We start from the raw sequence: 72,089 nt of genomic DNA, 5'->3' as shown, positions 1-72,089 counted from the left end.
AATTTCAGCAGGGCAACTCGGTGAAGAGGGTTGTGTAGTTACTTTTAATGATAAAAATTGGAAGGTTTCAAAAGGTTCCCTTGTAGTAGAAAAAGGTGTGAAAGTAGGCACCATATATCTTTGTACAGGTCATATTGTTCCTTCTACTTTAATTGTTTTAGAGAAAAATAAATGTTTAGAAATAGCTGTTGTAGTTGAGCAAAGAGAAGAAGTAGTTGTAGATTCTAATACAACACTATGACACAACAGACTTGGGCACATGAGTAAGAAAGGTATGAAAGTACTTCATTCAAAGAAATTGTTGTAGATTCTAATACAACACTACGACACAATAGACTTGGGCACATGAGTAAGAAAGGTATGAAAGTACTTCATTCAATGAATTTTTTACTAGGTCTGAAAGGTGTTAATATGGATTTCTATGAAAGTTGTGTGTATGGAAAACAAAAAAGAGTGAGTTTTATGAAGACTGGGAAGGAAAATAAAAGAAAGAAATTAGAGCTTGTGCATATAGATGTATGGGGATTGTTTTAGGTATCTTCCCTTGGTAGCTCTCATTATTATGTTACATTTATTGATGATGTAACTAGAAAATTATGGGTTTATTTTCTTAGACAAAAATCTAGCATATTTCAAGCTTTTAAGAAATGGAAATGCTTGGTTGAAAATGAGATTGGTGGGAAATTAAAATGTCTCAGATCTAATAATAGTGGTGAGTATCGTAGTCATGAATTTGAATATTATTGTTCCACTAATGGTATTTGTAGACAAAAAATTGTTCCAAGGACCTTGCAAGAAAATGGAGTGGTTGAATGCATGAATAGGAATATAATGGAGCGTGCAAGGAGCATGAGGTTGCATGTTGGGTTTCTCTTACACATGTGGGTAGAGGATATCAATATTTTTGTATATTTGATTAATAGAGGTCCCTCTACTCCTTTGGGTTGTGGTATTCCAGAGGAAGCATGGACTGGTAAGAAGGTGAGTTATTCTTTTCTCAAAACCTTCGTTTGTGAAGCATTTACTCATATAGATTTTGAAAATTGAACCAAGCTAGAAGTTAAGTCAAAGAAATGTGTATTTGTTAGATATGGAATCAATAAATTTTGTTATAGGCTTTGACATTTTGAAAATCATAAAATTTTAAGAAGCAAGGATGTCATATTCAATGAGAAAGTGTTGTACAAAGATCTGTTGTAGCAACATGAGAAGAAAGAAGATGATTATGTAGCATTGGATGATACTCTAAAAGATGATGTTCTAGTCATTCCTCATGATGTGCAACAACCACAAAAATAAATACCACACACCAATGAATGTTAGATGGTCAATAAGGATGAGTAGACCTCCAAAAATATTTTCTCCCTCTTTGTATTCTATTTAACTAACCAATGTTGGTGACCCTGAATGTTATGATGAAGTTTTGTAGGTGGATACTAAGATTCAGTGGGAATCTACAATAAAAGATGAAATGGACTCTTTGCTAAAAAATAAGAACTGGGATTTATGCAAGTTGCTTACAGGTAAAAAGGCTTTACAAAATAAGAGGGTTTATAGGTTAAAATAAGAGGATGGAGGTAAGAAAAGATTTAAAGCTAGGTTAGTTGTAAAAGGATGCATAGAAAAAGGGCATTGATTTTGATGAGATACTCTCTCTTATTGTTAAAATGACTTCTATTCGCAATGTTTTAAGTATTGTGGCTACTGAATATTTTAACTTGAAGTAGCTTAATGTCAAAATGGCCTTCCCTCATGGTCATTTGGATGAAGAGATCTATATGGCACAACCACAGGGATTTGAGGTCAAAGGTAAGGAGAACTAGTGTGCAGATTGAAGAAAAGTTTATATGGCTTGAAACAAGCACCTCGACAATGGTATCTAAGATTTGATAGGTTTATGCATGAGCATGGATATAGTAGGTGTCATTTAGATTATTGTGTTAATTTTAAGAGGTTGAATGATGATAGCTACATTATTTTATGTTTATATGTTGATGATATGCTTGTAGATGGATCTAACATGGATCACATTAAAGGGCTAAAATGCTAGTTAGCACATGCATTTTCTATGAAGGATTTTGGGGCAGAAAAACAAATCCTTGGTATGAAGATTTATAGAGATAAGAAGAACGGGAAATTGACACTATCTCAAGCTAGTTATGTTGAGAAGTTGTTGCAACATTTCTCTATGGAGAATGCTAAAGCTATCTGCACACCTTTACCTAGTCATTTGAAGTTGACTAAGGAGATGTGTCCCAAAACACAAGAAGAGGAGGATAAGATGTCCAAGGTACCCTATGCTTCAGTTGTAAGAAGCTTGATGTATGCTATGGTATGTACAAGGTTAGATATTGCACATACAGTGGGAGTCGTTAGTAGGTATATGATTCATCTAGGAATTAAGCATTGGAATGCAGTTAAATGGATTCTTAAAGATATTTGAGAGGTAAATCTAGTAAGTGTTTACACTTTGGGGACTCTTATATTGATTTAAAGGGCTATGTTGACTCAGATTTGGCAAGAGATATTGATACTAGGTGGAGTACTACAAGTTATGTATTTATTGTTGGTGAGGCAACTGTGAGCTGGGTTTCTAGGTTACCAAAGGTTAATACTTTATCCACTATAGAGGTAGCCAAGGAGATGATATGGCTTCAATCCTTCTTGGAAGAATTGGGACATCCTTAGAGGGATAATTATTTGTTTACAGATAGTCAAAGTGTCATTCATCTTGCAAAGAATTCAGCTCTACATTCAAAGACAAAACACATTCAGTTGTGGTACCATTTCATTCGATCAAGTTTTGGATAATGGATAGTTAAAGTTGGATAAGATACATACAGATGATAAATCCAACATATATGTTTACAAAGGTAGTGACAAGGGAGAAGCTAAATTCCTCTTTAGCTTTGGTTGGTTTTCTAGACTAAATAGGAATAAAAGAACAACAGAGTCTAGGGTGGTTTGATCTAGTGGGAGCCCCATGTGGTAGCGGTCTTGCTACAGGATTAGTCTCTAAGTGGGAGATTGTTGTCTAGTGTGGAGTTTGGTTTATCCCCAAGTGGGAGATTATTAGTTTTTGGTGACTAATTAGGGAAGTTCTGCTACTATTTGCCAATGTCAGCTACTATTCACCAATGGTCAACTACTATTTGCGAATGGCTAATATTTTCCAATTGGCTATTGTTTATATTCGTCAATTTATTGCTAGCATGTTGTAACTAATTTTAACCCTAAAGCGGAAAAAATACCTATATAAAAGGGCTTAGGGTTAGGGATTTTTTTATAAGGTGTGATGCAAAAATTGGTTCTTGCAGCAGTATTGAGCTGCAAGGGATTACAGATTGTAATCAAGTTGTAATCATTGGATCATAATAATATTGGACTTATTGTTTCGTGGACGTAGCCCAAGGATTAGGTAAACTATATTAAATCTTGGTGTCTTGTGTTCTTTTTTGTATGATCTATTATTTTTTGATATTGTTTATATTTGCATGTAATTGTTATGTATGTCCATGGTTAAATCCTAACACATTGTTGGCAATATAACTGAGTATTCTAGCTCCAATGAGAATGAATATGTAGGAGAGGAGAAGAGAATGAAAGAGGAGGAAGAGAAAAGAAAAGAAGAAGAGGAGATAAGAGAAGAAGAGAAAAGAAAAAAGGAAGAAAAGGAAAGAGGAAGAGAAGAAGAAAGAAGATGAAGAAAGGAAGAAAAGGGAAGAAGAAAAGTAAATAGAGAAAAAAGATGAAAGAAGAAGAAGAAGAGAAAAGAAAGATAAAAGAAGAAAAGAGAAGAGAAGAAGAAGAGAAAAGGAGAAAAGAAAAGGAATTAGAGGATAAAATGAAGCATAGTTGGAAGGTTGTGATGCAAGAAACCGTATTTCAAGTATAGCTCAAACATGTAACTATAGAGGTTGATAAGGTAATATTTTAGCATGAGGAAGATGTACTGATTGTCATGCTTGTGACAAATAAAAAATCCTTGATTCCCACACTACTAGCAATATCTGATGATGATGATGACCAAAAAGGTCTTCTATCTTCTTTGAGAAAATTACTAAAGATAAACAAGAGAGTGAAGACACTAGAGAGAACCATGATAGAAGTTTTAGACAAAATTCACAATGCAGTGTCTTCAAAGGTAACATAACCTAGTTTGAAAAAGAATGAAAATGATATGGTGAAGCTATTTGATGACGAATTCACCACACTATTATATATTTCACTAGTTTAGGCACAAACAAAGCATGATGCACAACTGTTTGACACAGTCTACACAAATGTTTGCAATCATTTGCAAACACTAGATGTTTGTGTAAAGGAATTGAGAAGTTTCCTGGAAGAAGGGAAGAAGTTATATGGACAATGTATTATATCCTATAACTATTTGAAGGATATTAATGGTAAAATATCATCATGGATGAGTGAGCTTCAAAAACTCACTAATAGATTGCAGCAACCTGATATAAACATTGAAGCTATTGAGGATGAGTTGTAGAGAATTCTGATGCCATTAGGATTAGTGAGCTAGAAAAAGAAAGGGTAATCAAAATATTCTCTATACTTAGAGAACATCTATTCCCAGAGATTGGTATGCTATAGAGGCAATTGAAAGAATATCTTGTTGCTAAGACATCTTATGAGAAACTTGTGTATATTTTATTGAATGGAGTTGAAGTGACATCATATGCCTATGTGCACTTTTGAGCACTATAGAGGCATTGAGGGATACATGAAAGAAACAACTTGAGAGGTTGAAGACAGATTTTGTAAATTGCATCTCCAGAATCTCAGGTTAAGCTAAAAGAGGTAACTCAAATTTTGACTTGTAAATATGTATTGACACCTTTTTCATTGATGTCAAAGGGGGAGAGAAGTATAAGAAATTTGTATAGAAAAAAGTATATGTTAAAGATGTGTGCAAATAAAAGGGTAGCTCATCTATTGTAATAGGAGTTATGAGGAAAGATGGTTTTAAATGTAATGATCCACAAATTTTGTATTTTTAAGTTTGAGAATTTCGTAAAGGCCAATTTTGAAAAAGTTATTGTATAACATTTTGGGACTTAGCCAATTTTCCCATATGTTGCCATCAATGTGAAAGGGGGAGATTTTTGGAAATATGGATAAGTAAGATACATTGGAATTTTCATTTATGGAAACATATATCTTAGTAATGGAAGGCACAATACACAAATGAAGATCCTATAGTCACAGAAAGAAAATTGTCTAAGACAATTTTGCTATCAACACAGGAATAATTTCATTGTGTATAGATAATAGAATGGCATTTGGAACATGAGTGATCAAGGAAAGGTAGAAGGGAGTGTCAAGATGACATATGTAAGTGTGTGGATTAATATGAATTGTACAAAATTAGTTATGATAGATTTACTAGTAAAGGTAGTAAGTAGAGTAGAACAAAGCATAGTAGAAAAGTGGTAATTATAGGTTGAGGAATTATGTTGGAAAAAAAAAAATTGCTTAACTAATTAGGTATGACATCCTATATGTTAACTCTAATTTAGAATGAGCTAATTTTTTATTTATTCAAATGTGTGAAAGCATTAAGGCCTACTGGACATAGTTTTGTAAAAAGGAAAGGCATAAGTAAGAAATCACAACTTGTGAAGTTCTGTGTGTCAATGTGAACTATGTATGTGATATGTGAACATATGTGAAGGTTATGTGATTCTAATTTTAATATAAGATTAGAGATATGTGAAGTATAACAGTCAGCATTAAAAAGGTAATTGTATCTATCTCTTTTGTATAAAGGCACTACATTGTATAATGGCATGTTTGGGCAGTGGGCTCAGCTTGCATACATTTTGAATTGTATATACCAACTTCTAATAGGATTGAAGCAACTGCTAACAAGGTTGAGGCTTTTAACAAGGTGTATTCCTCTAACAAGGATCGAGACACTATATGTATTTCATAGACTCCTAACAAGGTCAATATCCTTAACAAAATTCTTTTGTTTAGTGGATCATTTTGTGGGTACCATCCCAACCAGGGCTTTCCCTTGGCTGGGGTTTCCCTAGTTAATAAAATATGGTGTTATAAGCTCTCTTTGTGTATGGATGTATTTATTATTCAAAATTTTTGGTTTACTTTCATATGTGTGTTATAAAGTAATTAACAATATTCAATTGTGGGCAAAAGTTTGCAGAATGTTGATCCCCCCTCTTTGTGTTATCTATTTCTAACACTTTTGAGTTTATGGAACATAGGAAAAACATGGATTAGGCTATGTGATTGTTATCATTGCATGTTACAAACAATCTCCTCTTTCATCTTGATGGTTGTACTACTCCTTGTGAGATCTAGCTCAAGTTTGAGAGGTTGTTTAGCACTGTTAATGAGTTTAGATCGCTTCAGATTGAAGAAAAGTTGACATCATTGGAACCAGATTCATTTTCCACTATTGAGGACTTTCTGATGGAGTTCAAGCAACAAATATCTTTGCTTCAAGGTTGTGGGAAAAACAAGACTAATACTAAGTACATTTATCTGATCTTTTCTAAGCTTCGAGGGAGATTTCAGATTTTCTCCTCTACTATGGATGCCTTGGGTAGTAGATTCCATATGTCCACTTTTGAGTTTTTCTATAATTAGTTGACTAGAAAGTAGGCCAAGCTTACATAGTTGGATTCTCTAAGCGGATCAAAGAACTAGGCATTAGTTGCTTTCCTCCAAGTCAAATTTAGCAGGCAGTGAGCATTCCTCCAAGCCACCTTAGAAATAAGATAACAAGAAATCTCCTCCCAAAAGAAAATATTCTAAGTCTATTGAATCTTCCTCCAAGACTAAGAATTACACAGGAAATCCTTGTAATTTCTATGGCAAGGATGGGCATCCATTTTCCTAGTGTTGGAAACAACTTGAGGCTCTTGAGGAAGCCATGCAGTAGCATACTATTGCTTCTATGAAGCCACCTACTTCTCCTCCAAGGAAAGGACTTGTTATTTCTATACAAGTTGTGTCTTCTACTGCTACATGGATTCTTGATTATGGTGATTTGCACCATATGACATACCCTCTTGATTTGGTGCACCAATTGCACAGCTTAAAGTTTCAGGTTCAAGCACAGTTTCATTAGATAGTGGTTCTTTTTAGGATTTTTTTTGTTTTCTATCATTTCTACAAACATCCTCAATGCTTAACATATTTCTCATTCTAGCCCTAGTAAAATAGTGGAGTTCTCCCTACATAATGTGGTTATACAAGATCTCTATAATCTTCATTTGGTTGTGGCTACTGAGAGTGTTGATTCAAAGTCTTACTTATACATGTTTGATGGCTTTGAGAGCTCTGGTTCTTTAATTGTTTCTCTTATTGCTCATGCAGACATGGTGAGAAAAATTTGGCATGAATATTTTTTTCATGTCGATTATAGATATCTACAGTAGATAAGTACAAAGGAGCTAGTGATTGACTACCTCAAATCTCTTGTAATGATGGTGTTTGTCAAACTTGTGCTCATAAAAAACATCAAGGAGATCCTTTTTTGACATGTAGAGCCTCACATGGTAAGCCACCATTAGAGTTGATACATAGTGATCATATGTCATTCCCTTCTCCTTCTTTTTCTAGAGCTCATTATGCACTCACCTTCATTGATGACTTCTCCAAACACACATGGGTGTACTTTTTAAAGTACAATCTTGATGTCTTTGATTCATTTTGTATCTTTAAGACATTTGCGGAGAAGCAATCTGCTCTTTCTTTCAGGCATATATCCACTGACAATGGGGAAAATATGTGAATTAGTAATTTCAGAATTTTTGTCCTGAACATGGTATATTACATCAAATGATAATTCATCATACTCCTCAATAGAATGGAGTTGTTGAGACTAAGAAAAAAACATTGTGAGAGATGGTCCATTGTATGATTCAGTCTAGAGATATGAAATCTTCTTTCTAGACAGAGGTAGTGAATTGTGCCAACTACATTCAGAATTAGATGCATCATAAGGCATTATGACATATGACTTTTGAGGAGGCTTGGTCCCATGTCAAGCCACATGCTTCTACATTTGGTAGTGAGGCTTGGGCATTTATTCTAGATGCTTAAAGAAAATCCATGGAGAGGAAGAGTTGGCCACTTATTTTTTTTGGCTACTATGAGGATATGAAGGCATACAGGTTGTCTTATCCTACATCTAGGGAGTCTTATTTTGGTGAGATGTCTAGTTTAATGAGTGTTGTCCACAAATAGAGCCTCCATCATCAGCTTCTCCCTCACTATCTATTGCTTCCTTTGCTCCTCAGGATTCTATATCCTCTAAGGAAAACTCAGATGTAGATTGACCTTCCCCACCACCTCCATATATTCAGTATGTGCCCAAGTGGATTTGTGATACTAGATCAGTGCAACTAGCTTCTTGGTAGATGATCCTTCATATACTTTCCACACTCCTGCTCAGACACTTGGTATTGGTCTTTTGATTCATGCCATTTTAGATTATCCTCAAATATTTTCATAGGCAATAGGTCACTTTGAGTGGGATAGGGCTATGGATGAGGAGTATTTCTTCAATAAAGAATCACACTTAAGATCTTTCTCCTCTTCTAAAAGGAATAAATATGGTTTAGTGCAAGTGGGTATACTGAACCAAGTATGTTGCAGATGATTCTATTGATAGGTATAGAAGAGGCACATCTTGTTGCGAAAGGCTTCTAACGAGTGGATGGTATTGATTACTCTGAGACCATTTCTCCTATCACCAAGATGAATTCTATTCACCTTGTCTTTTCACTTGCAACTTCTCAGGGATGGATAGTATTTCAAATGGATTTGGAGAGTGCCTTTTTGCATGAAGACCTACATGAGGAGATATATATGGATCAACCTTAGGGCTTTGTGTAGGAATCTTCCATGGTGTGCAGACTTAGGAGGTTCTTATATGATCTCAAACAAGCCCCTCAAGCTTGGTATGAGAATATGAATTCTTTTTTCTTTGCCCTCACACTTCACCCATTGTCATTATGATCCTAGAGTGTACAGTCAACATCATGGGGCTGATATTATGATACTTGTACTCTATGTTGATGATCTCATTATTACAAGCAATTCCTCCTTCATGATTTAGAGTACTCAATGAGCCTTGAGAGAACAGTTTCAGATGATAGATCTTGGACTTCTACATTATTTTTTGGGCCTACAAGTAATTCAGTTTTTGGATGGAATTTCCATACTCTAGCAAAAGTATGCTCTTGACATGCTTCAAAGGTTCAACATGCTTGATTGCAAACCTCCTCCCACACATTTTAGTTAGGTGGGTTCTTTATACCATTACTTCTCATATAGTGGACACCACCTTATACAGACAACTTATCATTAGTTTATTGTATCTGACTCACACCCATCCTAATATTTCCTTTGTGGTTGGATTTATCTCTTGCTTCTCACATGATCCTCATGAGATTCATTGGTAAGCTACTAAGCCTATCTTGAGGTATATTTGGGGCACTATGTATGGAATTCACTACACATTAGGAGATACTCACAATGTAGATTTCACTGACTCTGACTAGGTTAGTGATGCTAATGATTAGAAGTCCACTTTTGGCCTTTTTTTGTCTTGGTTTTGCTCTTATCACATGGTCTTGCAAGAAGTAGGTAGCTCTTGCATTATCATCTATAGAGGTAGAGTACCAAGTAGTAGTGCTAGCTATTCAAGAGGTATTATGGCTTCAATAGTTGACGGCAAAGTTTGGTTTGTCTCTTGATAGTCCCACTATTCTTTGGTGTGAAAATCAAAGATCCCTCCATGTTTTGTGCAGCCCAATTGAGCATCAACTTACCAAGTACATTAAGATCCATATCGATTTCATCAAACACTTGATTCAGGATGGTTCTCTTAGCTTGGTGTATATTCCCACTTCGAAGAAGGTTTTCAATATATTCACTAAACCTTTTGCATCCCCATGATATCTAAAATTGGGTTCTATGGTTGAGGTGAAGGAAGTAGTCCTTGAGGGGTCTCTCTGAGGCCTGCTTTCATTTATTTATCAATTTTTGACATTTTTCTATCTCTTTTTTGGAGTAGATTTTTTCCCATCTGGTTTTCCATGTTTCTTCAGTTCATAGAGATTCAACTGTGGTTGGGTACTTGATCATGGCATGTTATCAGGACCCAAGGTTGCATTCAACATTGTAGTTTTGTTGCTTTCTTTTTTCCATAATTTGTAGCTGCATTGTTTCTCATCTTAAGGAGGGTGTTAGAGTAAAGTATTAATTTAAATATATTAATTAAATTAACTTTACTCACTTCTTAAGATTTCAATTTCATGCACTTGCATTATCTATTGAATAATTAAATTTCTATTTTCCTATTAGGTTTTTTGATCTCCTTCTATGAGGATTGATCTATTGTAATTTTGCTTAATTCTTTTGGCTAATAATTCAATCTTGGATATTGTTAGAGAAAATTCTTTGTACTTTTCTCCTATCTCCTTCTCTGTGATAATTTTTTTGCATGTAGATTTCTTGGGCATAGAAGATTTGTTTTGCATCAAATCTTACTAACATTCTTGAAAGTTCTTAGTTCATGAGTTGTAGAAACTCTCATAACATAGACAGTCAATAAGGTTATCAATACTTTACCTACCATAACTTCATCATCCATAGTTCTACCAACATTTATGGTTTCACAATAACTACTTCTTTCAACCTATGACCATATTGAGCAACATTCTCACATTCTACCATCTTTTTGTTATCATACTTTCTCTTTAAGCTTTCAACCTTATCATTTTGGATACAGACATCTCCATCATAGACAAACTTGAGTTGAATCCAAACATCATGTTCATTATTAATTCCATTAATATCAACAAGATAAACATCATACAAGGTACTTACAATTGCCTTCAAAGTTTGTATATTTCTATCTCCACCTTCAATGGATCAACATTGAAATTCCCATTATGTCTTGTGTACTTTTTCTCCACATTTGTCTAGTATTTTGGCATAATTCCTATGATGTAGAGTTACATCCTATCATGTACCAAATGAAGTTCTCTTTGGAAAATTTTGAACCTTCTTCATTCATCATCTTGATCTTTTTCTCAAGCTATTAGGCTTTCCAACAAGAGGACAAAAGTTATAATAATAATTATTAATACACTTAAGGTCCTAGATTACTAAGTGGCGAGGGGGTGAATTAGTAATAAAAAAAACCCAAACTTTACCAGACTTCACAAACTTGATTAACTGATATCAAATCTAAACCTCAACCTTTTATTCTATGTTAGCTTGTAAAACTATTAATGAAACATCTAAAAAAACTATCCACATATGTAACATAATACCAGCAAGGTTTCTATCATGGAAATCCTTGGTTAGAGGAAAAAACTACAATGGGAAATGATATCCATAGGTTGTTAGATTGTGCCGACTGATCGAGAAAGTATTATACATATTTCATCAATTTTATCCAAATTTTGGGCCAACATGTAATTATTAATTATAACCCTAAAGCAATTTAATACTTGTATAAAAATGGCTTAGGTTTAGGGATTATTTCATAAGGTGATGCAAAATTTCTACTTGCAGTAGTATTGAGCTGTAAGGGATTACAGATTGTAATCAGGTTATAATCACTAGATCGTAAAAATATTGGACTTGTTGTTTGGTGGATGTAGCCCAGGGATTGGGTGAACCATGTTAATCTTGGTGTCTTGTGTTCTTTTCTATGTGATCTATTATTTTCTGATATTGGTTATATTTGCATGTAATTGTTATTTTTGTCTATGGTTTATTCCTAACAAGTGGTATCAAAGTGAGGTTGTTTTTCAGTTATCTTCTACAAGGAAGTCTGACAGTTGAGTGGGAGCAATGGCAGACGAGGGTAATCTGAGGGTTGACAGGTTTAATGGACAGAACTTTCAGTTATGGAGAATGCAAATGGAGGACTATCTTTATCAAAAGGATTTATGGAAGCTATTGGAAGACAAAACCAAGAATTAGGGATCTATGTCAAATGATGAATGAGATCTTTTAGATAGAAAGGCACTTGGAAGCATTTGATTATATCCGGCACCATCATTGGCATTTAATATTATAAAAGTGAAGACAACAGAAGAGTTGATGAAAACCCTAGCGACACTATATGAAAAGCCCTCCACTTCAAACAATGTATTTCTCATGAAGTGTTTATTTAATATGAAAATGGCAGAAGGTGGATCTATTACAGATCATTTAAATGAGTTTAATACTATTACTATTCAGTTATCTTCTGTGGGTATCATTTAAATGAGTTTAATACTATTACTAGTCCAGAGGAAGCATGGATTGGTAAGAAGGTGAGTTATTCTTTTCTCAAAACTTTCGATTGTGAAGCATTTTCTCATATAGATTTTGAAAATAGAACCAAGCTAGAAGCTAAGTCAAAGAAATGTGTATTTGTTAGATATGGCATGAATGAATTTGGTTATAGGCTTTGGGATTTTGAAAATCATAAAATTGTAAGAAGCAAGGATGTCATATTCAATGAGAAAGTGTTGTACAAAGATTTGTTTTAGCAACATGAGAAGAAAGAAGATGATTATGTAGTGTTGGATGATACTCCAAAAGATGATATTCTAGCCATTCCTCATGATGTGCAACAATTGCAACAACAAATACCACACACACCAGTGAATGTTAGACGGTCAACAAGGCAAATTAGACCTCCAAAAAGATTTTCTCCCTCTTTGTATTCTATTTTATTAACAACTGATGGTTAACCTGAATGTTATGATGAAGTTATGCAAGTGGATACTAAGATTTAGTGGGAGTTTGCAATGAAAGAAGAAATGGACTCTTTGCTGAAAAATAAGACTTGGGATTTATGCAAGTTGTATGTAGGTAAAAAGGCTTTATAGAATAAGTGGGTTTATAGGTTGAAAGAAGATGAAGGAGGTAACAAAAGATTTAAAGCCAGGTTAGTTGTTAAAGGATTTGTATAGAAAAAAGGAATTGATTTTGATGAGAGATTTTGTCCTATTATTAAGATGACTTCTATCGGTATTGTTTTAAGTATTGTGGCTACTAAAGATTTGCATTTAGAGCAACTTGATGTCAAAATAGCCTTTCTTCATGGTGATTTGGATGAAAAGATATATATGGCTTAGCCACAAGGATTTGAGGTCAAAGGCAAGGAGAACTTAGTGTGCAAATTGAAGAACAGTTTATATGGCTTGAAGCAAGCACCTTAGCAATGGTATCTAAAATTTGATAGTTTTATGCATGAGCATGGATACAATAAGTGTCATTTAGATCATTGTGTTTACTTTAAAAGGTTAGATGATGACAAATACATTATTTTATGTTTATATGTTGATGATATGCTTGTAGTTGGGTCTAACATGGATCATATTAAGGGGCTAAAACACCAATTAGCACATGCATTTGCTATGAAGGATTTTGGGGCAGTAAAAAAAATCCTTGGTATGAAGATTTGTAGAGATAGGAAGAATAGGAAATTGACACTATCTTAGGTTGATTATGTTGAGAAGGTGTTGCAATGTTTCTTTATGGAGAGTGCTAAAGTTGTTAGCATACCTTTACCTAGTCATTTGAAGTTGACTAAGGAGATGTGTCCCAAGAAACAAGAAAAGAAGGATAAGATGTCCAAGGTACCCTATGCTTCAGTTGTAGGAAGCTTGATGTATGCTATGGTATGTACAATGCCAGATATTGCACATATAGTGGGAGTTGTTAGCAGGTGTATGAGTCATCCAAGAATGGAGCATTAGAATGCAACCAAATGGATTCTCAGATATTTGAGAGGAAAATCCAATAAGTGTTTACACTTTGGGGGCTTTACTACTAATTTAAAGGGCTATGTTGAGTTAGATTTGGTAGGGGATATTGATACTAGGTGGAGTACTACAAGTTATGTCTTTATTGTTGGTGGGGTAGCCATGAGCTGGGTTTCTAGGTTGTAGAAAGTTAATACTTTATCCACTATAGATGTAGAGTATGTAGTTGCTACAAAGGTAGCCAAGGAGATGATATGGCTTTAGTTCTTCTTGGAAGAATTGGGACACCCTCAGAGGGATAATTATTTGTTTACAAATAGTCAGAGTGCCATTCATCTTGCAAAGAATTCAGCTATGCATTCAATGATCAAACACATACAATTGCGGTACCATTTCATTTGATCAGTTTTGGAGGATGGATAGTTAAAGCTGGACAAGATACATACAAATGAAAATCCAGTTAATATGTTTATAAAGGTAGTAACAAGGGAGAAGTTGAACTCCTCTTCAGCTTCAATTGGTCTTCTAGATTGAACATGAATAAAAGAATAGCAGAGTCCAAGGTGGTTTGATCCAATGGGAGCCTCATGGAGTAGTGGCATAGCTACAGGATCAGTCTCCATGTGGGAGATTATTGTTTAGAGTGGAGCTTGATCAGTCCCCAAGGGGGAGATTGTTAGATTGTGGTGATTGATCAGGAAAGTAATATACATACTTCATAAATTTTATTAGGATTTTGGGCCAACATGTAATTATTAATTATAAACCTAAAGCGGTTTAATACTTGTATAAAAAGGGCTTAGGGTTAGGGATTATTTCATAAGGTGATGCAAAATTGGTAATTGCAGTGGTATTGAGCTATAAGGGATTACAGATTGTAATCAAGTTGTAATCACTAGATCATAAAAATATTGGACTTGTTGTTTAGTGGGCATAGCCCAAGGATTGGGTGAACCACATTAAATCTTGGTGTCTTGTGTTCTTTTCTGTGTGATCTATTAATTTTTGATATTGGTTATATTTGCGTATAACTTTTATTTATGTCTATGGTTTATTCCTAACACAAGTATTTTGCACTTTATTTAAATGCACCTTAATAAAGGCTCGGTCCTTTTAGGAGCTTACAATAATGCCCAATTGGGAGAAGTCCCTATTAGGAGTCAACTAGTTAAGAGATTACCCCTAACCTTGTTAGGAGTTACTTTTTTAAGAGTTTTCTGACTTGAATAAATAAGTCACACATTAAAGGAATTAACTTCAAACATGTTAAGATCTTGTTCACCCTATTAAAAGTGACTTTGTAGTAGGTTTTAAACTTGAGAACCTATTAGGATACAATAGGAAGAGTGATCTAAAATTAGAAATTCATCATTGTTTGTACAGGTCCAATTTAGTGCACCATCTACATCTTCTTATATACATTCAACTACCATCTTTCTCGTCTAGTTCTTTTTTATCTAGCTCTCACACTCTCCACACTTGCAAAAATTACATTCTTTCATATAAATAGACATCTCAAAACTAGGTAAGTCCACCAACTTAAGCTAAATTCGTTAGACATGAAATTTGTCTACTTAGATTGACCAAAATGTATTACCAAACCCTAATATCTTATTATTTGATATCACATGAACATATGTTGCATCCCACATCAATGCAACAGAGAACATCTAGCTATTTCACATTTGTCAATGAACATGCACACTTCCAAGAAATTTAGTCACACCTACCAATGTATAATTGATCCTTTATAGCATATGACTTCATGTCATTGTCACATCATTAGCCAACTTTAAATCATAAAATATCTATTGAAAAAAATGACCTACATGTTACCCCAATTAGAGATCAAACATAAACATTCAACTTGTTCTTCATTTTCCTTCATGTATTCAAACAATTGATCCAAAACATGCATTTATGTAAACCAAATTATGCACAACTATACAATAATGATCAAGTAACTTGATAAATATCACAAATCCCAAATTTCATCTCTAGAACATCATAGATTTGATAGACCAGTCAAAATTTTCACTATATGTCATAAACTACTTCAATCCATCATAGCTCACTCCATACTTATGTGCAATATATGAAATTTCATATTAAATATCTAAAGACATCTCTGAGTCTCCTATATAAATTGCAGACTCCAACTCAACACACAACTCAACCACACAGTTGATTTGTACCATGCACAACCCAAATGATGACAACTTTGATAGTCAGTACACTTCAATCTTCAAGTTGACATCAATGACAACATAATAATTGACCAAACAATCATCAAACATTTGGTGTAACATCTCTTCAAGATAATCAACAACCAATTATGCCAACATCATATATGTTTATGATTAGGTAAGAGAGTTTGATATGTTAGAGTAATAAAGTATGTACTTATTAATTAAATCATTTTGATTTAATTATTAAGTCACTTATTATTTATAATTTACTTAAGCTAAACTTTGGGCATATAATAATTATTCTTTTATTAATTAGTATCATACAACCTAGGTTAGTTACCTATTAGTCTTTTGATCTCCTTTTATAAGGATTGATCTTTTTGTAATAATCCGTTCACTTTTGATAATAGAAATCTCTCTTTTTACTCATCAAGAATGTCTCATCTATGGATCTAGGAATTTCAGCCTCCATAGCTTTTATTTATCTCTTTCTGTGATAGGTGTTTGCATGCAAGTGATTCTTGGGAGATGCGAGATTAATCTTTCATCAACTTCAACATCGTATCAAAGCTCTAGATTTTCATGCCCCTATTCTTTTTATGAGAAGTTTGGCTTGGCTTTCAGATCTATGTTTTTTCTTTCAAAAGATTTTTGTATTGGATCTAGGGGCTCACTAATTTTTAAGTCACTTTGAGCCAAAACGGATATCACCATTGGGCTCAGAGCACCCAAAAACCCATATTTTCATATAAAATTTATCCAATTTTGACACAGTTGGAATCTGAAGCAAAAAAATTACTCCTAGATTTGGCAAGTTTCCCAATGCGATGATTTTGTGATTTTTAGTACAAAAATTGAGATTTTTCAACATAGAAATCAAGATTTTTTGGCACAAAAATCAATTTTTTTGGTACTAAAATCAAGATGTTTTGGCATGAAATTTGAAATTTTTGGCATGCAAACTAAGATTTTTAGCACATTAAATTAAATTTTTTGGCACGCAAATTGAGATAGTTTTGTTAAAAAATTGATACACTTCTCAAGGTAATTTCTAGTGTTGGTGTGCATGATTTCCAAGACATTTTGGCACAAATCGTGAGGCAATAAATTTTTTTGTTTTACCCTTCTAGCTCTTTTTTGACGTACATGTGGCTTTTTGGTTGTAACTTGCTCATCTGGACTCTCTTTTTTGCAAATGATATCGAAAAGCTAGTTCTGAGCTCATTGTGATGGTGTAGTTTATTTGCAATTTTGATGTTGTTTGGCTACCGGGTTATGCACTCAAATTCATAGGTTCTATTTTTCACTCTAGGAGACATAGCTTGAGACATTCTATTTTCTAGATTTTGCTCCACATCCCATTCAATTTTTTGGTTTTTTGTATTATGGTGGTTATCTTCATTGATGTAGGTTCAAAGATTGATTTTGTTCCTTCAAATGATTTTTGATAGGTTTTACTATCTAGTGTACTATCCTTATGCCTCTTCTTGTATATTTAGACATCATTTGTATGCATTTTTTGCGAACGCACTAATATAAAATGCTACTCTATTACATTTCAGGATCTTGCACATCTTTGTGTTTTTTTGTACTCACACTATATTATAAAGTGCATTGGGGGTTTAATGTTAGCCATATTCATCATCTTCCTTTTTCAAGTGAGTGTTCCTTCCACAACATTAACCTCATGATGTGTTGATGACATGAGTCATTATAGGTGTTTGTACTTTTTTTGCATTCTCAATATTCCTAGTTCTTCTTTCTATAGGAAATATTGCATTCAGTTTTAGTGTTCATGTCTTACCTCTCAACATTATAGGTGGGTTATTTTGGTTCTATTGCTTTCTTGGTTCGATGGAGTGAGCTATGTATTGAGTATTTGATCCTATGCACTAGGAAATTTCAGTAGCTAGATATCTATGCATTTTGGTGAGATGAATCATTTACCATATAGAAAATTTTCATTCCTATTCTTAAAGGCCATGAAAATACCCTCCATCTTTGATGGATCAACTTAGTCTTCTCTACCTACTCATGTTCTATATAGTGGAGGTTCTTCATATCAATAGTTTGATAGTGTTTGTAGCTTCATGCTTTAGTGGTGTTCTTCATGATCATCTTTTTCTTCCTATCTTCTAGAACACTCTTTCCATCTCTTTTTTGAGTAGGGCTTTTCCCATGTGGTTTTTTCTATTTCTCCTCTTTTCAGAGATTTTGTTGTGCTTGGGGTACCTCATCAAGCCTTATTGTCAGGACCCAATTCTTCTTTTAGTAGTAGTTTCTAGGTTTTTAGTTACTTCCTAAGTTTAGTTTTTTTGGGGGGGGTGTTAGAGTAATAAAGTATTTTCTTATTAATTAAAACATATTGATATAATTGTTAAGTCACTTATTATCTCTAGTTTACTTAAGCTAAACTTTGGGCATATAATAATTATTCATTTATTAATTATTATCATACAACCTAGGTTAGTTACCTGTTAGGCTTTTGATCTCGTTTTATAAGGATTGATCTCTTTGTAATAATTAATTCACTTTTGATAATAGCAATCTCTCTTTTTGTTCACCAAGAATGTCTTATCTATGGATCTAGGAATTCCATCCTTCGTAGCTTTTGTTTCTCTCTTTATGTGACAGGTGTTTACATGCAAGTGACTCTTGGGAGTTGTGGGGTTGATCTTTCACCAACTTCAACAAATGACCCTAAGGCATGGAGGTCATTTTTTCCTCCATTTCTCTTTCTTTATACATCATTTGGTTTACACATCATCAACTAGGCATCTTTGAAATTGACACCATAATATTACATGTCTTCTCAACTTTCTAAGTTCTAATTATATAAAGTTTTCTACTTTTGGACAACATTAGCATACTAAACTTTAATTTTCTTTACTAGTATCTTCACAATCCTCAAACACATATGTCTACCCGTTTTTATAATATTTTTTTATCTACTTTACCAAATTTAAAATAAATTACGTAATGTTATTATTCTACACTTGATTTTGTAGACTTGTTTAAAAATCCATAAAAAAATACATATGGAAAATTACAAAAAAAACAATGCACAACTCTAGATCTTACTCATACATGTCATTCTACAAAAGGGTTTTACAAAATACTAAATCTAACTATATCTTTTATGAAGCACATAGAATCAACTATTTTTTAAAAATAAAAAATAAAAAAAATTGACAATAGTTTTTCATGCTCAATGTTGGACCCTCTTAATCTTATGCATTTTAGAAAAAAATTAGTGTTTAGAAACTAGATTTAAAGTACCAAAATTCTTATTTTGTATACACCTTCTGATTTAGAGTGCATGACTCATTCTAGAAAAGAAAAATATAGTGTTTAGAAACTAGATTCAAACTACTAAAATTCATATTTTTTACACGACTTATGATTTGGAGTGCATGACCCTTAAACTTATCTTCATAGTTTAGGCTTATCTGATTGTAGAGAAAAGTGACCACTTATATCGATCTTCTTGTTCGCCATCTTGGTGAACTTACCCTACAACTAAAGAACAAGTCAAAGCCTAGCACCACTAAAAATTACATCAACTTAGTTGACAAACTAGGGGTTTTTCTTGGTACCCAAAACCACAATCCTTGGGTTTTAACAAGGCTCCCAAAATCATACAAACTTCACCATCAGCCATAAATGAATACACAAAGAAAATTCAATTGAAAATTTGGAGTTTGGAAAGGTTCCCCAAACCTTTTAAGGTGTTCTAATATGCTCCTACTATAAATATTGGACACTCTTTTTTTCAATAGTTATCAACAATCCTCTCAATTATTTGTTTACATAGTTGAGAGACCATTATAAATTTCAACTATAGACTCATGACACCAAATTTAGGAATCAAGCTAAACACAACATCAAATGTAGGAAACTTGTTGCAATAAAAACATTGGACATTATTTTTTCAATAGTTATCAATATTCCTCATAGTTGTGAGACCATTATAAATTTTAACTATAGAGATCATAACACCAAATTTATGAATCAAGCTTTACACAAAATCAAATTTAGTAATTACATCTTCCTTTAAACATTCCTTCAACTTACTAGACATTCTACCTTCCTTAGAAAATCATTGAGGAACTCACTAGTAGTAATCATTATATTTTTATAAATAAAAAATTGTCCATTGCCTACAATTTATGTTTTATGTACCTTGATAAGCATCATTGAGTACTTCTCATGCTTTCTTATAATGAATAACACCATGTACCCAAGAAAAATTGCTTGACTAATTGTGCCTTGAATAAAATATAATTTCATTATTTTTTTATACACTTCATTTTTCTATGATCATTCAATGCATTAGCATGCCTTAGTGCATATTCATGTATATATTCACACAAATCTTATATTAGAATAATGATTGCATTCTAATATACCAATATGTAAAATTGTTTCTTTCCTAGACATGTACTAATATATTAGACATTTGATTTAATGAAAATCTAATATTGGAAGCACCTAGATAATGTTAAATTCAAATCTTCTCTAATAAATTAAAGAGAAAAATATTAACATTTTCTATTATATTTATCATAAAAATAAATGTATAATAACTAAAATTTTGTGAAAAGATCTTTAGAAATGTTCTTGCATTTTAAATAAAGATAAACATTGAGACCTCCAAATTCAACTAGACTATAAACCTTATAATATCAATGTTTATCACTCTAATTAAAATTGATTAATAATAATAATTTTCTTTAATGTTCTGTTGGTAAATAGATTGTTCTTTTGATTTAACTCGTAAACACCCAAGTTTGTGAACAACATCTGGTTACAACAGTTGGAAAGTTGTTTTGGAAAGACTAACTTTCCTCTAAATTCTTAGGTATAACTCCCTACTGCATAGCAATTTGTAATGAATTGTGTTTGTTTCTAAATCTAAAATGGGGTGTTTTCTTAACTCAAGAATAGAAAAGGAAAACCAAGCTAGGCCTAAATAGGAACTAACTTAGGTGAGAATTGGCACTTTAAGATTAACTAAACCTTATGAATTCACACATCTTATGAACCTGCAAGACAAAATGATTCAGTAATGCATGCTAACTAAGACTAAACTGATACTAGTAGGAAACTAACCGCATAGACGAAAAGACTAACTTGAAAGAAAATAGAAAAGAGATTTCTGTTGAACCTATGATAACATACTATCATCTTTAGTTCATTGTCTCAAAATAGGGGAGTGAAGCTCTATTCATTCCTTGATTTAATTCAGACAAAAGAGAAAACATAAAATTAACATAAAATAAAATGGAACAAAAAATAATTGACATAAAATACCATTCAATTGTCTCTACAATATCAAGTATTTCACACCAAAAATTAGTCGACCTTTTATTAATCTTTCAATCTAGCACATATAGGATTCTGAGATGACATTACAAAGAAATTTAAATCGGTTCATCTCTTCAGAAATGAAAAATAGTAAGGAGCCAATTTGTCCATTACAATCATTGCATCAAAATATGAAAGGGGCAAAATATGAATCACTTCACCTTCTTTCCCTTTTCTAATTTTTCCCTGTAGGCCTTGGTGGTGACAATAATTGCAATCAACTCCTCATGCCTATGAACATGTACATTAGTGTATCTTAAGAGCCATTTAGAATTCTCTCTTGCTAAATCTTTGATAGCATTTAACCAATCTTGTTTTTCCTCCAAGGCCACGTGTACACACCTACCAATTGTTTGGAGCTTGGAAGCTTTGTTCTTGTGACCATAAGATATTCCTATCAAATTATCTATGAAGTTGGACAAGTTCATTTGTATGATAGTTACTCCAATGATTCCCTTCCCTTGCCCACTAGTTTGTGAGTATGTATGTAGACCTCTTAGGAGTTCATAATCTCTATCTTGATCTTTTTTCACTTTAGTTTTGTTTCCTTAAGTCCTTCCTCTGCCGCCATGATCATCTCAGACTTGAATTGCATACTCTAGAGACATTCGAATAAAGGCTCATCTCCTTTAGGAAAAATCTTTACTTCCACAGCCTCCTTAGCCTTCATATGGATAATCATCTTTAGTAAAGAAACACAATTTTCAATCTTAGCTTTCTCTGCGGCTAGGGTGGCTCTATTTGTCAAAATGTTATCTTTCTCTATTTCAAGCCTCAATATTTTATTATTGATCTGCTTTATGATGTAGAACCCTTATAACTTGAGTTTCCCGCTCCACCCTCTACCTATTTTCCCAAAGTTTTTATCTTCTTGGAGCTAAGAGATGATTGCTTGGACATCGGTAGAAGTAGGGTCACTAGTGACTAACATTCCAGAGATACTCGCAAATGGGGTAACCAACTACCCGATGAAGCTATTGTGTTCATGGATTTCTACCTTCATTCTAACTTTTGATAATTTAAGGCTCTCAAGTTGTCCTTCTATCACCTCATTTATTGACTTCCATAAGCCAACCATGGTGTCATGTCTAACCTCCCTAAGATCCAGAGAATGTAGGGCAAAATCATCTACAGAAATATCTTCAATTCTTCCTTCTTTAGTGGGCTTTGCAATTTCCATTGTTCGATGCCCAGTTTTAGGATCTTGTCCAAGAATGGACAAGGTCTTCTACTTTTTGACTTTACTCTGTGCTGATCTAGAGTGGATAGCCAAAGATAGAGTCTCTTTGTTAGGAACTCCTTCATCTCTCCTCTTTAGTTTGTTGTCTAAGGTGTCCTCTAGCCATGAATTTGTGTCGATCACCTTGGAGGCAGTCCCAAGAACATCTATACTAAAAATATTTCTCTTGGCTAGAGTGATTGTCTTCATGACCAAAGAAAAAGGATTCTTTAGGTCCTGTGAAATGAGATTTGAAGAATTTGGGCCTTTCTCTGCATCAGAAGTTTTCTTTTTTGCCTCATCAGATTTAGTTGACTCACTCTCATTTCTTCCAACATCTCCCAAATTCATTACATGCACTTGGGGACTACTCGGTAGTAGAAGTGTAGGGCTATAGATGGGACTAGGCTACTATGAGGCAAGAGGGCAAGAGTGACTACACCATCTTTTGATTCCTCTGCCTTCTTCTTCTCAGCTTCTGATGGAGTTTTGATCCCTGGAAGGGAGTCATCTTGACAAGTCTTAGCTAAGGGAATACTTTTTGGGAGGTTTATCACATCCATCTGATGGTTGTGTTGCCCCTTGGGTAATGGCCAAGGTTGCACCTAATGTGCCACCCTAGGAGGAGGAAGCTGCTGCAACTATTGGGGAAGCTTGAGCAGTTGTGCTTTTGCTCTGACTCCTTCTAGCTACAGTCCATTCGACCCACTTCCTAGTCCTTTTTTAGATTCGAGCCATCATTATATCTGGCTCTTCCTCATAATGTTCATAAGGCTCTAAACTTATCAGAGTGCCTCTTATCTTAGTTAGGTAATTATTGCTATCCATGTTCTATCCATCATCTTCAACTCCTTCCACATCAATATTGACTTTGTACATTTTCACCTAATCAACTGTCAATCTGGCGAAGGCATGATTGTGGCTCTCAAACTCATTCTTACAATCGGCCCAATAGTCTTCAATGGTAGTAATGTTCTTGATAACACTTCCAATTTGCAACACATCCCTTGTATACTTGTTTGGATCAAACATGGGCCTCAAGACTTCATACATCTCCAATTTATACTTCATTTCAAACACCTTCAACATATTCTTGGCATTTGAATGGGTGTCACAACTAAAAGCTCCCACCTTCATGGGAAACTCATACCCTTTCTTCTTTAGACTCCCAATCAACATGTTCACTTGAGTAGCTTGTTGCACGATCTCAATCAACACAATCATATCACTGAGATATCTTAACAACTTCAAGGGGAAACCATTGAAAGCTAAAACATAGAAAAGGATGAGAATTGGATGAAATAACTCCCAAATTGGTTGATGGTTGCCATGGCTTTAGGGCTGAATCTCTTTTTTGGACATCCTTGTATCTCCCTACAAATCCTCATAGTGAATGCATCATTAACTTTCACATATTCTGTATAGCTATTTTCCAACTATAAGCATGGATAAAACTCATAAGATTTCACATCATTAGCAAAATTTTCCACTCTTGGGAGGCCTAGCCATAATTGTAATGAGGCCAACATATAGATGAGGAAAGAGGACATAGAGAATGTATTGTAAAACTTTGTGGCACAGAGAGCATTAGACACAATTTTTCTTACCTCATAAGCCCAATCAATATATTCGGTGTTAGAGTAGATGACATGCACTAAAAAGAAATATTTCTCAACAAAATTCAAAGCTTCTACCTCACCTTTCAATCTATGCAGAAGGACCAATATGTCAACAATCTTTGGTTTGAGGTTGGTTCTAAACAAGGTCTTCGGAACCTTACTGTTGGCACTCTATGGTTTTTGGAACCATGTCCGCATGATTTCTTTCCTCCATATCATATTCTTCATGGAGAACTCGAAAATGACCCCTTTGAAGGTTAGGTCTGAGAAATGGGTAAGTGCACCAAGTTATGGTGCCAAAATGGGGGTATAAGTGGCCACATTTTTTCTAAAATCAGCAATTTCTAAACTTTGACAAGAATTTGAGGATAGTTACGATCAAAATTTTAAGATATGACAATAACAAAAGTAGTATTTCTTTAAATATAGTTTCTAAACTACTAATTTTTTTTCAAAATGGTTTAGTTTTAGGTCCACAAAAAAGGGGGCCATAGAAAGTGGTACTATTTATTCAAGAAAAAACATAACATAGTGCAAAGTGTGGCCCCCCTAAAATTTTAACTTTCTTTTTGAATTCTTTAATTGCTCTAGTCAAAAGTTACCTAACACTATGTAGTTTATCCCAAATTTTTAGAGTAATTTTATAATATGTATTTTTTAATTGGACACATCCCAAAAACATGAAATATTTGTTTGCTTCCCCTAGAAATGATTAAAAACTAATCTAAAATCAAAACTTCTTTTTTTTTCAAAGTATGCAGAATGGAGTCTAGTTTCTTAAAAACTAAGTTGTGAAATTTGATGAATGAGCTAAAATCTATAGCTCAATTAGTATAAATTAGTTTTTGATAGAAAATGGACATACATTCAAAAGAAATTATAGTTGAAAGGATTGAAATAGTTTAAATAAAAAATAAATTATATGGTTATATAGCTAACACAGAGACCTACAATGTCATGTAACCTAATTTTAACAATGCTCAACCATAAGGAAACTTGAAGGAGAGCACACAAGAAAAATCAATCATTTTTTGTATGTTTGCAGCAAACACATCTCAGACTAGTTTAGAGACTCCAAACCTTTGAGTTGGATCCCCAAGGTAAAACCAAGCCTTAGCCTTGGTAGAATAAAAAGCTTTAAATAACACGTATGCTCAATAGCACACACGTGCTATCTAAAGCATTTTTAAATTTAGGCTTTCATAGTGCATATGTGATTTAGTGTGCACGCACTCGTAAAGCCTAAATTGTTAGGATTAAACCTCAAACAAAAATAACGATTGCATGCAAATATAAACAATATCAAAAAATAATAAATCACACAAAAAAGAATACAAGACACCAAGATTTAATGTGGTTCACCCAATCCCTAGGCTACATCCACAAAACAACAAGTCTGATATTATTACAATCTAGTGATTACAACCTAATTACAATATTTAATCCCTTATAGTTAAATACTACCGCAAGAACCAATTTTTGCATCACTCACTATGAAACAATCCCTAACCCTAATCCATTTTATACAAGTATTTTTTCCACTTTAGGGTTACAACATATCAACCATAAATTGGTAAATATTAGCCCAAACTTTAGTGGTGAATTGGCAAATAGTACCAAAAAGAAATTTTGGGTCGATTCCCTAAACCCCAAAGAATTGATGAAGTATGTATAGTACTTCCCTAATCAATCACCACAAACTAACATAAATTTGAATAGAGAGGGAAGGAGAGATGAAAAGAGTGTAGAAAATGAGAGAGATTAGAAGATGGGGAGAGAGTAGGAGGTGGGATAGGGAGAGAGGGAGGGAGAGAGAGAGAGAGAGAGAGAGAGAGAGAGAGAGAGAGAGAGAGTAGGGGATTAGTGAATGTGGGATAGGGAGAGAGGGATGGAGGGAGAGAGAGAGAGTAGGGGATGGAAGAGAGAGTAGGGGGAGAGAGAGAGAGAGAGAGAGTAGGGGATGGGAGAGTGTGTGTGTGTGTGACAAAGAGGGAGAGATTAGGGGATGGGGGAGAGAGAGAGAGTAGGGGATGGAGGAGAGAGAGAGAGAGAGAGAGAGAGAGAGAGAGAGAGTAGGGGGTGGGAGAGAGAGAGTAGGGGATGGGAGAGAGAGAGAGAGAGTAGGGGATGGGAGTGTGTGAGAGAGAGTTGGGGATGGGAGAGAAGAGAGAGAGAGAGAGAGAGAGAGAGAGAGAGAGAGAGAGTAGGGAGAGATTAGGGGTGGGAGAGAGGGAGAGGGGGGATGGGAGTGTGTGTGAGAGAGAGTAGGGGATGGGAGAGAGAGAGTAGGGGATACGAGAGAGAGAGAGAGAGAGAGAGAGAGAGAGAGAGAGTGAGAGTAGGGGATGGGAGTAAGAGAGAGTAGGGGATGGGAGAAAGAGAGAATAGGCAATGGGAGAGGAAGTGGGAGAGGAAGAGCAAGAGAGAGGGGGGATGGGAGAGAGAGAGAGAGAGAGAGAGAGAGAGAGAGAGTAGGGGATGGGGGAGAGAGTGAGAGTAGGAGTGGGAGAGAGAGAGAGAGTAGAGCATGGGAGAATGAGAGAGAGTAGGAGATGGGAGAGAGTGAGAGAGAGAGAGAGTAGGTAGTGGGAGAGGGAGTGTAAGAGGGAGAGAAAGAGAGAGAGATGGGGGGGAGGATAGGAGTGTGTATGTGAGAGAGAGAGAGTAGCCTAAGAGAGAGTAGGGGATGGGGGAGAGAAAGAAAGAGTAGGTAGTGGGAGAGTGAGAGAGAGAGTAGAGGATGGGAGAAAGAGAGAGAGTAGGGGATGGAAGAGAGAGAAAGTGTGTGTGTGAGAGAGTGAGAGAGAGAGAGAGTAGGTGGTGGGAGTGGGAGAGAGAGAGAGAGAGTAGGGGATGGGAGAGAGAGCATGAGAGAGAGTAGGGGTGAGAGAATGAGAGAGAGAGAGTGTGTGAGAGAGTAGGGGGATGGGAGAGAGTGAGAGAGAGAGAGAGTAGGTGGTGGGAGAGGAGAGAGAGAGGGGGGATGGGAGAGTGTGTGTGAGAGAGAGAGAGTAGGGGATGGGAGAGGAGAGTGAGAGTGACAGAGAGAGAGTAGGGGATAGGAGAGAGAGTGAGAGAGTAGGCAGAGGGAGAGAGAGTGGGAGAGGGAGAGAGGGGGTGGGAATGAGAGAGAGAGAGAGAGAGAGAGAGAAGAGGGGGTGGGAGAGGAGAGAGAGAGAGAGAGAGAGAGAGAGCAAGAGAGAGTAGCCTGAGAGAGAGAGAGTAGGGGGTGGGAGAGAGAGAGTAGAGAGAGACAAGGAGTGAGAGAGAGGAGGGAGAGAGGGAGAGAGAGAGGGGGGATGGGTGTTTGTGAGAGAGAGAAAGAGAGTAGGGGATGGGAAAGAGAGTGTCAGAACGAGAGAGTAGGGGGTGGCAAAGAGAGTAGGGGATGAGAGAGAGAGAGAGAGAGTAGGGGATGGGAGAGAGAGAGAGAGAGTAGGGTGTGAGAAAGAGAGAGTACGGGGTGGCAGAGAGAGTAGGGGATGAGAGAGAGAGAGTGAGAGAGAATAGGCGAAGGGAGAGGGAGTGGGAGAGAGAGAGGGGGGATAGGAGTGTGTGTGTGTGTGTGTGAGAGAGAGAGAGAGAGTAGGGGGTGGGAGAGGAGAGAGAGCGAGTGAGAGAGTAGCCTAAGAGAGAAAGAGAGAGTAGGGGATGGGGGGAGAGAGAGAGAGAGAGAGAGAGAGAGTAGGGGATGGGAGAGAAGAGAGATAGTGAGAGAGAGTAGCTTGAGAGAGAGAGAGTAGGGGATGTGAGAGAGAGAGAGAGACCTACAATAACCTCTCTTTCTTTTTGGAGATCCAATTCTATTTAGATATTACATCCCCAGCTCGGGTGATGTTGAAACTTGTAGTGTTGGTTAGTACAAAGTTGCCAACTACTGAATCTCTCTCAACATTTGTTGTGGGATTGAACTGTCTATTCTATTAGCTCCAGGTGGCCAGGTAAACCCTAGCCCCAAGATCCTCTCATCCTCTTGAGCACTTGAACGTTCTCAGGCACACCAAACCAAATTGACCCTAAGAGTCACTAAATGACATAGGGCAAAGATCTTTGATGGGGCATATCTCAAAGCTTGTACAAGTTATGGATGCAATTCTAGGTGCTATAAGACCATGTTGCGAAGACCTACAATAACCTCTCTCACTTTTTGGAGATCCAATTATGTTTAGATTTTGCGGCCCCATCTCGGGTGATGCTGAAACTTATAGTGTTGGCTAGTACAAAATTGCCAACTATCGAATCTCTCTCACTATTTTTCATGGGATTGAACTATTTATTCTGTTAGCTTTGAGTGGTTGGGTAAACCCTAGCCCCAAACTCCTCCCATCTCGTTGAGCACTTGAATGATCTCGAGCATGTTGAATCAAAACATCTGTAAGAGTCACTAAATGCCATAGGGTAGTGATCTTTGATGGGGCATATCTCAGAGCTCGTGCAAGGTATGGATGTGATTCTAGATGCTATAGGACCATGTTGTGGAAACCTACAATAATCTCTCTCTATCTTATTGGAAATTTTATTCTATTTAGATTTTGCGGCCCCATCTTAGGTGATGCTAAAAATTGTAGTGTGTGCCAGTACAAAATTGCCAAATGTTGAATCTCTCTCACCGTTCATTGTGGGATTGAACTATCTATTCCATTAGCTCTGGGTGACCAATTAAACCCTAGCCCCAAGCTCATCCTATCCCATTGAGTGCTTGAATGTTCTTAGGCACGTTGAATCGAATTGACCCTAAGAGTCACTAAATGCCATAAGGCAACAATCTTTGATGGGGCATATCTTGGAGCTTATGCAAGGTATGGATGTGATAGTAGGTGCTACAAGACCATGTTGCAGAGACCTACAATAACCTCTCTCACTTTTTGGAGATATGATTTCATTTAGATTTTGTGGCCCCATCTCGGATGATGCTAAAACTTGTAGTGTTGGCCAATACAAAGTTGCCAACTATCGAATCTCTCTCACCGTTCATCGTGGGATCAAACTATCTATTCTATTAGTTCCATGTGGTTGGGTAAACTCTAGCTCCAAGCTCCTCCCATCCCATTGAGTGCTCAAACATTCTCAGACTCACCGAACTAAATCATCCCTAAGAATTATTAAATGCCATATAGCAGTGATCTTTGATGGGGCATATCTTGGAGCTCATGCGAGGTATGTATGTGATTCTAGGTGCTACAAGACCATGTTGTGGAGACCTACAATAACCTCTCTCACTTTTTGGATATCTAATTCTATTTAGATTTGGAGGCCCCATCTCGGGTGATGCTAAAACTTGTGGTGTTAGCTAATACAAAATTGCCAACTATCGAATCTCTCTCACCGTTCATCACAGGATCAAACTGTCTATTATATTAGCTCTGGGTGGCTAGGTAAACCCTAGCCTCAAGCTCCTCCCATCCTATTGAGTGTTCAAACATTCTCGGGCATGCCGAACTAAATCGACCCTAAGAGTCACTAAATTCCATAGGGCAGCAATCTTTGACAGTGCATATCTCAAAGCTTGTGTGAGGTATGGATGTGATTCTAGGTGCTACAAGACTGTGTTGTAGAGAACTACAATAACATCTATCTCTTTTTGGAGATCCATTTCTATTTAGATTTTGCGGCCCCACTTGTAGTGTTGGCAAGTACAAAGTTGCCAACTATCAAATCTCTCTCACCATTCGTCGTGGGATTGAACTGTCTATTTTATTAGCTCTAGGTAGTTGAGTAAACCCTAGCCCCAAGCTCCTATCCTGTTGAGCGCTCAAACATTCTCGAGCATGTCGAACCAAATCGTCCCTAAGAGTCACTAAATGTCATAGTGTAGTGATCTTTGAAGGGGCATATCTCAGAGCTCGTACGAGGTATGGATGTGATTCTAGGTGCTACAGGATCATGTTGTAGAGACTTGCAATAACCTCTTTCTCTTTTTAGAGATTTGATTTTGTTTAGATTTTGTGGCCCCATCTCAGGTGATGCTAAAACTTGTAGTGTTGGCCAGTACAAAGTTGCCAATTGTCGAATCTCTCTCATTGTTTGTCATGAGATTGAACTCTTTGTTCTATTAGCTCTAGGTGGTTGAGTAAATCCTAGCCCCAATCTCATCCTATCCTATTGAACACTCAAAGGTTCTCAGGCATGCCAAACCAAATCGACCCTAAGAGTCACTAAATGTCATAGGACAACAATCTTTGACGGGGCATATCTCAGAGCTCGTGTGAGGTATGGATGTGATTCTAAGTGCTATAGGACTATGTTGTAGAGACCTACAATAACCTCTATTTCTTTAGAGATCCAATTCTATTTTGATTTTGTGGTCCCATCTCAGGTGATGCTGAAACTTGTAGTGTTGACCAATACAAAGTTGCTAACTATCAAATCTCTCTCATTGTTTGTCATGGGATCAAACTGTATGTTTCGTTAGCTCTGGGTGGCTAAGTAAACCCTAGCCCCAAGCTTGTCCTATCTTGTTGAGTGCTTGAACATTCTCAGGCATGCCAAACCAAATCATCCCTAAGAGTCACTAAATATCATAGGGCAACTATCTTTGACAAGGCATTTCTTGGAGCTTGTCAGAGGTATGAATGCAATTCTAGGTGCTACAGGTGTGTGTTGTAGAGACCACAGGTGTGTGTTGTAGAGACCTACAATAACATCTCTCACTTTTTTGAGATTTGATTCTATTTAGATTTTGTGGCCCCATCTTGGCTGATGTTGAAACCTGTACTATTGGCTAGTACAAAGTTGCCAATTGTTGAAACTCTCTCACCGTTCATTGTGAGATCAAACTATCTATTCTATTAGCTCTAGGTGGCTAGGTAAACCCTGGCCCCAAGATCCTCCCATCCTATTGAGCACTCAAATATTCTCGGCCACGCCAAACCAAATTGACCCTAAGAGTCACTAAATGCCATAGGGCAATGATCTTTGACAGGACCTATCTCAAAGCTCGTACAAGGTATAGATGTGATTCTAGGTGCTACAACACCATGTTACGAAGACCTACAATAACCTCTCTCAATTTTTGGAGATCATATTCCATTTGGATTTTGTGGCCCCATCTCGGTGATACTGAAACTTGTAGTGTTGGCCAATACAAAGTTGCCAACTATTGAATCTCTCTCACCGTTTGTCATGGGATCAAATTGTCTATTCCATTAGCTCCAAGTGGTTAGGTAAATCCTAGTCCCAAGCTCCTCCCATCTTGTTGAGCAATCAAACATTCTCAAGCACATTGAATTGAATTGTTTGTAAAAGTCACTAAATGCTACAGGGCAACAATCTTTGACGAGACATATCTCGAAGCTCGTGTGAGGTATGGATGCAATTCTAGGTGTTATAGGACTATGTTTTAGAGACCTACAATAACCTCTCTCTCTCTCTCTCTTTTAGAGATCTCATTCCATTTTGATTTTGTGGCCCTATCTTAGGTGATGCTAAAACTTGTAGTGTTGGCTAGTACAAAGTTGTCAATTGCCGAATCTCTCTCACCATTCATCATGGGATCAAACTGTCTATTCGGTTAGCTCCTAGTGGTCAGGTAAACCCTAGCCCCAAGCTCCTCCCATGTCATTGAGCACTTGAACATTATCAGGCACACTGAACTAAATTGACCCTAAGAGTCACTAAATGCCATAGGGTAGCAATCTTTGACAGGGCATATCTTGAAGCTCATGCGAGGTATGGATACAATTTTGGGTGCTAAAGGATTGTGTTATAAAGAGCTACAATAACCTCTCTATTATTTTGGAGATCTAATTCCATTTAGATTTTGTGGCCCCATCTCTGGTGATGCTAAAACTTGTAATGTTGGCCAGTACAAAGTTGTCAACTACTAAATCTCTCTCATTATTTGTCATGGGATCAAACTGATAGCTCCGGGTGACCAGGTAAATCCTAGCCCCAAACCCCTCCCATCTTGTTGAGTGCTTGAATGTTCTTGGGCACACCAAATCAAAATGTCCCTAAGAGTCACTAAATACCATAGGGCGGCGATCTTTGACGAGAAATAGCTTCGTATGAGGTATGGATGTGATTCTAGGTGCTACAAGACCATATTAGGGAGACCAATAATAACTTCTCTCTTTTTGGAGATTGGATTGCATTTTGATTTTGTAGCCCCATCTTGGGTGATGCTAAAACTTATGGTGCAGGGCAAGTTGGTGGCAACTAGATATGTCATCTCATCCAATGATGGAGACTCATGATAGAAGGAAAAGGGGTGATCATACACCTCATTTTGAACATGTTATTTTTGTATGGTAATAAGGTAATCCTTGTTTGTAATGTCAAGGAACTTGAGGTCACCTATAAACCCAAGTTGCCTTAGTCCTAAGGATTTTTGTTTTTTTGTTTTTTTTGTTAATAAGTTGACTCAATAAGTGTTTTGAGAGTCATTACACCTTATATAGGTCCTATGTGTTACCAAAAACCACTTGGTTAAGTTCTAGGAAGAGTTAGTGCAAAAAAAACATTTTGCAATAAAAGTTGTTGACAACTTTTTGATAATTTTAGCAATTTTTTGGAAAACATTGAAATTAACCTTGTAACCAATCAAACCGACTGGCAATCGGTTGGAATGGATGTCAAATGATGAAAATACCCTCTATGAATTTAGAGGAGGAATAAGGTGTTGGTGATTATTAAGTTCTTTTCATATGGAAAGGAATCACTGCTGATGTTAAACTTGTATATAGGATCATTGAGTTATTGTCAAATATCATTACTTCCTATTTAGAACAGCAAACTCATACTTTGTTAGAATGAAACACCATTTTAGCTACATGTTATCACTAAATGGAGTTAGTGGAAGATGTTAAGGATCTTCATGGTTGTCCTAATATCTATTTCATGAGTTTGAAACATAATCACTTCACTTGTGAAGAGTTGGTCGAAAATCAAAAAATTACATGTTGTTACAAAGAAAATACAGTCATAGGATGTTGGAAGATTGTTTTCACTAATAGGATGTTGAAGAATCTCTTAGAAGGATGGAATAGATGATAGAATGAAGTTTGTGAGATAGTTATTAGGTGTTCCTTGAAGTGTCTAAAGTGTTAGTTTGAAGCAAGAAGTTAATTATGATCCATTTCTCAAATTTGCTCATTTTTTCCCTATTGCTTCCCAAGTCTTGAATAGGGAAAGTGATCAAGTAGTTTTGTGAAGTTGGGTAGAAAATTTTTCAATGTTGTAACCGAGTTGGAAAGAGTCTTTGGAGACACATAGGAAGGTGGGAAAGGTAGTTTGCCTTAAAAGTGTTCTTGTTGGGAATCCACTAGCTTTTGGTGTGAACACTCTGCATCATTTTGGATGCAAATTACATTAAAATGTAATACATAAAATGTACATAAAACATAAGCAAGAAAAAAAGATATATATTATGATAACCAATAATGTCATACATTAACAAACATATAATATATTATGACAACCAATAATGTCATACATAATAGACATATAATATATTATGATAACCAATAGTCTCATACATGAGCAAACATATAATATATTATGATAACCAATAATGTCATAAATTAACAAACATATAATATATTATGATAACCAATAGTGTTATACATGAACAAACATATCATATATTAACCAATAATGTCATAAGTCTAACAATGTCATGCATCAAATATATGTCATACATCAAATATAAAATGTCATATATACATCAAATGTATATCAAATAATGTCCACTAACATAAAATCCAACATATATGTCCACTAATGCCTATACATGTGTGTCTATCCCTATATCTTCTCCTTCCAACAAGGGAAAAGAAACAAATTTCTAGAAGTCTTTGGTCATTGTGTGGAGGGAGATGATGGGGATGATGGGGTCTTCCTCACACGCTCATCCTCTTGTTTAGGCTCTTCTCTAGCTAGAGCTCATATAAACAAAGTAGATAGAAATCAATAATTATTATACATTGAAATCAAATATATGTACACACAAAATTAATTATTTTCTTACTACCATCAAATAGTCATTATGTATGTCCACCTCAAAGGATCACAGACAATCCGGTGTAGTACGGTTCTACAACAATTCAATCAATATAATCACTTATAAATAAAATTTGAAATTTTAAAACTAACTATTATAAACAACAACTAAAACTAGGAAAAAAATTTCATACCTTGGTCAATGGCTCTGAACTAGCCATTGCGGCAGCAACTCCACGATCGATAGACTAGTAAAGATGAGGAGGAGTCTCAAACGTCAACAACTACATGTCATATAATGAAATTTACATGTAACATGTAACATGAAACAAATATAATCAAATGAATTAAATTAACATGAAACAAATGCATCTCTATGAAACTTCTATCATGCCTAGGCTCAGAGTCCCTTGTGAATGTCGATGGTCCAATAGAGAACTAATGCATATGGATAATTTTTTTGTCAATCCTTCATAGGATTACTTAATAGATTTATGTATTAATTTAAATGATTAAACTGATACATACCTCTCAACTCGTCAATGGGACATAAAACAGGGTCAGGGAATTTGTACTAGGGCCATCAACACTCTTACCCTAAATTTTGAACAATGTCAATACATGCTAATTAATTAGTCATTCACTATACATATGAAATGTGATCAAATTAGTTTATTATATTTTTAATTTACGTATGTGTCAATGTCAAATGTGTTACTTAAGAACTCATCAGTGACTAGCCCATCATCCATACTGTCTCCAACACGACTACCAAATGTGCACATGTGACCACAATGCACAGAAGGCTCCTCCTCAACTAATGGACTGGTGCAATAAATAGGGTCTGCATCAAAGCATCGATAGTCCCTAGAGTACTGGTCTCTACATGTTCCTTCACAACTGAAGGAATAATCGCATGCTCACCTTGTGGCTTGATAGCAGGTGCCCTAACTACATTAGGGTCATGACATGTCCCCGACCTCTCAAATGATGACCCCCCACCTCTACCCTGAGATTCTAACATATCAAAATAATTAGGGATCTCCCCAAGGACAAATTCACAATACAATTTATTTAAGAAATACATTGAAACCTTGTGATTATTGCAGGGAGGGGCATCAAAAACCATCCACAATCTATCCCAAAAGTTATTTATAATATCATCATGTATGCACTGATGGATGGAGAACCTTTTAGTTGTATGTTTAATAATGTCTTATTCTCCAAGCTTTTTAAACAATGCACAAATGCTACCTTTTGCTATTTCCTTTTTTCCTACATCTATATAGGATAATTTGTTTACATAATATCTTCTTTGTTCATCCCTCTTAACATGCCAAATATCCAACTGACCACTAGTAAAAGTTACATGGGTCATGGACTCAAGGGAGGATGCCAATTGTGCTTTCATAGGATTAGTTTTTCCACAAGCTTTCAACCTACCAATGAGTGCTTCTAATTCATTTTTCCCTCTTTCTATTTCATTCATTATGTTGTCTTGGATGTTAGGAGGAGGTCTTTCAATTAGTGGAGGTTGCAGAATTTCTTGCTCTTCTTGTGGAGGGTTTTCATTTCGATTTTGTTGATCAGGCTAGGGATTTGGCAGTTTATTATTCACATTTCTTGATAAGAAACCAATTGCATTCTAAATAAATAAACAAATTTAAAGCAAAATTGAAAAAACCTACAAAACAATGTAAAAACTTACAAAACAATGCAAAAACATATAAAATAATGCAAAAACAAGATTAGAAAACATACTACGTGATCCCAATCTTGATCTTCAGCAATGAGGAGGCATTTTGAGGAGGCGAGTGAGCAAATTCTTCAAGTTTTGCAACGCGTGTGTGCATTGTTGAGGAGAAAGAATGCAACAACAAAAATAAATGAAATGGGCAACAAGTTTGCAACCCATATATAAAAACTTGGGATTTTAGCCCATGTGCACTTTTAGAATTTAAAAAAATTGTTGTGTCATGTTTTTGGCACCACAACTTGGTGCAGCTACCTAATTCCTCTCTTTCTGGTACTTGCAAACAATTCACCATAGTTTTCCTATCAATTGAAATCAACATTGTGTTATCCAGTAGTACAATTTGCCTCATCTCTGGGTTGTAATGGTGTATACATTCATGGATCAACTCCGAGGCCTAAAATGCAATCAGAAAACTAGCTGCCTCGACCGACCAACATCCTCGAAGCTTCTCAAAGATGGGATGAATCCGCTTAGAATTCACTCTTTTTTTAAAATCCCCCATGTCATAGAAATGGAGAGAGGTATCTATGAAATTCTACAATTGAGAATTGATTCCGTTCAACCCATCAAAACCAACAAATCTGGTTGCCCTTGTGTTGATAACAAGATTTGAATTAAGAGAGTAAAAGGAATAACTAATGCAACAAATATTGGCTTTTTGAAAAAGTTATGCACATTAACAAAATAGCAGTTCAAAGAAAGAGTGGCAATTTATTCAACTATTCATGTTTCCATATATATAGGAGCCTCAGTTCATCCGTTGATCTTCGAAATTCACGCCACATGAATGAATTGAAGAAGAGATTCGTTGAAACAGTAAATGTAGAGGTTTAATGGATATCTAGGGGTCTTTTCACCATTGCATTGGCTCAATGGTAAGTTTCTATCTCCCCATAACTTACTTTCCCATTTTCCTTTAAGTTTCAGGAAGTTACTAGTAGAGTACCCTGTGGGAAAATATTCGCACAAATTGTGCAATCTGTTCCTATTGAAAAAGTAATAGATCGAAAGCAAATGTAACTATAATTGATCACTACATGAGTAACATGAATCTCCATCGAACTAGGCCCTAACCTGCCCATAAGATCACTTCGACAAAATGAAGAACCACTTGGCTATGAATGAGGAGAAGGGGAAAAGGAGAAATCCGATGGAGACTCGTTCAACCTAAGAGGGATTAGACCTAGACTCAACCACAACTAAGAACTTACTCCTCTCACTATAACATGGGCATTCACTTTTGCTAATCAATTAGGGGATGAAAAGTGGAGCAACATGTTCTTAAAACAAAATCAAACTTTTGTATTGGTTTCGTACTCATATCAAAAGCATTGTTGGTTTTGTTGTTTCCTACATTGTATTTGTTATGTATCTCTGCCTAAGAAACATTGTCTTTTTTATTTATTTTCTAATTGCAGTTCTTATGAGACTCGTCATGAATACCAATTCCTACATTTGAATTGTAACAAATCAAATCAATACAAAGAAGTCTATAATTTTCTAAAGAATTACTTTGGACATGACATGGAAAATGATTTTCTTAAACTTTCAATCAGAAATCAATATGGAAAGTCTATAATTTTCTAAAGAATTACTTTAGACATGACATGGCAAGCGATTTTCTTTAACTTTCAATCAACCATCTCCTTGAGACGAATATAAATGCCTCCTTTTCTCAAGCAATGACAGACTGTTGTATCTAGACTCCCAAAAGTTTCGGGCTAGGGGAAACGAGCCAGTTGTTGCTCATGTACACAATGTTGTTATGTTAACAGTTACCTTTCCCTCCTAATTACCGCCCAAAAAAACCTAATACTTGCACACAAACATGTCAAAACAAATCACCATGAACACCAATAGTTGTCTTTTTTTTTCATTTTTTAGTTTTCTTCCATTTTTTTCATTTTTAGTTTTCTTGATTATTGATTGGTCCATTTGTCCAAAAAGTACTATAACAATTATTAGGGGATCTTAGTGGGGGGACATTTCAAAATGATGCTTTTAGACCACCTCACACTCTATAAATACTACAAAGAGCTCTACAAATGTGTGAAAGCCGAAAGGTTAGCTTTAAGCTCTTCACTCACCTATGGAAGCTCACTGAAAAAATTGACATTTTGATTAGGAATTGTACATCACAAAGTTATCCTGGATAGCTACTAGATCGGTTCCCCTAATCGTAATAGGACTTCACCTTTTTGGATCCACATGATATCCATTTCACAGTGGTGTGAGTACCCTCCATTTAAAATATATAGTTGATTAAATTTCAAAAATTCTGAAATACAATAGATTTTGTTTTTAATCTACATATTTCATGGTGTAAAACAACAAACAATTTAGGAAAAATGTAACATTTTGGATCACCCTTTGTGATCTATCATCATGATGCTCAAGAGAAAGGAAATTAAAAACAAGAAGTTATTAATAAAGATGTTAAAACATGACATAAAGGAATAGAACAAAGCATTCAAATACTGAAGAACAAAAAATAACAAGTATAAAAATATCAATCAACAATTAAGAACCCTACACAAAACACAAGAATAACAAGAAACAAAAACAAAATTCAAAAATCAACAAATAAAACTTTTATATATATATATATATATATATATATATTATAGCATTAATGGATGATGATAGCGGGTGAGAGGGTTGGGGGTATTAAGGAGAGTATAGAGGGTGAGGGTCTGTTGAGGATTGGTGAGAAGGGGAGAAGGGATGGTGAGTGGATGAGTGTGTGAGGGTAGTTGGGCGTTAATGGATGGTGAGTGGACCGCCACAATCCATTAATGCCCAACTACCCTCACACACTCATCCACTAACCATCCCTTCTCCCCCTCTCACCAATCTTCAACAGACCCTCACCCTCTATACTCTCCTTACCCAACTCACTCTATAAAATACCACCCTATCATCATCCACTCACCATCCATTAATGCCCAACTACCCTCACACACTAATCCTCTCACCATCCATTCTCCCCCTCTCACCAATCCTCAACAGACCCTCACCCTCTATACTCTCCTTACCCAGCTCACTCTATAAAATACCCCCAACCCTCTCACCCGCTATCATCATCCATTAATGCTAAACAACAGACCCTCAACCTCTATACCCTCCTTACCTAACTCAGGTAAGGAGGGTATAGAGGGTGAAGGTTTGTTGAGGATTGGTGAGAGGGAGAGAAGGGATGGTGAGTGGATAAGTGTATGAGGGTAGTTGGGCGTTAATGAATGGTGAGTGGATGATGATAGTGGGTGAGAGGGATGGGGATATATATATATGTGTGTGCGCATATGTGTCCACAAGTGTGTAAAATGTCCATCTTCAAACTTGGGTTTGGGCATATTAAAGAAAATGAGAAGAGTAAATTCGCTTTCCTAATAATATAACAATTTCGGCCGAAGATGAAAAGTCAAAGTGCTTGCGTAACAAATTTTAAAAGGTTTTCTCATTGTACTTAGATATCAATGACAGACACATCTCTAGTGTATTTGTTTGACACGTTGTTTGACTGCGAAGCTTGAAAGTTTGCTAGTGATATGCATCACTATTATTCCTCAAGAAGATGATCTCAGTGGGAGTACAATAATGGCGTCCATTGGATTATTTTTAAATTTATAGTTTGGTTGATTGGTTGAAGAGGCACCTAAACAACAGTTTTTAACAGAATTGAGATGACATTTCAAAAACAGTTGGATAAAATATGAAATGTAGATGCTAGTCAGCGGTAGATTGAAGTAGGTGTAACAGAGGGGAGAATGGCTATCATACTCAGCCAATTATATATATTCCGTTTAGGGGTAAAGAAAAAGCTGGCTTTTTTTAAATCGATCAAATAAGCATCATGTTTAATTCAGCCACCGTGTTTGATCCTTCAGAGGGTTCTTCGAAAAGGTTTCCAATTCCTGTTGTTCAGGAATTGGCATCTCAGAACCTTCAAAGCCTTCCTCAAAGATTTATCAGATCAGAGAAAGAACGCCCAGATGACTTTCCTCTTCATCAAACGGACATTCCCATACTTGATATGGGCATGTTTTCGAGTGATTCGGAATCCAGCAGGCAAAAAGAATTGGAAAAGCTCGGTGTTGCATGCCAGCAATGGGGATTTTTTCAAGTGGGTACAATAAATTTGATTATAAATTAAGTAATAAACTCGCAATTGCCTGAAAATAGTAGTTTGCAAACAAGAAATTTGGCAGGTTTAAAGCAGGATTCTAAGTCTCCATTTTGAAGTGTTTGTTTGTAACTTTTTATTAATATTGTGACTTTTGTAGTGCCCTGGCTTCTTGGACCTTTCTATATTGTGATTTTTGGAATGCGTAGTTTAGCAATACTAACGTAAGGGGTAGTTTCAGTGCCACATCTTGTATGTGTTTCTTATAAATGATCCATCTTATCTTACTTCAAGAACCTCCTTTTCCTTTCAATAAGAAAACCAGTAGAGACCACCACTTTTTCTACAGAAGGATCTAAGAAAATGTCTCCTCAGAATTTGGGAATTTCTTAAGGATTCTTCGGGATATAATTCGTTTTCATGTCACAATAGTAATTCAGAAGCTATTTGTATGTAATGTAAGCTTCCAATTGTCCATCCTCTTGATTGCTTTCTTTGCTAAGGTGGTATGCATGTCATTATGACAGGCTGTCAATCATGGAATTCCTCTGTCTCTGCTGCAAAGAATGAAGGGAATTGTGAAAGAATTCGTTCAGCTACCATTGGAAGAAAAGCTAAAGTACGAAATAAAAGACCTTGAAGGTTATGGTCAGACATTTGTAGCTTCAGATGACCAAATACTGGACTGGACAGATACCTTGTTCTTGACAACTCTACCTCCAGAGAATAGAAATATGAATTTTTGGCCAACAAATCCAGCAGATTTCAGGTACCTAATCATTTTTAAATTCAGGCAGCAGTAATAAAATCCTGTACTCATATTCCATTTATATGTGATTCTAGTAATTTAATTGCAATGTACAATAAAAGTATTCTTACATAATATACATACCATGCTCTAAAGGGCATACTCTTGTAATCATCCTGGAAAATGAAAAACAGAGAGAATTAATCGTAAGCAAAATACATCCAACAGATTTTAAAGTTCACATTGTAGATTATTCATATCAAGTAATTGAAAGTATTTATGAATGTTGACAGTGAACCAAAATTAATGTATTCTAACTTCATCTCATGAATTTCTTTTATTAATCCTTTTTAAATGTGATTTCGCAATCATATGTCTGCCACTTCAGCTCTTATGACAGTCCACTCAAGATACTGTTTAGAAAGTAGAAACCCATTTACAATCACCATTATTTTATGAGTCTTTTAGCATCTAATTTTGCTCGTCATAAACAATCACAAGCTATTTTCTTCTTTTCTCTAACATAGTTACTGTAGAAGAGTGTCTTTTAAATTGCATGACAACTTTCTTTGTTTTTGAAGGATTTCGTTGCACTGTTTTGATCTGTTACGTAAGATCTGCCCCTTTGACCACTAAATTGTTATTTTTATTTTTCAAAAAAAATTGTCAACCGCCACCATAAATGCATAGGCTGGGATGTACATCCTTCTCCCCTCGGAAATAAGCCGTCCTCATTTATTAGATGGCCATAATTGTTATTTACTTGATAATAGCTCTAGTCATACTATTTTTAGGTTATTCACTGATCTTGTTTTGGCCTGTTTAGGACTTAATATATGGCTTATGTAGATATTTTCTTAACTTTGGTTACTAAGAAATGTAATCTTTTTGGACCAATTATCCATTCCTCTCAAGTGGTTTGATTTCCTTAGTTTGGTCAATTTGAAATAGTTTCCGTAAGATTTAGCAGGGTGTATACTAATTATACCCTTGATTTTAAGCTTTTTTTAGTCCTGTCCTTCAATCTCAATTTATAGATTGATTTTTCTGCAGAAATGTCAATATTATTTCAATTTAAGCAGGTTTATTCAATAGGTCTAGTGTTTGAACCTGGTTGCTTCGTTGCCTATGTTGTTAGAAGTAGGGGTGGTTGTTTATAGAAGACACAAAAGGCTATTAAACCAGGTTGCAAATCCCTGCCAACAATCCCCCTCCTAGTATTACTCATTGGGCCTACATGGATTTGAACCCGTGATCAAGCTCTGATATCACTTGTTAGAAGTCGAGGTTGCCATTTCACCAAAAGATCGAATTGTTAATGCCCAATACAACCACTAGACTTATAGAAGACATAGAAGGGTGTTAAATCATGTCCCAAATCCCCGCAAGAGATGCTGGCACTGCCAAAATTTGTAAGATCCACCCCTTCGACCACTAATGCATTTTATTTTTGAAATTGTCAAAAACTACGGTGAATGCATAGGCAGGGATGTGACAGCTTGTTCTTCTTTGAATTCCACAAAAGATTGGAATCTTCTTCAACATGATGCAGCTTAAATAAATGGTCTGCAGAAAACAGAACAAATAACCAAGAACAGAGTATTGAGAGCAACTTCAAATATTGAAATCCCCGAACAAAACAGATATCTTATTACTATCTCCTTGAATCATTGACAAAATAAAGAATAGAAAAGAAAGAAATACATTTGGAGAACTAGCAGAGTCCCAGCCTCTTTGCTGTCTCCAATCCTATCACTAGCTTGCTCTATTCCCAATCCTCCTTTAAATTAACAAAAACCTCTCCTGAAAATTGCTCCAAGTTAAACTGGAAACTATTCACGAGATTACTATCCAATCCCAAAAAGGGAACAGGACAATTTGTGTAGTGACGGAGACAACAGCCCAAGAAGAGAAAGCTAAAAATAGCTGTTCCTCTGCTCCACTTTCAGAACCTGGAAAATGTCTATTAGGGAGATGTACCACATAATCAAGCTTCATTCAAGCTGCTACATAAAAATGTGGCTATGATGAAAATTGTGATCAACAGGAAGTGTCATACAGTAGTCTTTCTCAGTATTCTCATGATGTGTAAAACCCTTGTTCTGTAGGCTAGGAGCCTTTGAATTGAGAATTACCCTTCAACCACTTGAACCGAATGTCCTCACTACAAACCAATATTTTAGAAGCCAAATCCTCAAGGTCTTGGACCTTTTGGGTAAGAGAGTCAAGCAATTCCCGGTCCATGTAAGGGGGACCCAGTGACTCCTTTGAAAATTCAGACATCTTGGTTCTGATCTATTGTACTTAATCAAATCAGCTTCAGTGATCCATGAGTTTTCTACTTCTCGAAATAAAGCTTATATGACCTCCTGGATCATGTTTCCAGCAATTTGGTATCTAGAATGTGTTCGACCTGCACCATTTTATTCTTTGGCAACTGCTTAGTCTAGATGTTGTTTTCCTTCTTATTTTGTACATCTTCCCTCTTATCTTTTGTAGCTTCAGCTGAATAGGAATAATGATCAGTCGAGTCCTCAGGCAAATGAATTTGGTGGGCATTATCATTTGTTCTCTTTGTAATTTTGCAAGGTCCAATCTTCTTGGGTTTCATAGTTTTGTAGCTTATTTGAGATACCTTTCCTTGCATAGATGAACCATGACCATTTCTCCCTCCTGAAAGACCTCTTCTCTCCTATCAAAATCAGCTCTCTTATTATAATGTTTATTCATTGACTCCAACTAGAGCCTAACATGCCGATGTTTATCTTGGATATGCTCTAAAAAATCTATAGCTTTTTCTTTCTTATGTGGACTTATGAAAATTCAACCAAGTCAACAACTCCCTTAGATCCTCTAAAAAATTATTTACACACCACATAGAAAAATCTCTTACCTCAATTATCTCTCCTCCTTTAAATGGTTTCGATACATGGAGTTTATGCCCTCGCTGAAACCATAGGTGATTTCTCTGCCATAGTTGCATTTCTGATTTTTGTCATATAACCAAGGTATTCCCACTAATAGGTGACAAACATACATTGGTACTATATCACATAACACTCTATCCTCATAAGGACCATTTTTGAAGTCAACTAAACAATATTGGTAAACAAACACATTATGATCGTTCTTTAACCAATACATTTTATAAGGATTCAGCTTCAGAAGGCATCAACTATAATTTTTGCACCATTTCTGTACTTACGAGGATATGAGTGCATCATCCACAATTACTTTGCACACCTTATCTTTACAATGGCATCATGTTCAAAGCATGCTATTCCTTCTCTAGTCAACTATAAGAATTTCTTTGTCACCAACAATCAATGTTTTGTTCAACATCAACTTCACACCTATTTCTTCTCAAGGGCTTTTCTCCTTTTCCTTGGATCACCATTGCTCTTGGGGAATTTCTAGGGAAGTCTACAACTATATGGCTTTCACTACAAATGAAGCATTTCAAAGGTTCCATCCATTGGATAGTTGTTGTTCCCATCCTCTGCCTCTAAAGCTACCCCTACCTTGTTAATTTGCCTTCACATTGTGTTTTATGTTCTTCATCAACCAATAGGGATGAACTTTCTTTACCTCTATCTAAACCTCTGCATCTCTTTTGTTTGTGACTTTTCCCATCCTATTCAATTTTTCTTCTACTTTTAAGGCTTATTGATACACCTTATCCACAATATTTTCTTTGAGTAAGGCTAATTGATTCTAGAGTTGGGATTGGAGGACATTAATGTACCCAGTTCCTGCATGCTCTTCATCTTCTACCAAATTATTCCTAATTTGCAACCTCAAATATTGTTCAGTATAAGATGATATTGTCAACTCTCTCTTCTTAAGATTTTGAAAAACAGTAAAGAGTCTTTCTTGATAGTTGAAGGGTATGAACTTAGTTTTCAATTGTTTTAACATTCTTGGCCAAAGTGTGATTTTTTTTGGTAGTGTTTTTAAGATTCTCACACCATAAAGTGGCACAAGACTTCAGTTTGGTCACTGTAGCTTTGACCCAATGGGGATCAGATTCTTCAATCCCTCCCATGCCCAAAAAAATAATGATTCCTGGGTCCAATCTAAAAACATTTATGGATTTAACTCATCTTTAAAATAGGGACTTCAACTTCAACTTTAGTTCCCTATTTGGTAAAAACCTTAATAAGACTTTCCTGATCGACCCTCTTGATCTTCTAGTTCTTCCTCCCAATAATCACATGATAATCTGTGTGCAAGGACCTAAAGCCTATTGAACATTTCATCTAATACATTGTCTTTCCCTCTAGCATTTTTCCAACCTCTTCTACCCCACGTTCCTCATTGGGTCATGGAAGGTATTCCGATACCAATATGTTGCAGCTAAAACCAATAGTGAGATAGATTTATCTATTGCAAACAAAACAAATTACCAAGAACAGAATACAAAGAGTACCTTCAAATATTAAAATCCTTGAACAAATGTCATGCCCCTGCCATGATGGACAGATTGCAGCCTTAATAGATGATTAGGGATATAAAGAAATGGAAAAACTAAAAAGGCCTAGCTTACAAATAAACATAAACTTAGTCTGCACATCCAATGGAAATTCAATAAATAATCTTTTAAGCAGGGTCGACCTGATTAAGAATAAAGTGATTTATGTAGGGCGGTGTGGGAATTAGATATATAAATGACCATGCACATAAGGGTCAACCAAGATTAAATAGGTTGTTATCTAGGGCCAACTTGAAGAGTTTTGCCACTTGCTAGATGAAGATTTGTGACTCCCTCCATTGAAAAATATACAAGGGAAGACATTTCATTGGAGAGAAGGGGCAGATGAGGGGAAAATAAAGAAAGTTCAGATCTAGCAGCAGGAAATAACTAAATTATAGTAGAGAACAACGAACCATGTTAAGTTGCATGCCAAAATACCTGCCCAAGGAGCAACTACCCTAATGGGGATATCAAAGTATATTGTAGTGAGATAAAGTAATTAAGCAGTTATTAGGAGAAGTTTTGTGCCAAAGGTCATGTCGGTTGGTATTGGTAACCAATCCGAGCACTATATGTAGTGCTCAGTTGCCATAGAAAGTTACGAGAATATTGGATATCATTGGTATTGGTATGTAACTTATGTAACTTGGTTGGTACAATTAATAAAGATATAATCTTCCATATTCTAAGTAGTGTTCATTTCTTGTAATGCAATAGTATTGTAGCACCGTAGACCATAATTTATTTATGTGTTCATATAAATAGTACATTAGTGTTGTACTGAAAATAGGCTTGCCATATTGGTAGTAACATTTCTGGCATCGTTGCCTAAGTATGAATCCAAGACTAGGAAGGTAGGAGAAAGATGGAAACATAATGGGCCGATCCTTCAACTAGTAGATAGTGATATGTGGTAGCAACATCGAGGAAGAGGAAGTGACGAGGGAGGATCAATTGACATAAGACCTCGTATAAGCGTGGGATGTAGCAGTTGACGAGTACGCCCAACATGAGGCAAAGCAAAGGGCTCTCCCCATCGGTACAGTACGTACCAAACTCATAGTAAATGAGGATATGTACGATCTCCTCGGGAATCTTCCAATGTTGCTCGCATGGAGGCTAGTAGTAGTAGTGGAACACAAAGAAGCCAAGTTGAGGTAACAAAGAAGGCAACAAATATTGCAACGATTCTATCAAAGGACCCACAAAGATGAGGAGCCAAGGGATACAAGCAACTGTAGAACAAACCCTTGTTGGAGATACCAGAGGACACAAGAATCACAAAACGAACCATTAACTAATGGCCTTCCTTCCCAATAAAGATAGGTGATACAAGAAGGAAACCCAATTAAGAGACACAGAGGAGGAAGTGAGGTGGGAGTTACTAGCACAAGAACAAGTAGAAAGGAAGTGAAGACTACACGATCTTGCCCAATAAGTACAGAAAGGAAAAGAACATCGTGAGCATGTTTTCGACAGGGATGAAGAATAAAGCATAGAAGGGAAGTTGCAGACTTGCTGAAAAATATGGTAAGAAGAATAGAAAGGTTAGCCATCTTTGATGAAGTAATCATAGGGAACACAAAACCAAAAACTCCTTGCAGGGGGGAATAACATTACCACCAAGGTGGAAGAGAAGGCCAATGTAAGGGAAGGGATTTCCAATTCCATCGAGGCAAAGGAGGAGGTGAGTGTGGAGGATGGGAATCCTTTCAACCTAATAAAAGCATACAAGGAGGACAAGAAGGCGAGAATCCATAGCAAACCAACCGAATGGAAATGCTGAACACACCAGATAAACAAAAACTCCCTAAATTCAAGGGTGAGGGATCGAAAAACCCTATCAAGCACTGTAAGAAATGCGTGACTATCTAGGAGGCTAGAGGACAAGATGATGAGGAATATTGGTTAAACACCTTTCCTTCCACTCTCCGGGGAGTAGCAATCAACTAGTACACAGACCTTATGGATGAGTTGAGGCATCATGGCCGACCTTGAAGAAAGCATTTGAAGCAGAATTCAAGTTATTGAGGGATGATGATGAGGTGGTAGAAAAAATATATAACACCCAAAAAGGAAAGATTGAAAGTGTTTGGGTATATCACCAGAGGTTGAAAGAATTGATAGGGAAACTGGCCAAAAAACCAATTGATGAACTATAAAAATGATGGTTCATAGAAGGGTTGAACCTCTCCATCCAAAGGAAAATGAAGGTAGTACCTCCTTTGATCTACAAAAAGGCTTGTGATAGAGCTCTGGATATTGAGAGCAAGGAAAAAATGACCTGAAGTAGGAAGAGAATAAGCGATGCTAGTAGTGAGAAGGAAAGTGAAGAAGAATAAAAAATGATCCAAGCACTTTGCAAAGATATGATGCAGATGGCGAAAGTGGAAAAGGAAACTAAAAGAGACGAAGAAGTATGGTGTCTAGAGTGGCATAGCGAGGGACACACAAAAAGTAATTGTCCAAAATATTTGTTTTGTGACATCTGTCAGGTAGCAAGACATTTCCTTAAAGAATGCCTCAAGTACTCCTGACTGGAGAACAATCTACATTGCCTATAACTCCACCAAGAAACAAGAATTTTGATGCCTCTCTAGGAGGATACTAGAACAATAGAAGAGGAGGCAATAGTAACAAAAACACACCACGCAGTCGTATTTAGTATGATGAAAAAGGTCGTCCAATGATTCAGTGTCAAAGATGTAACGAGTGGGGACATTTCACACGAGATTGCCAAAAACGGTGGAAGCAATATATGTAGGTGGTGTGGACCAAGAAACCACAAAGATGTGGATTGTCCCAAAAGGAAAGTTGTGAACATGCTGGAAGTCACAAAAATAGAACAAATAATGATCGTCACTCGTCTACAGGCCAAAAAAGCTTCTTAGCTTGATCCCCAAACAGAGAAGGAATGGCTAGAGATGAATGGCACTGGAAGAGGGACACGGCCATAATATAGTAAACCCTTCTGTCCCTCATCCGCATCTAAAACCAACACAATAAGACAGATGTTGCAAGCTACCATAACAATAAGGGTGATGAACTTACTAGAAACCTTGCCACAATTAAATATGACAATCTCTAAAATAGGAGAAGATAACATCAAACATGGAGAGAGTAGTTCCAAGGAAGGCAACAACAAAAATGAAGCACCAGAGTGCAAAATGATTCCAAATCCAACACTATTTGCTGTAGGAATGGGAAGAACTCCTACCATGGTGGAAATTGAAATCATGGGGCACAAGCTAACCAACACCAAAGTAGACGGAGATCTAAAGTAAACATGCTTCCTAAGGAAACTAGGAAGGCATTGGGAAAGCCCACACTCTGGCCACCTATGTTCAATTTGGTAGGAGTGGACGAGCATGGCATAAAACCTTTGGGTACACTCTTGGGCCAAAAGGTAATTATAGTAACACAACAATTCCTTTTGGACTTTGTAGTTATCACACTAAAGAAGAAAGACTATAATGCCTTACCAAGAACGGAATGGCTAGTGCTGGCCAAAGCCACTCATAATTGGAAGTGTAACATATTATCCATTGAAAGTGAAGGGAAAAAATACACAATTGACTTACAAACCCAGATAGTCAGTCAAGAATTGGCACCCGACTCCGACTCAGAAGGTAGGGAGTGAGATGGAAACGGGGAGATAGAACCAAACAAGGAAGACATCCTAAGTGGATTGGTTCATTGGAAAATAGAGGAATATGAGGTGTTCCAACCAAGCTGCAATATGCTCAAAATTGCCAAAATTGAGGAAGAAGAGGACCCGTACCCAAAGGAAGACAAGGAGTACAAGGAAGGAATGGTGTGGGTAGATGAAACACCTATGCACCAGTTCAAGGAACATGAGGAAATAAGGTACGAGGAACCAAAGGTGGTGGAACTCAACTTAGGAGATCAAAAATAACCAAAACCTATAATAGTGGGGGATGATTGGGACCCAACTCTTAAGGGGGCAGCACTCAAAATATTCCTAGAATATAAAGATTTTTTTTCATGGACATACATGGGTCTCAGAGGAGTTCTACTAGAACTGTATACATAGGATACCACTGCTACTAAATGCTCGACTAGTAGGAAAAAGACCATATCTATGAATAAGAATTACGCAACCAAGGTGTAGGAAGAGATTGCAAAAATGCTAGAAGCCGAGATTATTTTCAAGGTACACACAAGCAAATGGGTGTCTCCAATAGTCATCTCGTTGAAGAAAGAAGCAAATCATATCAGAGTATGCATAGGATTTCAGTGCTTAAATGCTATGACAATAAAAGATCATTTTCCAATACCCTTTACAAACATGATATTGGAGGAGGTAGCTAGACAAGACATGTACTTGTTCATGGACGGGTTCTCCGACTATATCCAAATTAGTTTAGCAAATAAAGATAAATTGAAAATTACTTTTGTAGTAGAGGATGGGGTATATGCATACAATAGAATGTCGTTTGGATTATGTAATGCTCTTGCAACATTTCAATGAATTATACTTCACATATTTGACAGAATGGGAAGAAGCAACTTTACGGCATTCCTGGTTGATTGGTCGATGTTCAATGGGAAGGAAACCCATCTGCCAACATTACTAGAATGTATGGAGCATTGTAGAAGGGCATGACTAGCTCTGAATCCAAAAAATAGTTGGTTCATGGTACCCCAAGGGAAACTATTGGGGTACATTGTATGCAAAGGACTAAAGCCTAATCCAGATAAAATCAAAGTAATAGTGGAGATGGAGGATTCTCAAGATATAATAGGAGTGAAGTCATTTTTGAGCCAAGTGGGCTACTACAGAAGATTCATCAAAGTTTTTGCTGAGATATCGCTGTCACTTGAAAAGCTCACAAGAAAAGGAGAACCGTTTACATGGGGAACGAAGCAGACCAATGCACTAAAATAAATCAAGGCCAGGCTTGTAGGAGCACCAATACTGGTCTATCATGATTAGAGCAAAGAGTTCCGCATACATGTGGATGCATCCAACTTTTCCATCAGGGCAACCTTGGCCCGGACAGGAGCAAATGTGCTAGACCACTCGGTCTACTTTGCTAGTAGGTTGCTCTCAAAGGAAAAACAAAATTATAGTATGACAGAAAGGGAGGCATTGGGTATGGTGTACTCGGTCTAGAAATTTTGCACTACCTCCTTGCCACACCATTCACCTTCTATGTAGACCATCAGGCACTCCTCTATCTCATCAACAAACCAATAATACAAGGACAAGTGAGTAGCTAGCTTCTCCTACTCCAAGAATTTTTGTTCAAAATTGTAGTACGACTAGGTAAAAGCCATGTCATGCCAAATTACCTATCCAAAATAAAGTTGGGGGAACCAATAGGAGGAGTAAATGAAGATTTTCCAGACACCCACCTTTTTTGGATAACAATACTTCCAAGATGGTACGAGCAAGTGGGGAGGTACCTATCCACAACATTATTTCCCCCAGAGATAGAAGCCAATGAGTGACGAAAGATAGTCTTGAAGAGTAAAACATTCCAACTCATAGAAGGATTACTTTATAAGATTGAGCCTGAACAGGTACTGCGTAGATGTGTGATGGAAGAAGAAATCCTGATGGTGCTACGAGAGTCCCATGATAGATTGGTAGGATAGTTGGGATCAGATGCCACAACTAGGAAGGTACCTCTGGCTGGACTATGGTGGCCAACACTTTATAGAGACTGTTAGAAAGGATAGGGTTGCCGTTACCCCAAAGATCAACCTAATAATGCCCAATACAACCAATAGTCTTATAGAATCACAATAGGCGATTAAGCCATGTCGCAAACCCTATGAGGTATGTTGGCCCATTGCCAACAATCCCCCTCCCAGCATCACTCATCGTGGCTTGTAGGATTTGAATATGTGACCAAGCTCTGATACCAATTATTAGAAAGGACAAGGTTGTCATTGCACCAAAGATCAACCTGTTAATGCACGATACAACCAATAGTCTTATAGAACCACAAGAGGTGGTTAAGCCATGTCGTGAACCCTATGAGGGATGTTGGCCCACTACCAACAAAGATGTCAAGGAGTGGGCGACAGGATGCAACACATGTCAAAGGATGGGAAAACAAATAAAAAGGGATTTTGTACCCTTATTCCCTTTGTAATCAAATGAATTATTCGAGCAATGAGGACCTAAATTTGTAGGACCACTAAAAGCAAGTGCAGCCAAACATTGTTAGTGTATTATGGTTGTTATGGGCAGATGCAAGGGCTCTCCCAGATAACACAACAGTGAGTACGTTCAAATTCCTGTACGAGCAAATCATCACAAGATTCGGGATTTCGATCTCCATTACGAGTGATATAGGTGTGCATTTTGTAAATCAGGTGATACGAAATATAACGTAGGAATTTCACATTTTCCATAACTTATCTAGCATGTACTATCTACGTGCCAATGGACAAGTGGAATCGACAAAAAAGATCTTGGTATCAATCTTATATAAAACGTATGGGGTGGAGGATAGCGACTGGGAGGAGAGGCTACTTGTGTTGTGAGCCTATCGAGCTTCATATAAGGTAACTACAAGATGCACACCCTTTCACATGATGTACGACCAAGAAGCAATGGTACCCATTGAATTCATGATACCAAGCATTAGAGTGGCAGTGGAAAACAAATGGGACAAAGAGGATGACAGGTTGAGAGAATGACACAACAATCTCATCAAATTGGAAGAAAGATGAATGACAACATAATAGGTGATGGAGGTGCACAGTGCTAAGGAAAATTTTGGCATGACAAACACCTTCAAAAAATGAATTTCCAGCCATGACAATTAGTTTTGAAGTATAATGTTCGTAATGATATCAAACCTGGGAAATACAAAGTGCTATGGTTGGGACCATATTAAATCATAGAAATTGGTAGCAATGGGGCAATGAAGTTGGCAACACTCGATGATAGGCAAATTAAAGAACTTATAAACAGGTCCAAATTGAAAATTTATCAAGAGCGACATATAGAGGAAGTCAATATGTTGGGGTATTCCACCAAAGGAGGATGGACTAGGACAAGATAAGGAGCTTGAAGAAGACAAAGTCATCACACAAGAACCCTTCAGACTGGGCATGGACTGGAAGAAACCTCTTATGGACCCAGAGGAATGACCGGTCAAGAAAAAGGTAGAGTGGGTAGCAATTCCAAGAATCCATAAACACCTCACAAATGCATTGTTCAAGCCTCCTACACTATGGATAAGGATTAGTGGATACTACAAACTAAGGGCATCGTATGAAGGTGTAAAAGAAGGATTTGTAGCTTATGATATTGATGAGAAAGAAAGGACAGAGAAATGCATGGAGCTACTACAAAAAAGAAAGACAATAGAAGAGGTAGGAGAAATCGACTTAGAAAAATATGGTGCTATCATTGGGCCTCCCCTCAAGTTGATAATGAAAAGAGAGGACCTATTTATCTATACAAGTAATAGTTACGTAAATGGAGTAATTGAGTAAGTGTGAAAAGGATGGAGAAAGGGCACTATATAGAAGAAAAACAAGCGAACTATGGAGAGTGATTCCTAACCCAATGGAAGCACCGACAGTGGAAGGGGAAAATGCCACTTGGTATCGAAAGTATTGTGGGAAGTGTGTGGATGACAGTTATAAAGGCATGGGTCCATCTCACTTGGTGGATAAAATATTTGGGAACTTGTTGTGAAAACAAATGCTATCAAACATTTGTAGGCTCTTGTATGTGGCAGTACACTTGCAAAGTAAAAGTCTGGAACCAAGAAGAAAAGGGGATGAAAGGAAGCCTGAATGCCAGGAGGGATCTTCAAGGAATTTGAGATGAAAGGTATGAGGCTGGCATAAGAAGATAGAATTTTCTTTGAAAAACATAACAAATGGAAAAATAAGCATAAAGAAGAAAACTGAACCTAAACGCAATTTCATGATTATAAAAGGAAGAGGCAACCCTGATACTCCACATAAAAAAAATAAAGTATAACTCTAGGAGGAGCACCATGCATGTACAAGCTTGATGTAGAAGGAAACATAAAGCCCGTACGGACACATATAGATAGGAGAAGTGTCACATCTACATGCGTATGACCAAATGTATGGACAAGAATGGGAAAAGGAGTCCATCATGTACGCCCTAAGATTTTTGTTGGAAGATCTTACACAGGGAGATGTATGTAGAAGGAGGGGCCCTCATACATGTACAGATAGGGCAGGGCAACTCGTACGTAGAAGAGAAGCCTCTTGTACGTAGAAGGAGGTAAAGGGATTGCATACGTGGTAAGAGAAGGAGCCACCTGTACACAACAAAGAGGAAGGAAAGACCCTATATGCAAGGAGAAGTACGCGTATGTCACAGAGGAAGGAAAGGTGTGACCGGGTGAAGGAAGAGAGTCATAACATTGGAAGGGAATAAACATGTTGATAGCCACAGCTACAACTGCATTGAAAGGGTGGTGCAAGGGAGTTATACAAAGAATATATAACACTAAAAAGCATGGGTTGGACAAAAAGTATAAAGACACCAGAGGGGGAAGACAAAAGATCAAACCAAGAAACAAAATGGTCACCACAAGTAAGAACCACAAGAGCAAAGGAAGAATGGAGGAAGTCTCTACTGCAAACATCAATTTTGAAGGGGTTGTAGGAACAAAATGCATGAAGTGGTGGCAAGGGACAAATGATCAACATCCATTGAAGGTTGCCTTGAGAAAAGAAGAGGTGGACAAGATTGTGTTTATGCCTATTTTTTATCTAAAGGAGTTTGAACCAGTATTGCATACTCTGGTACATGGCTATGCCAAGAAAGGCCACAAGTCTAGTATCACATATATGCAGCAAGATGTGACAGTCTCAAATGCATCCCATAGAGGGCAACAAGCAGCCAAATCCCCAAAAATGATTGTGGAAGAAAGGACACACTTAGTAGATTTAGTATGCAAAGAAAATTTGACACAAAAACAATTGGACAAAATTTGGAGCAGCTGCAGAGGCATCAAGAAGACCTTTTTCAAAAATACTAAATGGAGGTGTGTGGTGAACTTGATAAAAAGTAAGTTAGCAAGAGGGAATCGGACATCAAATATTGCCATTTCCATGCTTCCATGGGTGAAAGGGGTATATGAGCATAAGATTTATAACCGGGCATAGTTACTTTCAAATAGGATAAAGGAATTTTTTCTATTAAAACACAAGACTTTTTATATGCCTCATCATGTTATAGCCCTATTTCTAGAAGCTCTACGCAAACAGGTTGCCCCCAAGTACTAGGGAAGTTTTGTTCTAGAAAATAGGGTTGAGTCATATAAGCCTGCTATGCTCTATTGGTTGCATATGGACACTATAACAAGAGAAGGGAGTGTCAGAACTCTTGAGCCACAAAGAAGAAGGCAAGACAAGATGAAACCAATGCACAAAACTTGGGCATGGAGAGTTGTACAGAAGAGGAAGAAGAAATGTCCTTAGAAGAGGAATCTAGTTGGCAAGAAGAGGAAGAGTAATAAACTTCTAGGACAGTTGTGACAGATACATCAGAAGATATTGAAATGGTGGAGGTCACAGCGGGATCACTTCCAAGGGCTGCAATTGATATTCAAAAGAGAAAGGCAAAGGATGACAACTGTAAGCATATGAACTCCAAGGAATTATAGGTCATATAGACACCGGTCATACATGCCACACAAACAGTAGTCATACAGGTCATACAAACACCAGTCACATGGACCAAGAAGGGCCTATCAACATGGAAGGAACAAGTAGGAAAGAAGTGGAACGGCAAATCAGCATGGAAGGTACGAGTAGGAAAGAAGTGGGAGGCACGTGAGAGTAAGGAGCAAAAGTGGACCAACTTTGGAAAATTGGGGTGCTAAGAAGATAAATTTTACACCCTCTTAGCTTTCTCAGGTGGCACGTCTTGTTCCTACAAATAGGATATCCAATACTAAAATAGTGGAACAGAGATACACCAAAGTCAGAAGTCATACAATTAGGATCGGAGATGGCGCAACCGATTGCATTATTGGTATCACCTAGGACAGCATCAACGAACAACAGAGTGGCAGCATCCACTATAACACCTTCTCTCACCACTGCTACAGCCTCATAGTTGATGACTAAGCCATAGAATCAAGAGCATGAGAAGCAAGATAATGGAACCATGGAACAATGAGACAAAGAGGCAATTTCATTGTTGGAACAAACCACCTCCTTCTCCACACTTGCTTGGAGAGACTGCACCATCCATGCAAGAGGAACCACCTCTACAACAAGAAGACATCTAGGTAGAACCGGTAGCCATGGAAAGCCAACCAGATCAAAGAGAAAATGTAACCCCACCTTTTGATGTTAATACTCAAAAGTATTGGCAGAATTGGAAACCATCACTAAAGCAACACAGGAGATGAGGCGGAGAGCCAAGGAAGCAAACACGACTTCCATAGTGGTGGAAGTTGAAACTCTCTTACATTTCATGAAGATGGGGTGCCATGTAGACTTCAAGAAGGCATTTACAGAGAAAGGCTACCCTATCAAAGAGATGGAAGCATAGTTCCAATAGTGGAAAACATCATGAATAGTGCAGTCACATGGGCCATTTGCATCTATTTTGTCTGAAGTGGAAGGAACTTTTTAGGCCACTTTCTTGGAATTGCAAATAGCTCATTGGGAGTTGGAAAAAATTGTAGGTAATCGAATATTCCTTACAAAGAAGGTGGAGACGCTGGAATCCCATCTTGGAGAAGAACAAAATACACATGTCAAGCAATTGGAAAAGGTGGAAAAGGACAAGATGAGAGCTCTCAAGCTTCTACAAGGCCCAAAAACAAAACAACTTGCAATAGAGAGTGATGTGCAGCTCCTCAAACAACAATTGGTACACCTCAAAACCTCAGCCACTCTAGCCCCAGTTTCAACTCCAGTTTTAGCTCCAGGGACATCCTCTCATCTCTATGCTTGAGTGTGTTAGTTGTGTGGAAATGACTTTTTTTGGGGGAGGGATAATGTAGTGGTTATTTCTGTGATAAAGTAATTAAGCAGTTATTTTGAAAAAGTTTGTACCAAAGTTTGTGTTGGTTGGTATTGGTAACCAAACCAAGCACTATATGTAGCACTTAGTTGGCATAGAAAGGAATGGGAATATTGGATATCATTGGTAATGGTATGTAACTTGATTGGTACAATTAATAAAGATATAATCTTCCATATTCTGAGTACTATTCATTTCTTGTAATGCAATAGTATTGTAACACCATAGAGCATAATCGATTTACATGTTCATATGAATAGTACATTAGTGTTGTATTGGAAAGAAACTTGCCATATTGGCAGAAACATATATATTAGAGAAGGCCACAATGAAGACAAAGCATTGAAGGACATCAACAATTACCTAACAATCAGTAGGAACAAATCTGATTCAAGGCAATCATACTCATGCATATAGAAACTGGATACTATAACTGTAATTTTTTGTGAACTATTATTCCTTATCATAGGGAGAATAGTGGATCCTATTTATGGTTAATCTCTTATGAATAATATATTGTAATCTAAGAACATGGCATTATTATGCTATCTATCATACGTAGAATATAGGCAATAATTTGTAATTCTTTATATGTTTTCTGTAATCAATCATGGTAGTGATAATATGGGAATTCAAGGAAGGAAAACATTTATGAGATCCTTTTCTAAGCATACCACCATATGGTGGTGAGGATAGTCCCATGAGGCCATGGGGGTGAATGGAGTGCCCCGCCCTTGGGCTTAGAAGGGAAGGACACTCTGGACACCCTATTGTAGTTTCCCCTAATGCTTACCTCGGTTGGCCATTAAGCCAAGGAACTCTAATCATAAAATGACAAGAGCAACAATGATAGAGGGGAACAACTAGGGGATTTCTCCCTAGATACACCCTCTCATGTGGATGACAAAAGACCAAACGATGGCCAAGAGGGATGATATCCACTCTTGAGCCTATGGTAGAGAACATTTAAGGCACCCTATTATGCCCCTTATCCTAGCTCTCCTATAGTTGAACTCCATCAATAAATTAAAAATATCCTATTAGCAAATTAATGTTTCTAATGCTAGTAGGAAAGATCTATGCTTTAATGTCTATAATAAGGAATATCTATTTTGTGGATTATGTTTCAATGATTTCCTAACATGTTGGAGGATCTCAACTAGGTACCTGATGTTACTAATTCTATTCTACTTCTTGTTCACTTGGAATTTGTGATTTAGGGAAAAAGCTAGGGTATATTAAATAGGGGACATTACATGTGACATTAGAGCATCGATCATGGCAGCCTATTGAAGAAGCCTACATTAACGACCACTCAATTGGGGTTAATTATTCAGCCCCTACTTAAATAAATAAAAACTAAATAAAATAAATAAAATTGATTAGGCCAACATTGCATGTTTATAAGTAGTGTGCCTTTAACTGCTTCGTGTCTGATGTGTTTTGAGCATGCTTACTCCATGAGTGTTTTATATGCACACTTTCCAAATGTATACCTTATATTTGCTTCATGGCTAGCATGTTTCCAGCATATTTGTTTCATATCTTCTATGTATTTATGTGTTGCTTCATGACTGATGTGTTTTCGGCACATCTACTCCACAAATACCTTTCTCATTTATGCTTCATGATTGATGTATTTTCAGCAAGTATACTCCATGAGTACCTTTGTCATCTATGCCTTGATATTAAGTGTATTTATCTTCATCACTCGTGCCTTACATGTATTCCTGTGTAGGCTCATGGTTCATTCCTTGAGCATATTTGTATGTATGATCCATGTTTTACATATGTGCTTCATGCCTTTTATGCCATCCCTTGTGTGTATTCATGTGTATGGTTTCTTGCCTTACATGTATTAATTGTGTTGAGCCTTATATGTTTGACGTGTATACTTCATGCCTTGCATGCATTTATATTGCTTCATGCCTTACAAGTCCTATGTGTATGATTCATATCTTACACGCCTTATGTGTATGATCCATTGCCTTATGTGTATGATTGTTTATGATTCATGCCTTGTGTGTATTCTGGCCTTATGTGTATGATTCATGCCCTAGAAGTATTCATGTGTATAGTTTATGCTTCATGTATGCTTCATGCCTTGACTGTATACTCCATGCCATACAGATATTTATGTTAAGCTTTGCGTCTTTTGTGAATTTTTATGTTTGGTTCATATCCGAAGTATGGTTATTCATAGGTGCATGTGCTTTCCTAATGTATGCCTTACGTCTGATGTGTTTCCATGTGTAAGTACTTACATCTGTTTCTAGATCCATATTCTTGAATTCAAATTAAAAATGAGGTGCGCATGCTCCACACAAAATTCTAGATATGTGTCATGCCTCTAATTCTCATCTTAATATGTGGGAAGCAGACGCTCATTATGATCCAAGGAGATATTTGTGACAATATGCAAGTGATATAAAGCTTGTCTTAGAGTTACAAATATTATGTCATTGACCTAACATATTTTTGCAATATCAGAGTTGCGCAGCAAAAGATAATTTCATTACAAGGCTTGATTTGGGACCCTAATTGTTTAACAAGATTAATACTGTCATTGCTTGAGAACAAGAAACCTCACAAAGGGTGGATGGTCATGCCCCTTCCCTGAAATATAGATTGCAGCTTTAATAAATGACATTATGGTTATAAATTGATGAAAACTCAACAGTCCCTAGGCAGCATAATTAATGAAAATTCAATAAATAGAAAAAATCTCTTAAGTAGGGCTGACCTGATTAAGAATAAAGAAATTCATATAGGGAAGCATGGGAAATAGTTATATAAACCACCATGCACTTAAAATCCAGCCAGGATTAAATAGATTATTTCCTAGGGCCAACCCAATAATTGGTTGAAGAGTTGCATACCTTGCTAGATGAAGACATGTGATTCCCTCTGTTGAAAGACATTTCATTGGAGAAAATGTGCAGATAAAGGGAAAATAAAGGAAATTCAGATCTGATTAGCAACAGAAAATAATTGACTTATAGCATAGAACAGTAAACCATGTTAGGTGTCATGCCCCTGCATTAAGGAGAAGACAGAAATTGCCCATGGAACAGCTACTTGTGGGGATATTAACGTATATATTGGTGAAGGCCACGATGAAGACGTATAATCGAAGGACATCAGCAATTTCCTACTATCAAGCAGGGTCAGATCTGATTTAAGGTGATTATACTCAGGCATATAGAGACTAGATATTATAAATGTAATTTGGTCTGAAGTATTGATTCTTATGATAGACAGCATAGTGGATACTGGATCCTATCTATAATTACTTTTTTAGGAATAATTTATATGAAATCAAGAATATGGTATTATTATGTGATCTTTTATATGTGCAATATAGGCAATAATGTGTAATTCTTTACATATTTTCTATAATCCATTATACTTGGGATGATAGAGGAGTACAAAGAGGGGAAATAATTATGAGGTCCTCTTCTAAGCAAGCAACCTCAAGTGGCAGTGAATAGTACCATGAGGCAGAGGGGTTGCAAGGAGTGATTCACCCCTGGGCTTAGAAGGGAAGGAGGTTCCGAACACCATATTGTAGTTTCCCCAAACCCTTTGTAATGACCCCAACAGGTTATAACTTCTTCAAACACCAAAAATCTTTATACTTCAGTTGTTTGACATTTTGTCAAACACTTTGCAAGCAAGCTCTGATACCATTGTAATAACCCTCCTCAAATCTGCTCTCAAAGATGCTGATTGAAGGCTCAAAGAATTTTGTCAAACAATTCACATGCAAGAGACATATGACTGATATAGTATTTCAGCTTGCTTTAAATGACTTTTTTTCAATTTGCATCAATGAGAATCTAGTGATAGAAGATTACAATGAACTACACAATGACCTAACATGAGTGTGCTCCTAATTTTGACAATATTCAGTGCACATATTATGATCTAAGCATGAGAAAAGAACACCTACAGCCAACTGGCATTTTTGCAAACAGTTGGTATGCAAACTATCTAACTGATAAATAATGAGATTGAATTGCTTAAATGACACCAGCAACTATTATCTTTTTGATTGCAATCAAATTTCTAATACAATGCTCATGAAATATGGCCAAGACTTCGGCATTTACATGGATTACCAAAATGACAATGCTAGTATAATGCACACTTACAGCTAAAACTTATAATACCCTAAAAAAAAAATACTAACAAGGGAATCTGGTTGTAGATGGCTGTAATAATTTTCTTTCAATGCTGCCCCTTCTGCTTTACTTTTTCGAACTGCTTTTTCGGCCTGCTTTTTCGATTCTGCTTTTTCTGCCTACATTTTCAGTTCCGCTTTTTCCGCTTGCTTTTTCGATTCCGTTTTTTCCACCTGCTTTTTCAATTCCGCTTTTTCTGCTTGCTTTTTCGATTCTGCTTTTTTCGCCTGCTTTTTCGGTTCCGCTTTTTCGAACTGCTACCCTGTTGAATCTCAAGACCATATCTTTCAATGGCATCAAGATTTTCAGCTTGAAGGGATTTCGTCCTTCAAACTATTGAGACATAACCTCCAGAAAATTTTCCAATTTCTTTGATATTTCCAACCATGCTTAAAAGAAGCTCTTCCATTTCTTTTATAGTGTTCTCACAAGAGCTCCATCCTTCGTTTTCTCAATGTGGGATAAAACATAACTCCCTTTATGTAACTTATGTCTCCAATGTGTTATAAAATAAAGGGGACTCTTTTAATTTAAATATTTTCCATAAACTATAGTCTATGCATTAATAAAGTTAAATATTTAAATTTAACTTTATAAAATAGCTTTATCAATGTAAAACAAATCTTATCAATGATAAACAAGTCTTCTTGCCGATTTTAAACAATTACCATCGACATACCGCTGCCATTGGATGTCCACCCATGCCCAAGATGACTTATTATAAATAGTATGCCCAAAGTTGCCTCAAAACCCCTCAGAAAGACCTGCAACTGAAACTATCTCGGCCAAATGGCCTCTAAGCCCCTTTAATGTCCTAGTTAGCCTACAGGACCGTGGGGAAATAGGCTAACAACAACATCATGCTATGAATGCTAAAAAGGGGACATTACAGTCCGCCCTTCCCAAAATTGCTTGTCCCCAAGCAATGGCCGAACAACAACCCAATCAATCCACCTGGATCCCAAATGTAGTCATGAACTATATTGTTGTCAGTCAACATAGGCTCCTGCAACAACCTGTGAAAATTAACCAAGAGGAATCCATAAATGAATCATGAATCACGGTGCAACTGAACTCCAAACCCACTACTGCCACAGTCAGGAACCCACAAGGCACAAACTCTCAAAATATTAGACCCCAAGTAGAGTAGATCACCCAAACTGTCAACATAATAAACACCATCCACACAACCCACCATGTTATGTGGAATGCACACTCCAACTCTGCTACAATAGTGACCACTCCTACATGAAATTGCACCAAATACAGAGAATCCACACACTGTACATCTGCTGCTATTAACACAACTCTGCAGATTACCGGCCACTGTCTCATAACCATAACACCCATGCACTGCTGATGGTGAATAGTCATTACACGGTAGATAGCAAAAATGAGAGCCCAATCCAAACCTGTCTGCCATCAACTCCTCAACACATGGATCAAAAGCAAACCGATGAACATATCCTTTAGTATAATGCTGGTAAAAAGAACCAATCTTAGTCAAAGACTCATCCTACAGACGTGATATGACCAACTGTGACTGATCATCAGCTAAGTCAGAGGATGATATAGCCAAGAGTGCAGAATCAACAACAACATCACTAGTCTCTGTGCCCTCCAAGTCAAACATATCACAATGCTCAGCTACAACCTGCCTCTAGTGGAAATGGACCAAATATGCCAATAGTAGTGTCGTGGACAGATATATCCTCATCTCCACTACCTCTATCAACCTCGACCATGGACATCCGCGGATCACCAGACACCACGGTTTGTGATTGTACAAAATCTGGTAAAGACTGAAGTCGCTCTAACTCCATGGTCACCTTAGCCAAATGAAACTGTGAGTCCTCGAAAGCCAACTATGTACTCTCAAGAATCTCAGAAGTCACCTCGAGCTGCTGAGTAAGGTCACTCACCTCATCTTCCTTGGCCAATAATGTATCGTATGCTGTACTCCCCCACTCCATAAGATAATCTCTGTCGGCTACCAACTGCATATAATTTTGTCTCAGAATCCAGATAGCCTCCCATAAAGAGTGGATCTCTGTCAAGGAAAGATAATTGCCTCCCTGCTCATCACTAGTAGAAGAACCCCATCCATAAACTGCTAACAACTGACAAGCAGCATTGAAATGCTCGCAAGCGATAGAAATGTTTCGCTTGCCAACTCTCAGCTGACTAGACACATGATTGTGCCAACTAGTCGAACTCCTATACTTTATCCCTGGTACACTGTCCAAAGGAGTAACCTCGGAATAGCTATCATCTGTAATACTTGGATCCTGGGACTCTTCTGTAAACTCTGTCATATCTGAGAGATCATCAACCCATTCCAACAAGAATGGTCAACTGGATATATGAACAATGCCCAACACAGGTGTGTAAAAACTAATTTCAGCATCAAACAAGTTGCTGGCATGGATGAGAACTACACCTGGCAAACTACTAATCAAGTCCATGATGGTGCAATAGATACTACTACCAAGGAATGATAGATATCTCTGGTCAAAACGATCCCAAGTACTAAGATAAGGATCCCAACATCTAATCCATGAACGGAAACCAGCTGGCAATTCAAGTAAACTTCTCACCTGAGTAATGTGAACAATACCAACTGACTTCACGCACCTGTCTACAATCTTTGAATCCGGAGTGTGAATGCTAGACATCCTCATATCATCATCATGTGACCCGACTGTAAAAGAAAACTGAGTCCCTACTATACGCGCTAACTTCCGAACTGAACTCACCTCAAGACAAAGCTCATCCACGTGTCTCTCAGAATCCTGGAGAGCCAACCGAGTACACACCAAGGAATTTCGAGTATCCTCCAGCTCATGAAAAAGCCGATCAACCTCCTTCTCCTCCTTCACTGCATCTTCCTTGATCTGTTGTAAGTCGTCACAAGAAGACCCTGTTGTGACTCCTTTCTGTCTCTCCTGCAGTTGAATCATCCAAATGTGATTCTCAATCAATCCATGTATCCTGTCATGATGAGATAAAGCCGTGACAATATCCTTGTCCCTTGTCTTCAGCTGGCTTGCCAAACCAAGTGAAGAGCTACTAGCCTCTATCTCATGTGAAGAAGCATCCAACTGTGCTTGATACTCATTTTCTGCAAAGTCCTGAATGCTCACTTTTTGATCAACTATACTATCCTCAAACATGACAATATCCTCAACTGTTGTAACTTCATCCAGCCCAACTATATTGGAATCACTATCTGTGTCAATCATGCAATCCAGTGTGCCTATGATATCACCTTCTGATGCAACTGGCTCAACCTGCACAACATCTGAAACCCCTTCTGCCTGTGAAGATGATGCAGATAAACCATTACCTGAAGATGTGTTGAAGTCTCCCTATATCGAATTTGCATGTCTGTTAAACTCCTCATACAAGTTTTCGCCTATCATAGGGAAAGTATGATCCTTAGGCCTATCAAAGCGTTCAATCAATCTCTCCGTAAACTCCACATATGAGGTAATGTGTGCATGACCCATAGTGACCATACCATGATGCCACCACTTGTGTGCTAACCCATCCAGGTGAATTGCTGCATACTTAATAGCTTCTTCCTCAGGCATAAGGTTCAATTGTAAGTATGTGTCAAGCTTTTGAACCCAAGCTTTTGCTGTAGACTTCCCCGAGCCATCATAATATGGTAACTGAAGTTTCCCTACTTTCTTCCATAGCTCATAGCTCTAGTTCTTGTCATGTCCACGTGGCATATGCTTCATCCGCACATCTATATACTCTCTAAAGGTAATTGCAACAGTAAAATCTGGACCTCCGGCTTCCCAATCTCTCCTCAGCTGGTCCTGTATATCAGTGATCTAGGGCTCTGGTACAGGCTGCTTTGGAGCTCTAGGAGGAAATGTGGGAATCATGGACCTCGAACTCACTGTCCTAGCTTGCTGGGGTGCATGACCGAAATTGTTCCCAACTTGTTCACCTCCATTATGTGTCCCATCCTGATTATTCCCATTCTGATTGTTACCATTCTGATTATTTCCTCCACCTACGTTAGCATTCAACCCCATTTGACAAGCCATCATCTGCATCATAAGCTCCAATCTCTGACTCTGTTCCTGTGCTCTTTGCTCTGCTGATCGCTGTCCCCGTGATAAGGTGTCTAATAATTGTAAGAATCTTTCCTTTCCTTGATCTGGACTGGCATTCATTTTGTCAAACATTTTTCTCTCTATCTGGCTAATCCAAATTCCCAATAAGACCTCCATAGGATGGCAAGAAACCGCTCTGATACCACTATAATGACCCCAACAAGTTATAACTTTTTCAAACACCAAAAATCTTTATACTTCAATTGTTTGACATTTCGTCAAACACTTTGCAAGCAAGCTCTGATACCACTGTAATAACCCTCCTCAAATCTGCTCTCAAAGATGCTGATTGAAGGCTCAAAGAATTTTGTCAAACAATTCACATGCAAGAGACATATGACTGATATAGTATTTCAGCTTCCTTTAAATGACTTTTTTCCAATTTGCATCAATGAGAATCTAGTGATAGAAGATTACAATGAACTACACAATGACCTAACATGAGTGTGCTCCTAATTTTGACAATATTCAGTGCATATATTATGATCTAAGCATGAGAAAAGAACACCTACAGCCAACTGGCATTTTTGCAAACAGTTGGTATGCAAACTATCTAGCTGATAAATAATGAGATTGAATTGCTTAAATGACACCAGCAACTATTATCTTTTTGATTGCAATCAAATTTTTAATACAATGCTCATGAAATATGGCCAAGACTTTGGCATTTACATGGATTACCAAAATGACAATGCTGGTATAATGCACACTTACAACTGAAACTTATAATACCCTAAAAAAAACAATACTAACAAGGGAACCTGGTTGTAGATGGCTGTAATAATTTTCCTTCAATGCTGCCCCTTCTGCTTTACTTTTTCGAACTACTTTTTCGGCCTGCTTTTTCGGTTCCGCTTTTTTCGCTTGCTTTTTCGATTCCGCTTTTTTTGCTTGCTTTTTCAATTTCGCTTTTTCCGCTTGCTTTTTCGATTCCACTTTTTCCGCCTGCTTTTTCGGTTCTACTTTTTTGGACTGCTACCCTGTTGAATCTCAAGACCATATCTTTCAATGGCATCAATATTTTCAGCTTGAAGGGATTTCGTCCTTCAAACTATTGAGACATAACCTCCAGAAAATTCTCCAATTTCTTTGACATTTCCAACCATGCTTAAAAGAAGCTCTTCCATTTCTTTTATAGTGTTCTCACAAGAGCTCCATCCTTTGTTTTCTCAATGTGGGATAAAACATAACTCCCTTTATGTAACTTATGTCTCCAATGTGTTATAAAATAAAGGGGACTCTTTTAATTTAAATATTTCCCACAAACTATAGTCTATACATTAATAAAGTTAAATATTTAAATTTAACTTTATAAAATAGCTTTATCAATGTAAAACAAATCTTATAAATGATAAACAAGTCTTCTTGCCTATTTTAAACAATTACCATCGACATACCGCTGCCACTGGATGTCCACCCATGCCCAAGATGACTTACTATAAATAGTAAGTATGCCCAAAGTTGCCTCAAAACCCCTCAGAAAGACCTGCAACTGAAACTATCTCGGTCAAATGGCCTCTAAGCCCCTTTAATGTCTTGGTTAGCCTACGAGACTGTGGGGAAATAGGCTAACGACAACATCATGCTATGAATGCTAAAAAGGGGACATTACACCCTTTGCATGGTTGACCATTCAGTTAAGGAACTCTAATCATAAGGAGGATAAGGGAGACAATAAAAGAGGTAAATGGCTATGGGATATCTCACTAGACACACTGCTCATATGGATGGAAAAGGGCCACATGATGGCCATGAGGGATGGTATAGGCTGTTGGGTCAAGGGTAGGGGACTGTTTAAAACTTTAAGGCACTGTAATATGCTCCTTATCCTAGCTCTCCTGTTGTTGAACTCCATCAATAAATACAATATATATTATAATTAAGTTAATGTTCAAAGATCTATGCTTATAATTTCTCTAATAAGGAAGATCTATTTTGTGGATTTTGTTTCAATAATTTCCTAATATGTTACAAAATCTCAACCAGGTACATGATGTTACTAATTCAGTAATTCTATTCTACTTCTTGTTCTACTTGGAATTTGTGATTTAGACCAAAAACTGGGGCATTTACAAGAGGAAAGCATTACAACAAAGCAGATTTCTTATTATTATCTCCTTGGCTCGCTAATAAAATACAGGACAGAAAAGAAGGGAAAAATCCCAAAGCTGACAGAGACTTGACCTCTATTTCCTGTCTTCAATCCTATCACTGCCTTCCTCCATTACCAGCCTCTCCTCAAACAAAAAAAACCTGTCGTAGAAACCTCAGCTCTAAGTTAAGCTGGCAACTATTTTCCAAACCACTACACAAACCCAAGAAGAGAACAAGCCAAAATTGTGCAGTTATGGAAACAACAGCCCAACATTAGAGAGCTAAAAAATGTTAGTCTTTTGCTCCACAGTCAAAACGTGGGAAATGGTTATCAAGGAGATGCTCCAAGTCCACATCACAAGATAATTCTCATATCAACACCATTATTCTTATATCATCTATAATATCTCATTGAGACATTTGGGTTATAATCATTTACCACACACCTCTTCTGGCTCAACAAAAGAAACTTCATATCAGAATTTGATTGCCATGTCTATATTTATAAGAATATCAACGAAATCCTTATATCTCCACTTATATGTTGTGTCTGATTGCACTCCAAATATTGATATATTATTTTTCCAATAACAGCATTCCCTTGGTTGACGTTCTTTGTACATCCCCTGAGCCCATGCAAATAGAGCCATTTGGAACAACCAATGTTATTACCAATATTAACAATTCCCCTCAACACATTAGCCTCCCAAACTAATTCCACAAGGACTGTCCAATGCAACTACTATGTAGAATTTCATATATACCTTATCCGCCTTCGGGTTAAACAATGTCATTTTTTTGAGAGATATCAAATCAACGTTGCCTTCGCATAACAAAATTTCTCTCCACACGTCAAGTTCAAAAAATAGCCAACATGGCTGCAGTGATTACAATTCTAAACAACTTTTCTAAAAGGCAACAAACATGACACACGTCAACTTGCATCAATCAAAAGGGCTCACATTTTTCAGTTTAACTTGCAGAAACCTACCAAGATGGACTTTCCGCATTCCTCATCCTTTTCACATAGTTTTTTTTAATTTAAATTAATAAATTTCATGGGTGCATTCAATATTCAGACTTGTATTCATAGTCCTCAGGACAAGCTTACTGTCTATTCAGACATCAGAACGTACTCTGGATTGAAAATATTATAATTAATTAAAATTAGAATGCATTATACGTAGGAGATATTTTCCACAGCAAGTTAAATTGTGATATTGCTATCAGGATTCAACTATGGAGTTTTTGAGTCAAACTGATTTACCATGTTTCATGTGTAGAATACAACATATTTTTAATTTCCAATTATTTAATAAATACAGTCAGATATGCATCCCAATGTTTGATAAGAATTCACCCTGGCTGAAATAAATATTGCAAAAGTGATCTGCACTAAAATGGCATATGACCTTGTTAGTAGGGAAAAGCACAGACATACAGTATTACCTACACAATAACAGCAACATCTTGGACAGAAAACTCAAGAGCCATAGATAAAACATAACTTCTCATTGTGTTTCTTTAAATTAAAGACAGTAGAGAGCTACAAGTGGTTAAGAGTTGAAGAGGTAAAGAAGCGAAAGTGTGTAAGAGAGAAACATTCAAGGAGGACTGCTTCATCCACTTCCCTTCTCTATCTGTGAAGTAGTCAATACCAGATGTGACTCTTTAAAGGTGAGAAGCCCCAATATATTAAGCCTGAGAAAAGACACTGTCAGGTCAAAGCTTGTTCGCATGGTTATAGCTGATGTTCATCCACCAGATATTGATGTTGATGATGATTTCATTGAAGATAAGGAACTTATCTTATTTTGAAGAGGGCAACACTTTAAATACAGGAAAGGATGCTGTAGAGAATAACTAGATATTCAATAGTCTAAGGTGCTTGTAGATCAGAGAAACTATACCCCATCGAGGTTTTGAAACATATATGTGATGATTGGTGTCCAATAATTCAGGGGAGATTCAAAATCTAGAAATTCAGCATTATACCATTTGATGGTAATAAGACATTTCATGTGCAAATGGTGTGAAACGTTGTTGGGAAATTGGGTCATAGCAACACAACTATAGTTGGGGAGCAGCTTGAAGATGTCTTGTGAGTCCAAGAACTGTTTTCAAAGGATAGTTTTTACGTAATGTTCTGTTTTGTTTTGGCTAATCAGATTGTTCTATGTAGAGATCTTAGGAGTCCATCAAAATTATGTTATCTCGTAAGGGGGATTATTATAACATAATTGCATTTCTTTGTTAAGCATCAAATGTGTCTATAACAATTGTTGAAAGTACTAGTTCGGTGTCACTAGATCCAGTTTTTTTCTAAAAAGTTTTAGTTTACTGTCATTTCTATAACCAAAATTATAGGATTTTATTGAAGCAACTATTTTTTTTTTTTTCCGTTCAAGTCAATTGTAACTATATAATTGTATTCTCCAATGAATCACAAGCTGTGATAGGGTTTGTAGCTCTTATCTACTCTGTTCTTCTGTATTCTTTATATATATATATATATATATATATATAGAGAGAGAGAGAGAGAGAGAGAGAGAGAGAGAGAGAGGCAGGCTTCTTAGCTGATTAACACATTGGCATTACACTTTTCTCATGCTTAGTTGTTCCTCCTTTCCAATGTTCCATAGAAAGAATAAAATCAACCTCAACTAAATGTGGTTGACCAATTTTCTAATCTCATGTTCATAAAATGTCATGAAACGATCATTCCCCTCTTTTTCTGTACTATGTCTCTGATGGCATTAGGTATGTGAAGCATATGTGCATTTTCAGTTCCAAAATTTTCAGTCCATTTCAAAATAATTTGTTGTTATAGTAGCATGTTTCCATCCATCAGATTTTTATCTTTTTCATTTTTTGATCTGACTACACTGCCTTTTTGTTGCAGAGAAACAGTGGATCAATACTCTGTTGAAATTCAAAAGCTTGGCAAAACAATTATTTCCCTTTTATCAGAGAAAGTTGGGTTAAAGACAGACCATTTGATTAACATGTGTGGGAAAACGGGACAGACAATGCGAATCAATTACTACCCGCCCTGCCCAAGACCAGATCTTGTTTTAGGGTTAAGCCCTCATTCCGATGCAAGTGGTTTGACATTGTTGCTACAGGATGACGAAACAGTGGGGCTACATATATGTAAAGATGACAAATGGATTCCTGTTCAACCCATCCCAGGTGCCCTGGTTATCAATATTGGGGACATGGTTGAGGTAATGATGAATTTCAACTCTCTTCATGTCGAAACAATCTGTAGGACATGTCAAACTATGCTAACATGTTTCAAAGATAGTTTATATAGTTGCATAAACTTGAACTTTTTCATCCAATCTATGAATGATTGTCTGGATTTAAGATTTCATGTATTGAACGCAACTATTTCCTCTCCATTCTTCATCACATATTACATGGGTTTATTGAATAGGGATTGATGTTTGACGCCACTTTACTAATATCAATTCTAAGTTTTGTTTTTGTGTTTCCATTTAGGTGATAAGCAATGGAATATATAAGAGCATTGAGCACAGAGTGGTCACAAGCAGGGACAGAGATCGAATCTCCATTGCCATGTTTTATAGCCCAAGTGGGGAATGCGAGGTGGGTCCTGCCCCTGAGCTTATAGATGAAATGCATCCTTGTCAATACAGAACATTCATTCGTAAAGACTATATGCAGAGCTATTTTTCCAGCAAACTCGATAGGAAGTCGAGCATTGAATTTACTAAAATCAAGTGATTATAGATTGTTCAACAGGCTTGGTTAACTAGTTAGGGTGGCTTGCCAAGGAAAACTCGCATTCTCTTTGATCGTCATCTTTTGTTGTGTGTTTGTTATCATCCTGTCATGCACTTGCTTCCAGGCTTTTATTATAAGGAGGTGGGCAGTATTGTAATACACTACAGGATGAACTAAAATTGGTTTGATCTGAGTTCTGACATTGGTATAAATGATATATTAATTAGAAGAACATGGTGTAACACTTTGATTTTCATGAACTGTAATTGTTATCTTAAATTAAAAGTTGAAGGTTCTAGAAGAGATGAAATTGCCTTTTACATGGTAAAGGTAAAATATCTATTCTTTTATCTTTAATCAAAGTGACCTGATTTAGGTTTGACATGAAATCCTCTATATAAAAAAAATTACAAGTTAATATTATTTGGGATATTGTTTGTTAAAAGTAGAGTTTATCGGTTATTTTGCTCTCCTGGTGGGTTTGCCTGACGGAGGCATCTGGCTCTGTTGGGATCTGCACCTATACTTGCAGGGCTACTTGGTCGTCGGTGGCTTTGCTTCGTTGTGTCGCTTCATTTTTCGTTTCCTCCCTTTCTTTGTGTTTTCTCCTTTTGTGAGTCTATTTGCTCGCTTTTGTAACTCTCTTTTTACCGTTCCTTGGCCCTAGTTTCATGTGTGCTTTGGCTTGGCAAGTAATTGTGCCTTTTAGTCGAGGTCTGGGGAGAGTTTAGTCTTTCTTTGTTGCAGGTTCAATGGCAGAAAATCAGAAAGATACCGGTCGGAAAACTAATTAGAGTATAGATGTGCCTTAAACGCAAGTGCCTCTTCAAATGGAGAAACCATCCTATAATGCAGTTGTGCAAGATGCTTCGGTTGCAGAGTGCCCGTCGTCTACAAGTTTCCATTGTGCTTTTAGAACAGGGCCAAATGAGTGTTCGAATGGTGGTCCAGATTCTGGAGCCGTGAGAGATGCAGGAGTCCCCCCTCCCACAGTTGCAGAAAAAGGTGAAATGGATAGAGGATCCTCTAATGGTTTGAAATAAACCCTTTCTTTCCCCTAAAGAAGATATGGTAAGGACCATTGATAATGAACAGTCTACATAAAAAGATATCGCAGTTTTCTTTGTATGTATGGACAATAAATTTCTCCCTGCGAGAAATTATCTTGATCACTGGTTTTATTTAATATGGGGTAAATTGCATGGCATTTGTATCAGATTTTGCAGGATGATACAAAGACGTTTTTTTTTGTTGTCTTTCTAACGAATCATGCTAGGTAGGAATGTGTCCTAAAAAAGGTTTTCTGGAATGTGGGACAAGCCCTTTTCGAGCCTTCCCATGGTCTCCTAATAGTAATGTGGAGCATGTCATGGCTCATTCCTTACATAATTGGGTTGAGCTTCATGATATCTAACCACAGTTCCGGCCATTTATTCCACATATGCTCAAGCCCCTTCGCCCAATCTGGCAAATTGAGGAGTCTAAGGTTACTTCACCCCATCTTAATGTTAGGGTCTTGATCGCTCTAGAGCCTGAGATCGAAATGCCCGATATTTCTTTGGAAGTGGATGGTAACTACTATGCCTAGGAGTTTACCCTTCTTGTAGAATCAGGAGCTTGTTTACATTAAATAATAAATGGTCACGGTAGAAGGCATTGCCCCTCTCTCGAGAATGTGGAGATGTCCTTTCATGTGAATTCCAATATTGATCCCTAATCAAACCCT

The 72,089-nt window shown here is 36.8% G+C and overlaps 1 protein-coding gene across 1 annotated transcript; it reads left to right on the top strand.

Moving 5' to 3' along the window:
• Window positions 1-39,345: 39,345 nt before the first annotated feature.
• Window positions 39,346-70,595, top strand: LOC149558176 (protein LATERAL BRANCHING OXIDOREDUCTASE 1-like). The gene is made up of 4 exons (XM_089832528.1): window positions 39,346-39,972; window positions 40,500-40,741; window positions 69,516-69,840; window positions 70,118-70,595. The coding sequence occupies exons 1-4, from the start codon at window positions 39,703-39,705 to the stop codon at window positions 70,361-70,363; spliced, it is 1,083 nt and encodes a 360-aa protein (XP_089688654.1). The 5' UTR covers window positions 39,346-39,702; the 3' UTR covers window positions 70,364-70,595.
• Window positions 70,596-72,089: the final 1,494 nt, after the last annotated feature.

The sequence above is a fragment of the Cupressus sempervirens genome, chromosome 5, assembly GCF_028749045.1.
Source record: "Cupressus sempervirens isolate cs-2001-9-10 chromosome 5, ASM2874904v1, whole genome shotgun sequence".
Taxonomy (NCBI): domain Eukaryota; kingdom Viridiplantae; phylum Streptophyta; class Pinopsida; order Cupressales; family Cupressaceae; genus Cupressus; species Cupressus sempervirens.
This window is presented reverse-complemented; position numbering and strand designations above follow the sequence as displayed.

Bases quoted from the DNA above. Each gene is read 5' to 3' on its own strand.
- LOC149558176 (XM_089832528.1), top strand. From the start codon at position 39,703: ATGTTTAATTCAGCCACCGTGTTTGATCCTTCAGAGGGTTCTTCGAAA. The intron at 40,742-69,515 runs GTACCTAATCAT...TTTTTGTTGCAG, and splicing joins ACAAATCCAGCAGATTTCAG to AGAAACAGTGGATCAATACT. The intron at 69,841-70,117 runs GTAATGATGAAT...GTTTCCATTTAG, and splicing joins ATATTGGGGACATGGTTGAG to GTGATAAGCAATGGAATATA.